The sequence below is a fragment of the Lucilia cuprina genome, chromosome 4 (genome assembly GCF_022045245.1).
Source record: "Lucilia cuprina isolate Lc7/37 chromosome 4, ASM2204524v1, whole genome shotgun sequence".
Classification (NCBI taxonomy): Eukaryota; Metazoa; Arthropoda; class Insecta; order Diptera; family Calliphoridae; genus Lucilia; species Lucilia cuprina.
This window is the reverse complement of record NC_060952.1, coordinates 4,930,405-4,994,201: the sequence shown is the minus strand read 5'-3', so window position 1 is coordinate 4,994,201 and position 63,797 is coordinate 4,930,405. Positions and strand designations below refer to the sequence as shown.

The window sequence follows — 63,797 nt, the reverse complement described above, 5'->3', positions numbered from 1 at the left end:
AAACTAACAAACTAACAAACTAACAAACTAACAAACTAACAAACTAACAAACTAACCAACTAACAAACTAACAAACTAACAAACTAACAAACTAACAAACTAACAAACCAACAAACTAACAAACTAACAAACCAACAAACTAACTATCTAACTAACTAACTAACTAACTAACTAACTAACTATCTATCTATCTATCTATCTATCTATCTATCTATTTATCTATATATCTATCTATCTATCTATCTATCTATCTATCTATCTATCTATCTATCTATCTATCAATCTATCTATCTATCTAACTAACTAATTAACCCTTTTTAAATTTTCTCTCCATTAAACGTAAATCCCTATTGAAAAACTCACAATATACCGGCATAGGCCATTTTCGGAAAATGTTCAATTATGTACCATGTCTTCTTCTAAAATCTAAAAAATTAATATAAAAACGTCAAAGTTGTATTCTCGAACTTTGCAAAAAAATTTTTGGAAGATGTTGCGTTTATCAGTTATGTACCGTATCTTCTAAAAAAGACATTTAAAATATCGTCAAAGTTGTTATTATACTTAGATGTGTATGCCAGCAAAAAAAGAACTTCCAAAAAAGCGAAAAAGAAGGAGAATTTACTCCATGGAATTACATAAAGAATCTGAAGATATGAAGATTTTAACACAGGCTTATCTTATGAGGTATGATTTTTATTTAATTCCAAATTCACTACATCTGAAGTCATTATTAGGATTAAAATTGTAGTATTTTAAACAAAATTGTAGTTTTTCGCTTCACTTCTATAGAAGGTAAACAAATTCACTTTGTGCAACTTTCGAAGTGGTGATAAATGTTACTTCTTTGGAAGTACTTCGTTTTATTTTAGCTGGGGATATTAAAGAAAAGGTAATTCTTGGATTTATTGTGGAAAGCATTAAACTTTATGTTTGAATTATAGAATACAACTACATAATTTGACTTAAATAATATTAACATAAATATGTTACACGCATTTATCAATCAACTCCAAAATAAAATGGATTTAATTCAAAAAATTTCAGTACAAAAAATATGCTTTCAATTTTAAAGAAAATTGGTTTCTTTTTGACGTGCCTTTTATTTTTGCAGGAATGACAGAACTCTAAATGATGCACAGTGCTATTATTTACATTTATTTAAAACAAAATTTTAACTTCTTTGTAAAAATATCTTCCTTTATCTCTTCTAAATATTACATTTAAATCATATAATCAACTCATATATAAAAATAACAATAATTAAAAAGTTGAAAAATCAACCTATTGTTTTACAATACAACAACTTGACAATACCACACAAGTTGTTTGCCCTAATATAGCCTTTTTACAATACCACCAACATTTATTATTTAATCAATACTAAAACTGAAACACGAGTTGTATTTATATTTTCATTCTTCAAAATTTATAAATAACAACTAACAAAAATGTAATCTGTTGTTAGCTAGAATTACATTAAGTATTAACTATTATCCTATTATTATAACATTCTATGACTATCTTTTTAATTCGATACAATTCATTTGTTAACAATTATCAAGAACCAAATTTTTACTATTCATAATTTGTTTTACTGCACAAACACAAGGAGATTCCCAATAAACACAGCTTACAAGTTAGTTTCTTATTAAAAAAAAGTGATACCAATAACAATAACAACAGAACAATGCTAAAGAAATCTAAATTGGCCCTTTTTTTACCACCAAGTTGCCATTATGTCTGGCTGATCCTGTTCAATATAAAATAGAAATCAACAACAACAATAACAAAACAAAGCCAAATGTTCTCTTGTGCAAGAAAAACTAGTTGAGTTTTTGTTCTCTACTGTGTTTTTCTTTTATTTTTTAGCTAATAAATTTTCCAATTAAAAAGGACTTGACATTTTGTATGAAATTTTGTAGTGTTTAAGCAGCAGCTACTTGCCACAGTGGATATCAACTCACAACAGGATTATGATGCAATATCAAATGTATGTGTATGTATGTCAGTGTATTGTAAGTGAGAGAGTGAAAAGGTAAATTTTAGGGTGGTTTTTAGCTCCCCTAATTATATGAATATGTTGAATTTGGTTTAATATAAAAAGTACTAAATTTGCTATAAAAAAGTACCTTTTTGAGGAATATAAGAAAATGTTTCGTTTGTAAAATATCTAAATTATAAAACAGTTTACCAAGAACTAGAACTGAACTAAAACTGAACTAGAACTGAACTAGAACTGAACTAGAACTGAACTAGAACCGAACTAGAAGTGAACTAGAACTGAACTAGAACTGAACTAGAACTGAACTAGAACTGAACTAGAACTGAACTAGAACTGAACTAGAACTGAACTAGAACTGAACTAGAACTGAACTAGAACTGAACTAGAACTGAACTAGAACTGAACTAGAACTGAACTAGAACTGAACTAGAACTGAACTAGAACTGAACTAGAACTGAACTAAAATTGAACTAAAACTGAACTAGAACTGAACTAGATCTAAACTATAACGAAACTAGATCTGGAGTAGAACTGATCTAGAACTAAACAACGGAATTTTTATTGAAAATTCACAACTTTCACTAAAAATTCATTCAAATCAATATGTTTTAAAAATGTATTATGTATTAAAAAAGTATACCATTGACAAAAACTGTTATATATGCATTTTTCATAAACTACATTTAATATAAGGAACCAATATACTAACGGTAACATCCCTTAAAGTATTCCTTACTTATCACCCTTACTCACCATACCATCATCATGGTGGCAATACACCATTTTTATTTTAATAATCAAAATGTTTTTTTACTCCATTTCAATTGAAAGTATAACAAAATTTTGCAAACAAAAAAAAACTGCCAAACAATTCTCAAGCAATATTCATTGTTTTATATTTTTAAAAAAGTCAATGATTTTTTTGATATTTGTATTAAATTCTAATATAGTTGATAATTTAAAGAAAATTTTACTCACAGCAGGATTCTAATTTCTTTCTCTTTTGGCAAGTGCAAAATAATTGTATAAAGATACGAATGTATTCTCTGAAAAGACAAACAGAGAGTTAAAGTCTGAAGGAGTCTGTCTGTGTGTGGCAATTTTCAATAATTATGTCGTTTGGTTGCAAAATTTTAACTAAAATAATAATAATAGCAAAAGTATTGAATTGAATTGAATTTAATACAATATTATTGATATATCTTTTTTGGCCAAAATTATTTTGTATTTAGGTTTTTGTATTTCTCAAAAAAGTAAATCACTTGGGACCACCAACAGTTGTTTGTTTACCTATTGTGGTGTCATCATTGCCAATGAATGAATAACATTATGGGGTTTCTTAATGTCGTCCTAGTAGGTATTATCATTGTTAGTTGTCTTAGGAAAATAAAGTAATTGTAACTGTGTATTTATTATAGTTCCATTGAAGGAGTTTTTTTCTTTATTTGCCAAATGTATAATTCTTTAAGATTTTTATTATGTTTAGCAATGCTAGTCCACAAAAATTGATACATCAATGTTTGTTTACCCATTTTCAGGCATTGTTGCGAAAATATTGACTCTATTAGCGAATTTCCAGCAGTGTGGGAATCTTAAAACTTTATTGTAATACTTACATATCTATATATCTTAGATTGTGGTTGAATATTGTTTTAATAAAAGCGAAGTATTTAAAAAGATTGCAATTTGAAACTAACTAGCCTTGGAAAATTGGAATTATTTAATAGTTCGTTTTGAGATTTCAAGAATAAATCAAAATCGATTCCAAGCAATAGTTCTTTCTATATACCTATCTATCTATCTATCTATCTATCTATCTATCTATCTATCTATCTATCTATCTATCTATTTATATATCTACCTATCTATCTATCTATCTATCTATCTATCTATCTATCTATCTATCTATCTATCTATCTATCTATCTATCTATCTATCTATCTATTAGACTATTTACTTGTAACTGCACTTAATTTTTTTGCTAATTAGAACATTAGAAAATCATCTTTACTAGATCCTTAATTAGCACATGCTACATTAACAACAATAATCCTTAAGTAATTCATCAAAATTCGGAAAAAAGACATAATTTCTTTACAAAATTGTCACAACAGTTTAAAAAAACGAAAAACTAACTTCCTTTCATAAGAATTGCTAATTACAACATCAGAACTCACAAGTTGATGTCACAATTCAAAAATATTAAAGAAAGCAAGAAAAAAATAATAAAAAAAACTCAAAAGTCATTTTTAACAAAACCAGGCTTATTGCAGTGTTTTGCAAACAAATCAATTATCCTGTTTAGAAAAAAATTAAAAAGAGGAAAAGGAAAACCTACTCATTATTTTTTAACATAATCAGACTTTATAAAAAACATAAAGGAAAGAGAAACAAAGTATTGGAAAAGTAATAGGAGCAAATAATGTCAACATTTAATTCTTCATCCATCACATTGATGACTTCCTTTTTCTTTTATACATGCTAACATAGCTTCATTGTATGTATGAATGTATTTGTGTTTGTCTGTCAGTTACTTCCTAATTTAGTTCTCTTTCCTTTTTATCCTGTTTTGAAATCTTAAAGATTTTCAACGTGTATGGTCCAGTATTTGATATAGTTGTTTTTGTTTGTATAAGCAACAAAATTATGACAATTTTATTTGTAATTGTTTGTATTTAGGGTTTGTTGAGAAACAAACTATATCATCATTAGGTGTTCTTTATTTTGGTCTAATTGTTTGGTAACATTTGATGGGAATTTTCCCTTTTTTATTTCTCTTGGGATATTATCAGCATCCTAATAGTGTTACATAAGGTCCTGTTTGTTGATGTGTATGTTTTCTAGTTGCTTTTGTTAACCACAGCAGTAAATCGATCACTTCCGTTTCTGTTACTAATAGACCACCACCCACTGTTTTTATTATTGGTTCGAAATCAGTTTGAATTATTGAAATTAGTTTCAATTTATTTTCTCAGTCAATATTAAATACTTGTTGTGGTTGTTGCTGTAGTTTATATTACCCGCAGTTTGAGTGACATTTCAATTTATTACAAATAAATTCTTTAAAATGTATTTATACATCTTTTTATTTTCATCCAAAATTGCAAAATTTTGCATGCAATAGTTATTTAAAACAACCCTCTAAATTTGCATTTGGTTCATTAAATTGGAAATTAATTGATCAACGACATTCTTTAAAAGAATGTAAATATTTAATTAGCTAAAAATATGTAAAAATTACATCCGAATTGAAATGTAGATAGATAGATAGATAGATAGATAGATAGATAGATAGATAGATAGATAGATAGATAGATAGATAGATAGATAGATAGATAGATAGATAGATAGATAGATAGATAGATAGATAGATAGATAGATAGATAGATAGATAGATAGATAGATAGATAGATAGATAGATAGATAGATAGATAGATAGATAGATAGATAGATAGATAGATAGATAGATAGATAGATAGATAGATAGATAGATAGATAGATAGATAGATAGATAGATACATAGGTAGATAGATAAAAAGATATATTGATGATAATAATGTATTTGTGTTAAGATTTAGTTAACAGCCTTTTTGTAAAACCTTGTATTGAATTTTGTATTTGAGAAATGTTTTGTATTTATATTCATTCGAAAATAAACTTTTACAATAAAAGGTTATGAGCCCAGGAAGCTCTTGAATAATAATTAAAAAAAATAAGTCAAGAAAACAATTTTTAGATAAATTAATAAATAAATTGAATCAAATGAATCAACATTTATATTTAGCTGAGAAGAAGTTTTATATAACAATTTATATGTTTATTATAAAGTGAAGTAGTTTTCCAAATCATAACTAAAATTAAATAAAAATATTTAAACATTTTTATAGAACCTTACAAACCAAAAGCCGTGATACACGGTTGTCAGATCTTACAACGTTGTCCGTAAAATGTTCAGAAAATGTACAACAATCGTCTGAACTTACAATTTTTCTTTTTTGCCAGAAAAAGCATTACTGAAAATATTGCAAGACAAAATTTGTAAGTTGTCAGTATTATTAGAGACTTACTGCCAACGTTGTAAGATCTAACAACCGTGTATACATAACTATTGTTGTAAAATAATTAAAATTTAGTCAATAAAATATTTAAAACCAAAATATTTTTCGTAGAGATTTTACTCCTTATAAGATCTTATGCAAAACTCTGACAGATATATTTTGAACTCAGGGTTTAATATACCTATTTATGATTATTTTTAAAACTACTCTATATTGATAAATAATCTTTACGGATAAAAACGTTAGCTTTTTAGCTGTCTAGTTTTCAATAAAATTCTAATCTAGCATCTGTATCGTCTATTGTTATATTATTTGGAACCTGATGCGGTTGCTTGCTAATACTATAGTTGCGTACTAATAACAAAACAAGATTAATGATGTGCAGTACCATGATAACAATTACCAAATAGTAGGAATAACCTAAGCTGGCATATCCTTCAGATGTAAACTTTAATTGTTGACGTAAAGTATCTGTTATGGCGATATTATAACGTAATTGACTGCCAAACAATGCACTCCAGAAAGCCAATGACCAAAAGCAACCAACAATTGCAATACCATTCCATATAAACAGACCAAAGATGTTGAAAATACGTTCAACAGGATGCCATTTCAAATTGATGGCCGAACAGATGAGGGAGGTAAGAGAGAAAGCGAAAGCTAGACAGAGAAACATAACACTAAAGATGTAAAGAGAAGCTGATATATACGCTGGCGTTTGGACTGGAGTATTTTTGTATTTGCTAGATGTTTTTGCAGTGTCATGGGAGTGCGTAGTGCTGGTGTCATTCGCATATTGTTTGGATTTAAAGAAACGCCTTTGTTCGCAAGGATCTAGATCTTGGCCATGTATGACTCGTCTTAATTCATCTTGTCTATGATCAGCGTCACTTTGACAGCTATACATGCAGGCATTTAAGTCAACATGACAAACGACTGGAATAGAAAAGTAGAAACAATAAATTTCTAATGTTAACTTTGTTTAAATTTCAAATTTGTTATTACTTGTTAATGAAAATTTCAAAGTTGAGGCCAACTGATGGCGCTCTATGGAACCGCTAAATAAACCATATGTCACATTACTCTGCAAGCGATCGGTTAAGACAGCAGTAGCTTCCAACTTTAAACGTAAATGAAAATTATTAATAAAAATCCAATTAAATTCTCACAAAACTTACCCAATGATCGGTACTTAAGGCAACTATATAACATATACAAGCCAATAAGGAGACTACTGTTGTGGACACAATAAATTTTTGTTGATTCATTTTTAAAATTCTAATTTATTTATTTTAAATCGTAAAATTTAACACTTTTCTCTTACATAAACTTAACTTTTTCAACTGAAATCAATTTTAAATCTAATAAATTGTTTCATTTTTAAGAATTCTATCTATTATTGTGGTCTTCGATACGCATATATTGATTCAATATCTTATCTGTCTGCAAAAAAAAGAAGGTTACTGTTAAAAGATAAAAAAATGAAAAATTTTTTAAAAACATCATCATGTTCATCATCGAGAAAAGAGAGTTATTCTTATAGAATTTTTATTTTAGTTAAAATATTTTTATGATAAACTAATAGTGAGTGTGTGTTTTATATTAATTTAATTTGTGTGAAGAGTTCAAGTTTTTTTTTTAAACTGGAACACGAAATTTATGCAACAAAATTAAAATTTATTTATAAATTTATATTTGAGACATATCTACATATAAATTTAACTATTGATCACCTTTATTTTTATCACATTTTAGCTTTGGATCACATAGAATATCGACTATAGATCAGTTTTGTTGTTGTTGTTGCTGGGGTTGTCAGCCCTTGGCCGAGTAATTCGTGTCTTTCGGGTGCGTAGAAACGGCTGTGGGGAAGGTTCCCCAGTCAATGAACATAACCAAACATTCCCTCCTGGGATATCATCGGAGAAGTCATCCCAATTTTAACATCACACAGTTTGATACTCCCCCGAGGCTTATCAGAAGAATCTTCGCATATACGAGAAAAAGATATACAGATATATGCACAATCCACTGGATCGGTCATCGTATTCGGCAGCTTTAAATGACATTCATAGAGACGCCATAAATTCCGCATTCGCAGGATACCGCATGAATATCGTACTTGCAGGTCGCCCATAGCAGACACAAAAGAAAACCTGCGAGCGGAAAATAACAATAGTTCTGGCACAATTAAGATCGGCATGGGGCAACAGGCTCAATGCCTACCGGTCACGTATAGAACGTGCCGTCCCCAACGAATGTTCTGCAAGTGGTCAGGCCCTCGTAACTTCACTCTGTCCAATGGATTAATGGACGCATCCAGTTGAAGTAGCCCAATTTTTGGTCCTGGACATTGATGTAGAACCCCCCAACTAGATTATTGTATAGTTTTAGCTGTTACAACAACAACTATAGATCAGTATATAGTTTGAACTACAGGTTAGTCTATAGGCTTAAGTATCGACTATAGTCTTAACAGATCAATATATAGTATTGACTATAGATTAGTCAATAGTATCGACCACTTACCAATCTATATTATAGACTATAGTTTCGAATATGATCGAAAATCCATAATCTCGACTATAAGCCAGTCACGACTGCAGATACTTCTATATTAATACCTATCACCCCTATTCCGCGTTTCGATTACGTTTACGGTCGAAAAACAGTATTCCAACAAAAAACTGAATCGTAAAAACAGAAGAAGCTATTTCATTTCGTTTCAATGCTTTACAAATTGTGAATTAGTTTTTGTAAGATGTTGTTTATGTCGCGGAGAGTCGAATCGAAATGCAGAATAACAAAGTTGCCAAACAGGAAAAAGTTCGATTCGAATTGAAATGCAGAATAGGGGCCTGTAGTTCAGTCTTGACTAAAGATCAGTTTCAACTACAAATCAGTCTATGACAATAGTTTATACTACAACTCAGGATATAGTCTCAACTATATATCAGTTTATAGTCTCGGCTACAGATTACTCTATAGTCTCGAGACTACAGATTATATTCCCATTTATAGATAATTCTACAGCCTTATCTATAGATAAGTTTAGACTTTAGAATATAAATTATGTGTTCTGTATCACTAGAGAATCAGTCTATAGTCTCAACTAAATCAGTCTGTAGTATGGACTATAGATCAATCTATTTTTTGTCTTGACTATAGAATATTGTAGATTTTACTATAGATCGGTATATAATCTATAGATTTGTCTTTCGTTTAGTCAAAAGTCTTACCGTCTATTGTGTATTAAAGTTTTGTTAACTATAATAATCGTTTTTGCATATGGCGGTTAACATTTGATCAGCCGATAGACATGACACAAAATCTACGGAATAGTTTATAGTCTCGACTGAAGATCTGTCTATATTTTTTATTATAGATATAGTATTGTCCATAGACAGTGTATAATCTTGACTTTAGGATTTCGATAAAACATTATATCAGACAATAACTTAGTTAATTTATTATTATTTCAAAATACTCCTTTTCAATCGCACAAAATGATTAATACGTTTCTTTTTTTTCCTTAAAATATTTTATTCAAAAACTTAACATTTTAAAATGACTTAAGTAACCATATTATTAAAATTAAAAAACCGTTTAAATTCAGTACAGTTATGTTTTTAAAAAATATTCAATGGTGTTAAATAAAAATCCAAAATATAAAAATATATTTTTTTATAAAATTAAAGTTATTAAGATACAAAAAATAAGTAGGAATTAATAAATGCGCAAGTATATAAAAAGAGGAATAAATTATTTTAATATAAACAGTTTCATTAGATTTTAAAACTATTGCTTAATTAAGTAAATTAAGTAATACTTGAAATATAAGTTTGTTTTAAAGAAATATTTTTATAAAACAAAAAAAAATTCAAAATATAAAGATAAAGCATGAATTTTCTATATAAATGTATTATAAATATATACACATATATGTATATGTATAAGTAAGTATTTAAAAGTTATTTACGAGATTCTTTTCTTAAATAACAAAGAGAAAAAAACATAAAGGCAATGTTGATAAATTGTACAGAAAGTTTTGTTCAGTTGGCTTTTCTTTCATTAATATTTCACTTTTAAGCGCTAGACATAAACATTGTTTTTTTTTAATCCATTATGAAATTTGCTTTGTTTATATTTTTTCAATACAACATTATAGCACTTTGATTCTTTTCCTCACTTGGTGGTTCCAAACTTTGACGATAACGATGTTCACAACGTCTGGCATATAGTAATATAATTAAATTGATTAAAACGACTAGAGTTGAGATGATGATCAAATAAAAACTATAACCCAATGAGGCTAAACCATGACTATACCAATTGAGTTTGTGATCCTCCACCGCCAATACATTATGCTGTAAATATTGAAAGAATTGTACCAGCCAACAGATAAAAGCCATTACTTGACTGGCAGCTGATGATATATTTGAGGCAATTAATACTAGCGTAGTGCCAGGTTTTTTGGAAGCTGAAGCTGCTTTTAAGACAGCAGCTATGGCTGAGATGGCACAACTTAGTAAACCAAAACCCGTGCCCAAAGCTGTGATGAGCCAAAGCCAAAAGTTCATGGTATCCGGTTGATTTTGTATGAAAGTGTAAACTGAAAGTAAAAAAAATGCAAATTTAAGTTAATATTACAGATGTAAAATATTTTTTTTAAAGTGTTTTCTAAAGGAAGATTATTATACATTTTAACAGTTCTTAAAACTTGTATATAATTAATTCCTTTAAAGATGAAACTTTTCTTTAAATTTCAAAATTTGATTAACATACCATCAACGGGATAACTGCGTACCCCAAATCCAGAATCTAATTCCTTAGTGCCATAAAATAATCCATAACTAACATCTCCAGACGATTCCTAAAAGGTAATAAAGAAATTTGTTTTACAAATTTAGTTGTAAATAATGCTATACGCACAATTGGGACGAACGACGAATTCTTCGGAACGAATTTTCGACGTCAGATATAGAACACACTAAAGAATATGAAAATATGTACAATCAGTGCGTATGACGAAATTCGTCGTACGTAACGAACTGTGCGATAGGTTTATTTATATTTCTTACGCAGACGAACGACGAATTAATTGGGGAAAATTGTTTTAAGACCAATTCTGGTAGCCGGAATTTTCTGAAATTTGGCGGTTGTGAGTACAGCTAATATTATATTCGAATATTCGAAATTATATTGGAAAATTCAATGTTATGTTCGAAAAAATTTTTATGGTCTTAAAATAATCTCTGCGTCATAAAAACTAAAAATAAAATTTTCGAAAATTCGAACTTAAGTTCGAAAAATTTTTTAAAGCCTTTAAAACCAGTTCTGGTGGCCCGAATTGTCTGAAATTTGACAGTTTGGAGAACACTTGATGACATTACAATGCTATGCTGGAATATTTAAAATTAAGTTTGAAAATTCGAAGTAATGTTCGAAAAAATTTTGAAGCTGTTAAAATAATCTCAAAATTGGGGATATTCACAAAAATATAATTTTAGTTCTATTCTAGGTCAATTTCTTACATTTTGTAATTTCGAAATAATGTTCGAATAAATTTTAAAGCTGTTAAAATTATCTCAAAATCGTGGAGATTCACAAAAATATAATTTTTGTTCCTTTTGCTTACTTTTTCCAATTTCGTACAAACAAATTTTGAAACAAATTCGCAGTACGAATAATTTGATTGTGTTCCATTCGACGAATTTACGAAACAAATTTTTTTCGACTAGTTCGTCGTGCTTTACGAAATTCGTCGTTCGTCCCAATTGTACGTAGGTATACCGTAAATTTGTATATTTTGATGTAAATTTTTATTGTTTCTTTATTTTCAATATTATATTCTTACTTAAACCAGAAAGTAAATATAATTTAAAACAAAATTTAAGATCTTAAGATTAATAAAAAGAATAAAAATTTGCAAAAAAAAAAACAAATTCAATAATTTATTTAAAACTTTGTCAAACATTACTTATATTTAATATAAAAATTGATTAAAAAAGATATTTTACTATGAAATCTAAAACTTTAGTATACAATTTTTTTTAAATTACAAAAATCTCAATTGAACACAATATTTTACTGAAAATTGATAAATTAATATAAATACATTGCAATCTCCCTAAAATTTACTATAAATATCGTCAATATTCCAAGATTGTCTATAAAATTCCAATCCTAACTTATGAATATTAACGAGAATTATATTGAAGAAGAATATGTTAATATTTAGTCATCATTTAATTCAAATTTTTACTATATACTCAAGAATAAATAAAAAATTATAATTGCGAAAACAAAACCGCAACAACAAAAAACTACACAACCACCTGCTGCTACAATTTGTTTATTTTGTTCTTCTTGTCTTTCTTTCATTACTTTTTTCAATTCTTATTTACTTACCGCTGAGTTACGTTTCTTAGGAGTTGCCTTCACCCAACTATTCGTGGTCAAACTGACCAGTAATAGACCAATAGCTATGCAACTACCAAAAAATGTGGAGAATACCAAAGCCCGAGTTCTTAAAGTCATTTCGTATGTTTTTATTACTTTTTCACGTAAATTATTAATAAAAAAATTAAAACCTTGTTTTATTAAATTAATGTATGTTGTAGTTTTTGGGGTCACAACACCAACCAACAGGCTCCCCAAAAAAAAGTAACAACAAAAAAACAGCAGCAAAAGCAAATTATTCAAAAAAGACTTAAACAATAAACTTGTTTGTTTACTTATTACGAAAAATCAAAAACAACAACTATTCCAAAAATTAGTTTTTAACAATTTCTTGGTATTCCTGAGTGTTATAAACAATAATTTTTTTATTATTTTAAGGGTTTTAAGATAGTTTTGTACTGGTCACAAATACAGTTCGTGAAGCCATAGAAAATTTTGGAATTTTCCTTTAAAATTTCACATTGATGATAAATTTTCACTTTTTAGTTAGTTTTTTTTAGTTTTAAACAAATATTTTTTTAATTTGTTTATATTTATAAGACAATTATTTAATTTAGTTGTTGCTTTAGTTAATTTTGTATTAAAAAGTATATTACAATTTCTTTGAGTTGTTTTAATTAAATATTTTAATAAATTAATCTCGTTGCCTTAGTGTGTGATCTTCGTTTAAGTTGAGTAGTTTTTTTTTATTTTCTTAATTGCACTGTTCTCTTTGTGTTCATTGTTCGCTTGCAATTATTGTTGTTGTCATTGTTCAAATTGTTTTGTTTGTTGCTTTGTTTACAACTTTCTTTTGTTGTAAATATAGAAAATTTGATAAATTGTTAAAATTATATTTATAAATTTCGTTTATTTTTAAAATACTTTAGTTAAAATTCTATTTAATTAATTATTTTGTAATTGTACTCTTGCACTTTTGTACGGCCTTATCGGCATATACAACTCTGTGCTTACTACATGCTATTGTGAATTGATTTTGTTTATGCAAATAAAAGAGCTGCCAGATCAAAAACTTTAAATACATATTTTTGATGTATTTACACAATGTGATTAATATAGAAATGTCCATATAAATATACTTATACAGTCAAGTCCGTTTTTATTAAAGCTACGTTCACACCTATCAAATAATTGACGAAAACGCGGTGACAACTAAAAAATCTACATTTTGATTTCCTTAAAATATATATTTATTTGCAGAAACATAATATATCTTTGACGACATTAGTTCAGAACGTCTTTATTATTTATTATAAAAAATCTACATTTTGATTTCCTTAAAATATATATTTATTTGCAGAAACATAATATATCTTTGACGACATCAGTTCAGAACGTCTTTATTATTTATTTCGACAATATTTGCAATTGCAAAAATCATGCAGTATCAAAAATAAATTTAGAAAAATTAGTGGTTACGTCGTTTTCATCAAATATTTGATAGGTCTTAACGTAGCTTAATAAAAGGAAAACAAAATATGCAAAAACACTTTTTATGGTGTGTCATATGGATTTATAAATAAGATATTTATATATAGCTTATAATTATCTTTTTTCTAACGAACTTAAAAAATTATGTTTTTTTTTCTAATTCCAAAACATTATTTATAGTATTAAATAAGCTTTTAAGATTATATAAAATAATATAAGTAAACTGTTCTGAAACTTCAATTCATGAATCTACGGCATATTATGGCTTACGTGGTAAGAAGAGATGTTTACTGTATTATCCAAATGTCGGGACTTGTAAAATAGCTCGTTATAACCGAGAATTAGTTATAACAGAATTCATAATAAACCAGTTTAACAGTAATATTGATTTAACTTAATAATAATCTATAAATAATAGTTTATATTCAAAAAATAATATTCTAATTTTTTCAAAAAAAAAAAAAAAAAAAAAAAAAATTTAAATAATCTTTATCCGAAACCAAACCATAGAATATGTAAATTACAAAATGAATGAAAATAAGTATTTACGGCCTAAATCCATTTAAAATATATACATTTTTTAATTATGTAGTTTTGCATAAATTTAATGACGTAATACCTCCAAATTTTAATAAAAAATTAATTTAGGGTCTCATTTTATAAAACGAAACGACAAAAGTTCCAAAAAATTTGTATGAAAAAATTTTCAAAAATTTTCCAGTATTCTTCATAATTGTTTTTAAGTTAAAATAAGGGCTCAAAAAAAATTATAATTTATCAATTTTGATTCCAATTTTTAGAAAAATTACAAAATTTTTTAGAAAATTGTCTAATATTTGTTAAAGGAAACTAAGACTAGGTTTAGAAAACAGGGTATTTCAATTTATATTAATACATAAACCGAAATAAAATTATTTGGATTCAGTCTAAATGGAGTATAACGGATTTTCACACTGAAATAATCTGTTAACTCTATTAAATTTCTTATTATTTACATTTCTATCATCTATCACCATTTTGACATTTCAAGTCGATAAGGCCGTTTTCATCTCGACATATATTTTGCAAGAATCATAAACACAAAACGTAAAACACATGAATTTGGTTAAAAGAAAATATCAGTGTAAAAAATTTTCGTTTTGTAAATTTACAGGAAAATTTATTAAATTCAATTCACATAATAAAATCCCTCAACTAAATAAGCAACAGCTAAAAAAGTACACAATAAATTAAATCATGAATAACTAAAGTAAATAAAGAAAATCAAAAGGGTAAATACCAAAAAAATATTTTAACGCGAATGAAAAATTTTGTTGTATATTGCCTAATGTAAATAATAAGAAAAAGTGCAGCAGGAAAACCAAAAAAAAGAAGAAAAATAATCATTGTACTTACTTTAGGAAGAGCCAAACCAACAACAAAGTGAAAGTTATATAGTTTTTTTTGGTTTTTAGTTTGGCGTTTTTGCAATAAATCTCAAAAAATGGAATCTCAAAGTAATAAAAAAAATAATTAATTAATAAGTGTATACATAATTATTAAACAAAAATATGCATGCAATGTTGTTGATTACAATTACGGAGGGCGAAGATAAACGAGCGGCTGATGAAGATGATAATATATGGACATTATTTATTTGGTTGGTTAGATCTCTATTGTGTGTTTGTTGTAGATGGAAGGCAAATTTGTAATAAATATTATGATGTGTATATATTATATAGACAAGTGCTAGTTGATAATTTTTGACTTTTGATTACTTTTGCTGCCCCAATCAAAACGCTACATCCAATAGGGCTGCAGCTGATGGCTGGCTGATATATTTTTGTTTAGTTTTTTTCTTTTCATATTTGTTTAATTTATTCATAAATAAATAGAATAGCAAAGACAAAATAAAAAATGAAATGATTTTGGCAAGCTACTACAGTAAATAAATATTTATATAAAAACAGTCTGTGCTTATAAACAAAAGAAAAGACAAAAACGTATGAAAAAAAAAAAAAAATGTTAATGGGTGTTGATGGCCACCAAATAAATAGGTTTGAGTTTTTTATTTCATTTCTTTCTTTAATTGTGTCTTGCGTCTGCCTCTTGGTCTATTTAATGGAGCACTCTATTGAATGAAAAATTGTATGTTTGTTACGACTGTTTCTATTTTAATTGCAATTTTCTTTACACATTTGTTTAGCCTAAATCTCACTATATATTGGAGAAGGTATTATGAGTCCATGCTTATGTTTGTAACCTATAGAAACATCCATCTAATGTATCTCACATCCATTAGCAGGATACTATTTTGATTACCATGGAACAAGAACAGTTAAATACACTTCGCAGGATGTTTAAAATGTTGATATCTAAGTATTCTTTATATTAAACTAGCATGCCTTAAATGTAAAAAGTACAAAAATCTCTCTCAATTAATTCTTATTAAATAAGTACCGTGTTTTCCGGTTAACCATTATAAGGAATCTAAAAGGTACCATTTGAAGAATATAAAAGTACTAAATAGTTCCCACTTACACAATATTATTCAGTCAAGGCCATGTATTTTAAAATAATGTTTCTAGGTTGAATATTTTAAAAAATTAAAAAAGTACTATTTATGAGATAAAAAGTACTAAAAAGTTGTCTCTTAAAGAATCTTATTCAATGAGGACTGTGTATGTTAAAAAGAGTACAATGTTTCCTCTTTTTGCTTAGAAATATACTTTATCGAGAATTAAGTATACAAAATGTTCCGTATTTAAATCTATATATCACAGATAAAACTCAAACGATTCATATCTACTACCAAACAATTCACTCGAATTTGGTCCTATATAGGCCTTAGTACTCGAATTCCAAAATAATATACCAATAGCTTATTTTGTGTAATAAATAAAATACTTTTTGAAAATTCATAAAATTGGGATTAATGAGTTTGAATAAAATTAAATTTCTCGTTTTTTTTTTCCTTTTTGGTACTTTTTTTCCCCAGTGAAACAGCAAAAATTTTATTACAATAAATATTACAGAGTTAGTCAGTAATTTAATAGGAATAATTCAATAAACCGAAAAAGTTTTCTTAATGTGCTAAAAAAGTACCATAAATACAGTTTTACAGCCAAAAAGGGGTGAATTTTAAAAAAGTACGAAACAGGTGTCTCATAATTTTGGGAGATGTATCCAAAATATTTATAAAAATTTTATTATTTTAATTAGTTCAAAAGCTATAAGGGGCCATAAAAGATACCAAAATCACCTTTGTTAAAAATTTTTATCCCTTAAAAGTACGAATTTGAAAAAAGTACCAGACACCCATCTGCTCATTTTTAGAGTAGATACAGGTACATTTAAAATTTTTCTTGTATCACTTATATTGTGTAAGATAATTAAGAAAAACTTTTTTATCCGTTTTTTACCCGTAAATGTACTAATTTCAAAAAATCCGTCCTTAGTGGGTCTACATAACCAAAAACACATCTACTGTCAAAATTTCATGATTCTAGGTTCAGCCGTTTGGGCTGTGCGATAATGAATCAGTCAATCAGTAACGCTACTCTTTTATATATATAGAAGATTATATTTTATAACTAGAACTGAACTCTCCAAAATATACTGTAGATTCCTTGTTTATAAGATTGCACATTTATGTATAATTTTAACAAAGTTTTTCTACATCTACAGATCACAAAAGCGTTGTTTGTAAACCTTATAAATAAAAAAAATTGTTTGTATATTAAAATTTGAAAATCTAACTTTTAAAACAAACATCCTAATTTAAGGACCAATTTATATCGAAGGTCATCATACAGTCGTTACATACTTTCTTACTTTATTTTTTTAAATAAATTTACTATCTTTGTTTGTTAAATAGTGATTATTTAATAATTTACTATAAACAGATGACCAGGAAGTCAATACCATTTAATTATATTTAACATGTTTATGTATATTTTTTAATGGCAAATTGTATAAAATATATAAATAAATTGCAAGAAAATCATCAACTAACGAATGAATAACAATAATAATGATGAAAACACAACAGAGAAGTGAGAAGAAAAACACATTACATTGGCATATTCTTCTTGAAAACGCTAGTGGCTAGTAAATAGTTGATGGGTTCATGATGAAGGCCATATATGACGTTTATAGAATTTCTTTTATTTTTTTCTCTTTCATTTAAATGAACTTTGATATCTTTTGACGAGTATAATGAATTATATTTTTTTGTTGGATTTTTTTTTTAGAATTGTTTATTCTTTATTATGGTTTTATTTAAAAAAGTGAAAGTATGCAAAAGATTTAATTAAAAAATAATTAATGAAAAAAAGACATGCATTCCCCTGTCTTGAGGAAAAAATAGATTTTTAAATTAAAATATCTTAAAAAGGTTTTTTTAATTCTAAAATACTAATTGTAAATTAACTTTCAATACTCTTAATCAACATCCTTTAAATTCGCTGAGTTTTCAGCTCGACCGCCACAAAATTTTCTTACTTTAGGATCTAAACTTAATAATATATATATGTTACTATATATAATTAAAATTTTATTTAGTCATAACATCTTTTTAGGCAGAATTTTCTATGAGTCATAAATTGTAAATAACTTTCAGTTACAAGTACTATTTAAATGCAATCAAACCAATTGCAAACACATATACCAAAATAACTTTAAAAATCCACAATCCATATTGATATAATTGAACAATTTTAAAACAAATTTTACCAAAATATTATTAAAACTACTTAATGGCAATTTAAAATTTAATATCATAATTTATATTTTCTTTACAGTGTTAATCTATTATTTTCTTCATTAATTCAATGATAAAACGAATTTCGTAAACTTTATCAACTAAACAATCATAGAGTAAATTCTTCTTTTTTTTTATATATATAAAAAAAAAAGCTGCAAACAAATATTAAAGCCAAAACTATTCCTAAATTAGCACTAAAATACAAATAAACGTTAAACGTTTATTTTTTCTAATAAATTTTAAAAACTAAAGTTTAAAACGAAACTACATTACACAGCTGCAGCGCTTTAAACACACGCATTAGAAAAATAGAACTAAGCGGTTGCTGTTGTCGCTGTGAAACTGTTTTTCCTTTAAACAGGAGTAAACAATTGAATATGTGCGATTCTGGTACGAAACAACAAAAATGGACATGCGATTATTGCACCTACGAAAATTTTCCCTCCGCTATAAAGTGTACAATGTGTAAAGCTGTTAAGCCTATGGTTAATGAAGATATATTCAGGTTAGTTTTGAAAATAAAAAAAAAAATTATAAATGTAAATTAATCAATGGATATTTTTCGCAGACTTAGCCCTCCTCAAATATCCTATGAAACCGAAGGTGAGGCCCGTGGTGCTGCTGTAGCGGCTGATGTTATAGATGTAGAACCATCTAGTTTTAATGCCTACTCACGCCCCTCACAAGATACCCATATTACAGCCGGAGCTGCTACGGCCAATGATAGTAAATGGTCTTGTAAAATGTGTACTTATTTAAATTGGCCGCGTAGTTTACGATGTGTTCAATGTTATACGAAACGTGTTAATGCTTCAGATAACACTCCCTCGCAAGATATTGGTGCTATTTCTGTGGCCTCCTTTAAACAGCAGCAGCAACAACAACAACGGCCCACAACTCCTCAATGTGAATTAGTAGAAAATATCAACTCAACTTTACAAAAACAGCATAAACGTTTAAGTGAAAATTTAGATCCAAAATCCATTATAGATTGTGGTTCAATGGCCGAAGCAATCATTACAAATTCACCACATCATATACAGCATAACCCGCAACAACTGCAAGAGAGGCTAAGTAAATTACATATAGCAGCAACAAATATTGATGCAGAAATGAATGCTAGTAATAATGCAGCCAGTGCTAATGCTGCTGCTACCGGAGCTGCCGCCCAACGTCTAAGTCCTGTCGATGGTTCCACAATTCATCTCAATAATCTCGCCAATAGTTCACAAACTCAACAATTAACTTCACAATCCACCTCTACATCTGCTACCACATCCTCCTCTAATCCTCAACCACCAAATTATGTTAAAAAATGGGCCTGCAATGTAAGATTCGGTTTATGAATTAATGTATTTGTTCTTTTTTTTAACGTGTTTTACTTTTTAGACTTGTACTTATGAAAACTTTCCAAAAAGTCTCAAATGCTCGATGTGCGGCATTCCTCGTGATAGCAATAGTTCTTCAGGAGGTGGTGGCGGTGGTGTTGGTAGCAACGCTGCTCATAGCATTGAGAATAATGCCAGCGGTATTAGTAATAATCAAACAAATGTAACCTGCAGTGATAAATTGAATGATACCGTCTCATCGAATAATTCCTTCAATAAACAAAATATTTATCAATTGGGTAAGTGAAAAACAAATGGCCGTTAGAAAGATTTTTGTTCTTTAAATTATAAATTTTTCTTTTCAGGTTCAGATACTATAAACAACTGTGATACGATGCAAGAAAGACAAGAACGGCGAATACGTCAAATAAGGCGTCAAGTAGATTGGCAGTGGTTAAATGCCTGTTTAGGTAATAACTAATTTACTATTAAATATGATTTTTTTGAAAGATAATTCATTTTCACTTTATTGTACCTTTAGGAGTCGTTGAGAACAACTTTAGTGCGGTAGAAGCGTACTTGTCGTGTGGCGGTAATCCTGCACGATCTTTAACCAGTACTGAAATAGCAGCTCTTAATCGCAACTCAGCCTTTGATGTCGGTCATACACTGATACATTTGGCCATACGCTTTCATCGCGAAGAAATGTTACCCATGCTATTGGCACAAATTTCCGGTTCTGGCCCGGGTATTAAGAGAGTACCCTCATATGTGGCACCTGATCTGGCAGCTGATATACGTCGTCATTTTGCAAATATGTTGCGTATGCGCAAGTCTATGTTTCCCTGTACGTACGTACACGAGCATGCGACATTTTCTCTGCCGGCAGAAATTGAAGAATTACCTTTGCCCATACAAGAGCAACTATACGATGAGCTGTTAGATCGTGATGCCCAAAAACAATTGGAAAATCCACCACCAGCCTTAAATTGGTCGTTGGAGATAACAGCCCGCTTGGGTTCTAGATTAATGGTTTTATGGAATCGTAGTGCTGGTGATTGTTTGCTGGACTCAGCCATGCAAGCCACCTGGGGAGTTTTTGATCGTGATAATATATTGAGAAGAGCCTTGGCTGATAGTTTACATCAATGTGCACCCATGTATGTTTAAATGTTAAAACAATCTAAATATTTATTAATATATAAATTTATCTTAAAGTTTCTATTCACGCTGGAAAGAATATGAAATGGTTCAGGCCTCTATGCTCCACTTTACCCTGGAGGAAGCTCAGTGGCAGGAGGATTGGACCACATTATTATCGTTAGCCAGTCAACCAGGCGCTTCTTTAGAACAATTGCATATTTTTGCTTTAGCCCACATTTTACGTAGACCTATTGTGGTTTATGGTGTTAAATATGTTAAAAGTTTTCGTGGTGAAGATATTGGTTACGCTAGGTTTGAAGGTATTTTTGTTGTTACACGATATATTTAAAATTTTGTTTTACATTTTTATATCTTTATAGGACTTTATTTGCCTTTATTTTGGGATCAAAACTTTTGTATAAAATCCCCCATAGCTTTAGGTTATACACGTGGGCACTTTAGTGCCCTTGTACCCATGGAACCTTATGCTCGCATTGATTTGCGTCGTGATGAACCAGAGGATGTAACATACTTGCCGTTAATGGATTGTGAATCGAAATTATTGCCAATACATTTTTTAACTCAAGCGGAGGTAAGATATATTAAGAGAATAAAATAGATAGATAGATAGATAGATAGATAGATAGATAGATAGATAGATAGATAGATAGATAGATAGATAGATAGATAGATAGATAGATAGATAGATAGATAGATAGATAGATAGATAGATAGATAGATGGATAGATGATAGATAGATAGATAGATAGATAGATAGATAGATAGATAGATAGATAGATAGATAGATAGATAGATAGATAGATAGATAGATAGATAGATAGATAGATAGATAGATAGATAGATAGATAGATAGATAGATAGATAGATAGATAGATAGATAGATAGATAGATATATAGATAGATAGATAGATAGATAGATAGATAGATAGATAGATAGATAGATAGATAGATAGATAGATAGATAGATAGATAGATAGATAGATAGATAGATAGATAGATAGATAGATAGATAGATAGATAGATAGATAGATAGATAGATAGATAGATAGATAGATGGATGGATAGATAGATAGATAGATATATAGATAGGTGGATATATAGATATATAGATAGATAGATCGATAGATCAATAGGCAGACAATTCAGAAACACAGGAAAAATGGAATCATAAAATCGCATACATTTTTTACATGGAAACATCTTTTATTTTTAGATGGGTCGTGAGGAAGCCATTATGCGACAATGGCTAGATGTCTGTGTCACAGAGGGTGGCCTTTTAGTTGCCCAACAAAAACTACGCAAACGTCCGCTTTTAGTAGCCCAAATGCTAGAGGAATGGTTGAACCATTACCGCAGAATAGCGTGAGTATTTCCATTTAATTTTTAAGAAAGAAACATTTCTAAATATACAAAATCATGATTTTAACAGACAAGTGATTACGGCACCATTTGTACGAAGGGCCCATCAACAAATCGGTTACTCTAGTGAAGGCGATTCAGATGAAGAGTAAGTCTGCAACACAATGTTATTTTTATTTTAGTTTTTTAAGAAATTTGCTTAAAAACAACAAAAACATCTACAATGATATATTTGATATGAATTTAAATATTTTTAGTAGTGGAATGAATACCTTTTTAAATTTTGTTTGTTTTATTTCGAAATAGTTAAAACTAAACTTTATTATTAAAAATATAAAAAATTGCAAAATACATATTAATTATAAAAAACAAACCCGTGTTATATAAATGTTACAAAAAACAATTCTTTTAAAGAAAAAATCCCCAAGAAAAAAAAACACTCACTTTTTATTAGCTAAAATTTTAAATTAAAAAAAATATAAAATTGGAATCAAAAATATTAATAAAACAAAATACAGTGGGTGGAGTGTGAATGTGTTAAATTATTAAAATATGTATGAGAGTAATAATAAAAAATCTTAGATAAAATTACAAGGGATTATATTTGAAAAAATGCAAAAATAAGCTAAAAAAATAACAAAAAATAAATGTTAAAACATAAAAAACCCCAACCAGCACTTTAACAAAATTTCTAGTGGTTTTTAATTTTAGTGCATTAATAAACAATTATTTTTTCTTTGTTTTTTCCTTAAACAAAAGAAAAATTATAAGAAAAATGAAATAAGTTTTAAGCTAAAATTAGTTTCTTATATTTTTTTTAATGATTATTGTCTCTCCCCAGTGCCGGTGATTTTAAATTAAACAAACAAAAAGAGTTTAACATTTTTATTATATAAAGTAAATAATTTATAAATATAAAAAAGGCAGTAAATTAAACATTAAAGAAAACTCTATTATATACAACAATACTTTTTTTAAAAGAAATTAATTATAATAAAAATAAATTAATATATTAAATAATATGTACTACATACATTATAAATGGTATTTAAGATAAACAAAAAGAATATTTAAAAAAATAGTTGTTTTATTATATTTTATTATTTAATTAGTTTTTCGATTTTCTCTTTTTTTGGATTTAAAGATTTTATTATTAATTAATTATATATATACATATACGTACATAATATAATAATATAATATGATGAATAAACTGAATTATTTTGTTGGTAATGTTATTGAATAATAATAATAATGAATTAAAAATAAACAAACAAATTAAAACAAAATGATTCTTATATTATTATACAAAATGAATAAAAAACATCTAAAAAATATGAAAATAAATATTTAGAATAGTATACTTTGCTCTTTTAAAGAAGGCAGAAAAGAAATTTCAACGGGCGACTTATTTTAGAACCTTTTAGAAGAGCTGCTAAAAGGTTCAATCCAAATATTTGCATTAAAACGTTTTTTCACGCTTTTCTTTTCCAACCACTGGATGAGCTTTTGTGACGACTTACCACTGCCCCATTGTGTATATAACACGCAGGTGGCTATTCACTTATATGGAATTTCCGTACCGAAGTGCGAATCCATCTCTTAGTCACAGAAAATACACTGTGGTATAACACACAGGACGTTCCCACGACAATCGGTTCTTCGCACCGGAACGATCAAGGATTGTCAACCCAGCCACACCGACACACAGGTAAAAACATACCTGGACAAGGCAGGAAAATTCAATGGTATAACTTGTATAAGATATCTTATTCATCCGACACACTTATATCAGAACAACTTACGACAGACCCACTCACTCACATACATCCTGTATCATATACATTTAACACCAACAAATTTTCTACGCTTAGGACGGGTTTCTTACTCCTCAGTTAATCTAGGCTTAACTTGCAGTTAGAATAAACTCGGAACAAATTTAAGCGGACTTTAACCGATGATTGTGTTTTTCAGTTTTAGATTTAAGTTCAGTTAACTTTGTTAGTATTGCCAACTTTTCACTCAAAAACATAAACAATGAACAGCTGTTTTTTGCAAACAATACTTTTGTAAAATGGAAAATTTTGGAAAAATGTTAAATAAACATTTAAAATAATAATAAATAAACCAATATAAATCAGAAAATTGCAATTTACTTAAAATATTAAGTTTTTGTTCTTCCGAAATCATTGTTTTATTGTTTTTGTTAATTATGTTTTCTTACTTATAACTTGAGTTTAATTGGACAATTACACTCAGTTAAAGATAATCTTCATTCTTTGGTTAAACCTGGATTAATATATGTTTCGTTTTTTTTCAGTTATCAGTAAAGTTACTTATTATCTTAGTTTAACTGAGTGAATTGTCCAATTAAACTCAAGTTATAAGTGAGAAAACACAATTAACAAAAACAATGATTTCGGAAGAACAAGAACTTAATATTTTAAGTAAATTGCATTTTTCTGAATTGTTTTGTTTTATTTATTATTGTTTTAAATGTTTATTTAACATTTTTCCAAACATTTTCATTTCACAAAATTATTGTTTGCAAAAAACAGCTGTTCATTGTTTATGTTTTTGAGTGAAAACTTGGCATTACTAACAAAGTTAACTGAGCTTAAATCTAAAACTGAAAAACATAATTATCGGTTAAAGTCCGCCTAAATTTGTTCCGAGTTTAATCTAACAGCAAGTTAAGCCTAGTTTAAATGAGAAGTAAGAAACCCACCCTAAGTAACTTTAATGATAACTGAAAAACACGAAACATATATTAAACCATTTTTAACCAAAGAATGAAGATTATTTTTATCAGAAAAACTCGCCCTTAGTACTCTTCCCTTGAATTTGACTTTAAACCACAGCCACCCGAAGGAATCTCAACCAACTGACCAGACAGGACAAGTCCTGCGGTCAACTAACCACCCGTAGTACCAGATTATTTTGTTCTCTGGTACGACCACATTTGTGTGTGTAAAAACAAGTACTGATTATTCAGAGAATTTAAAAAACAAGTTGAATGTCGGGCATGGACAGAGATGTCAATCCTCCCATTTTAAAAAAAGACCACCCATTTTTCTCTTAATAAAATATGTATATACTACACCACATCCAATTGTATACCAATCACATCCAATTTTGAATTTCAGAAATTTTACACAAAAATTCTATTAACAATTTCTGAAATATAAAATTCTGAAACACAAATGGAAATTTTTAAAATACAACTGTAAATTTCAGAAATAAAATAGGAATTAATACTTAAGTTAAATTTAACTTTTTTGAAATAATAATGTAAAATTCTGAAATACAAATGGAAATTTCTGAAATACAATTATAAATTTTTGACCAAAAAAATAATTATAAATAATTCTCGAAATTTCCCTTCTTTTACCATTGGAAGAGAGAGTCTTAGTTAAGGGATTTAACAGGCAGTGTCTACTGCTGTTAACTAACAGCATGTTAAGAAAAATTATCGTTAACAGAATTTTTACAAGTATAAAATAAGAGTTACCACACCTTACATAAAATGTCGTAAACTTTTTGTGAATTAATTTAAAAAATCTACTTTTGGTAAATAAAATAAAAAATTTTTTAATGAAACAATAAGTGATATGAGTAGGACGACTTTTTGGTACTTTGTTCATAAAAATATACTTTTTGAAATTTTTATTATATGCAATTAAAAACAAGAGAATAAGCAAATTGGGACTGGAAGTAAGTATGAGAAGACAGATAACCTTTAAAAGGCAGTTTATTTTGGTACTTTTTTTGATTTTTCTAAAATATTTAAAAACCCTAGAAATATGAAAATTTATCATATTGCTGGGCCTACGAATAATTTTATCGAAAAAAGTAGAAGACTTTTTTCCAAAAAGTCGATAACTTGAGCAACGTCTATAAAAAATATTTTTATATAAATATTTTTTATTTATTTATAAAAATATTTAAAAACATTTCAAAATTCTTCATTTTTTTCTCAAGTGGTTTTTAATATATGTTTCTTTTTTGAATTTTTATGCGTTACGATGATTAAAACATTGTGAAATTAAACATTTAAATATGTATTTTTTCGGGAAAAGTTGGAAATAAATTAAAAAAAGAGTTCGTTTGAAAGTCGACTTTTTTATAAATAAATAAAAAAGGTCCACTTAAAAACATTTCAAAGAGAGAACACTTTACAACACTGCAACTCAAAATGATGCCGGATCATAAACGATTTTTAAGAGCTTTTTTACACTTTTTCTTATATATATATAAAAAAACCGTTAATTACAAAAATTAAGCTACGTTACTCCACTTTGAATTAACACGAGATAGTCAAATTTAAAATATTATTGAAAAAAAGAAACAAATACAATTTGCTGGAATTCTCTATCAGTGTGAATAGTATTCAGTTAATTTAGTACATTTTTTTTCTTATAAGGGCCAAATAGACTAGACGTTTGTGCAAACCTGTTGGGTAGTGTAAGACAAAAACGTGAAAAAATCGGTAATTGTACGAGCGATGTTTGTGTAGTATGTGGTAGAATGAAAAAAGTAAGTTTTTCGAAAATTTTAATCAAAATCTGTGTTTGTTTTGTTTATGCTTCCATGAATTTATGGATAAATCACTAAACACATAATTTAAAGACAAGTAAGTTTTGATCAAAATTTTGACGTTTATAATAAACATATTACAGTAAATTTTTTCTAAGTTGCGCTTGTAAAAAGAAAACGCTTAAATCTTGGTTTACACTACTAAATTAACAGCACTGTTTTTTGTTCTCTTTATTTGCGTTTATTTTTTTGTTGGTGGATGGAGTTTGCAGCGAGCGAGCGAGTTAACTTTTTTTAGTTTAAAAGTGGTCGTCTTGGTTGGTTGTCGTGTGCAATTTCTGTGCGGTTTAATAATTGTAGTGACATTCACTAAAATAAAAAAACACTTTTTTTTGATAATTGTCATTGTGATTTCCTGGTACTATTTCTTTTTATAAATTTTTTGGTGAAGAAATATCTTCAAAAGAGTATGAAAAAAATGCATTTATTTTAAAAATAAAATTCTACAAATTTTGAGCAAACGAGAAGAAAACAACGGCCAAAGTTTTCATTAATAAAAGTGGTTAATAAAAAGTTAATGGAAGTTGAAATACATAAGAATAAAACGATAAAAATTATAAAAAGTTAAAAAACGAAATTTGAAAAAAGCAAATAATATAAAAAGATTAGAAGGAAAAAGCACAAGCAGAAGAAAATCATTGAAAAAAGTAACAAAAAGGGCGAACGAATAAGCAAAAGCAGAGTGTAATGGGTGAGTTTGCAATTAAAAAAGAAACACAAAAAAAACATGAAAATGTCAAAAGGAAAACAGAAGGTGAAGTAGAATTTTTGGGGTTGTTTGTTAATTTTATTATTTTTGCCAATTGGAAAAAGATGACACAACAACTATAAACTTAGAAAATAAATTTAACGGCAGTAAATAAATAGAACACGATAATGAAGGTGTTAATAAATATTTACTTTTGCTATATTTTGTGTTACCATTTTAATTAAATTTACATGTTTTTTGTTCATCTTTCGATTAAATAAACATGTGAAAGAGTGCGGTTTATTTGATTTTGTACACTCCCTATTTTGGTAGAGTAAAAAAAAAACACAGACACAAAAGAGAAACACACAGACGAAATATAAGAGTGAATAATTTGTCATGCTCTCTTTCGGTGACTCTTCAATTTAGTTTTTTTTTTGCATGTTTGTGTTTGTTTCGAATTAGAATTTTTCTGCACATTTAACGAGTCGAATTCGAAAAAGTATGATATCACCACCAGTGTGTGACCCGTACGCAAATAAATGTTGGACAATTTCACACCACCACCTTGGATTTTCAAACATAAAAATTGTTAAATGTAATTTTGAATGTACCTATTTATTTTATTTTTTATATAATTATATTATTTTTTATTCTATCAATTGTTTACTTTGGGGTTTTTTGTTGTTTGTTTTTTTTTTATACATAAACATTCAATGAAATAAATCTTTATCTTTTCAATATATAAATGAACATACGTCATCGTTGTCATTATTATGAAAACATTATCATGTGTGTATTTAATCTGTCAAGTTTTATTTTTCTTTTATGTGTTTTTTTTTTCATCTGGTTACTGAATGAACTTTGCTATTGTTATTGTTGTTGTTTTTAAACCAAATCATGCAAACAGTGATGCTAATTTGTCAATTTACAATTTGTTTGCAGAACTAAAAAACTATTTACATTCAAATGTTAACAATGAAAAAGATTGACAATTAAATAAATTAATTAATTAAAATTGTTAAAAATTCACTTATTGTTTTTAAATTTTATGAATGCAGAATCACATTAAATAATTGTTTGATAAAGGAGGTTTCATACATATTAATAGGTTGTATGTTGGAAAAGCTGCCATACGCGGTTGTCAGGTCTTACATAGTTGTCAGAAAAATAATTACAAAATGTCTAACAAAATTGTCAACAATTTCTGTTGTGCAGCATTGTCAAATATGTTTCTTTTGACAACATTTAAAACCTAAAATTCCATCTGACAACCAGATTGAACACTTTAATATGAAATTAAATCCAGCCAGGTTTAAGTCTCGGAAAGACGTGGCTTAAACATGAAATATAACTAGTTATTCAACCCAAAAGTAAGTACTTTCACATTGCTTCAATATTACTTGCCTACATACCTTATAAGTCAAGTTTTTCTTAGGAATATCAAGGTATTTGATGTTTTGTTCTAAAATTATTGACAATTTATAATGTCATATAGAGTTCATCATAAAAACGATATTTGATTTTTTTTCTTTTCTTTACAATACTTTGTTAAAGTTATCACCACTGTACATTCTTTCCATGTGTTTTTTATATTGTTGTTGTATCTACTTGGTTGGTTACAGTTCAAAATGTTGCTTCTCAACAACTGTATATTTGTTGGTTTTTACAATTCTTTACGTCTCTCGTTATACGAACAAAATATATGCTACTTCCTTCCCCTTTTTAAGCTTTTTTCGTTTATTTTTGTAATGTCACAAAAAATGATGACGGGTGAATAAACGTCTGTCCGCGCGGCCTTTCATTTCAGTAGTTTTTTTCTCATGTCAGTACAAAAATCTATTAAAACTCAGGCAAACTTATGAGGAACGACTACCATTTGGATGGATAGATTGATATACATTCATACGTACATATACATATATGTATTTATGTATGTCCGTCCATAGGTCGGTCGCTTGTTTGGTCGGCTTAGCTGACAGCGAACTGTTTGTTGGCTGGTTTAAGTTAAATTGAATGAATTGCTTACATCGTCGTAACATTCATTCTTTTGTACAATGTATTGTATTAAATATAACAACAACAAAAAACTATTCGTACACTTGTCCGCAAATGATGAATATGTCTTTAGTTTTTTATGCTTTGTACTGGCACGTCCGTCCGTCCATTTGGATTGTCATCAACAACATCATCATCCTCACTGCTACAATTATTAATATTATTACATGTATTTTTATTATTGTTTGTTGTATTTTTTCGTATTTCTTTATTTAGTAGTAACATACCTAACATGATTTAAACAAATTCAAGATATAGTCTGGTTTATTCACTAAATATTTTTCCTCCCATTTCTTAAAAGTTTCTCTAAAAATGCATTTGTATCAGATATAGGTATTAGATCAAATGTTAAGATTATTTTGAATGCCTGAATAAATCCAATAGTCGTAAATAAGTTTTTATACGTAATCTTTTAATTGTCGACCATTTATTTTATGCAAAATTGGGCCATTTAAAAAAAAGTCACTCATCGAAATTATCACTCATCGAAAGCCAGAATGAAGAAGAATAAGATTATTGATTTTAATAAAAATTTTAATAATAACAAATCAAAATATATATTTTTTATTCTAAATAAATCTAAATACCTCTACACTTTCAAAAAGTACCAATAAAAAGTATTTTATTAACATCTTATACAATACAAATCAAATACGTATACACAATTCCAACAATAACTAAAACATGCTGCACTTGCATTTACAACAACATAAAGCAAGTGTACATATGGTATGTAAACGAAACGTGTCATGAATGAAAAGATTTTCAATTTGAAATATTTTTTTTATTGTAACCATATAAAAGAGTACTTGTTGTTGATGAATGATGTATGATTTTGATGGGGTTTTCTCAACTTGACAAATCTTTTCTTATGTACTGTTATTTTATAATATAGTATTTATTTTTTACCGTAAGTTTTACAAAAGAAAGCAAAAAAATACAATAAAAATATCTAGAGACAATAAACAAAAAATATTTCAATTGAAAATTGTGTTTACAATATAAATTATTCATTGAATATAACATTATCACGCAAATGAAAGCGAAAGGATTCTCGTTGTAAATATTATTTTATTTTTAGACTCAATTGTTATTTGACATTCTATTAGTATTTTCTTTGCTTTTTGAATTTCTTTTTAATTTTTCACACGATGAAGTGTCATAAAATATGACTAATTGTTAATATTTAGCATAATTTAGGAAAAAAATTAAGATTTTTATTTGTTCAAATTTTGAAAAGGCAATGTAACTGTTTAATTAAGTATAATCTGAATCGATGTAATACTTTTTCTGGATTATCTGTTATTTATAATCCGCCTAATTTTAAACTTTTGATAAGTAGTCTAGTCTATAGTCTATTCTATAGTCTAGTCTATAGTCTAGTCTATAGTCTAGTCTATAGTCTAGTCTATAGTCTAGTCTATAGTCTAGTCTATAGTCTAGTCTATAGTCTAGTCTATAGTCTAGTCTATAGTCTAGTCTATAGTCTAGTATATAGTCTAGTCTATAGTCTAGTCTATAGTCTAGTCTATAGTCTAGTCTATAGTCTAGTCTATAGTCTAGTCTAGAGTCTAGTCTAGTCTATAGTTTAGTCAAATCTTTCTCTCATTGCAAAAATTTCGAAAAATATAAATGATTAATGCACTTTTAATTGATTGATTAGCATTATCAAAACTATAATAAAGTTAAAATGACATCGTTGCCTTTGACAATCGATAACACTTTTAACAATTTCTATAATATATATAGATATTGCTATTTAAAGTGTTTTTTTTTTATTAAAACTAAAAAAAAAATAAAAATTTTATGCCGGCCCTTATTTTCACATTTCTCACACCTATAATTTATATTGTTAAACATACAAATAGATGCTTCATGTCTTAAAAAGACATAATAATAATTGAATTTCTTTTGATTTAAAATTTAGTTTAATGTTTTTCTTCTCATTTTACAATAAGTACATGGCCACAACTATGTATACGTACGTGCCTAAGTGTTTTAGTCCCATTTTACAATTAACTCCTTAGTACATATTTTAATGGGTAGGTATTTTTTATTTAAGGGATAAGAAAGCACTTCAAAAGGAAAAGAAAGGTGCCTGCCGCCTGCCTTCCCATAATATAGGTCATATACACTTGATGCTTCTCTATTTAATTGATAAACTATTTTTAGAATTCTTCAATCATTTAGTGTTTATATCTTTTGTTTCGTGTGTTATTTTTCCTCTTGTTACTTTTGTTATTCGAAATATTTGGTATTTTCACATAAGTTTTTCTTTTAAATTTATGTTTGAAAATGTTTTTAAAATTTTCTCTTAATTTTTATTTAGAGAATTTTGAGAAAATAGCTTGTGTATCTTTAAAATATATTTCCCTCAATCGTATACTCGCTTCCCAGCAGATTTCAATGTGTAGATTTTGAAAAAACTATATTTCAGATAAATCTTTATTTTTCTCCGATTGTATGTTTATATATTTTTTTACTCGATTATTTCATTTTAGTCTATATTGTTACTTTAATGTCTGGGGTTTAACGTGTCATCATCGTGTCTCGTCTGTTTAATTCACATATAGTGAAATTTTCGGTTTTATCGGTGAAAAAAAGATATATATTGTGAAAATTTTACAAAAAAAAAGGAAAAAAATAAACATTAAGAATTACGTGTAAATAAAAATAAACCTTAAATTTTTTTATTATTTTTATAAATATTTTTATTTGAAAATAACAACCACCATCAACCACATCATCAAAGTCAAAAAATAAATTTTAAGATTATGAAAAAAAGCAGTTCATCACGATTTTTAAACTTTTTTGGAAACATACGTAAGATTTTTTACTTGTTGTTATTATTTATTTAAAATTTGTTATTTTTATTTATCTTGTTGTTGTTGTTGTTGTCCAAGTTATACAACGATTTAATCAGAATTTGTTTTCGCTGTATATATTTTGAAAATGCCCACGCCTTTTGTGGGAAAACAAATATAAAAAAACTGCTGCTGAGTGTGAGTCAATTTGTTTTAGGGAAAATATATTGTATAGAGAATTGCAAGTTACCTATACCTGTGGAGATATCTATAGAGATATATGCGGAATATTTATTTTCTTAATATGGAATTGTAAAATATATCAGAACTTTCAATGAGTTTTTCTGTATGGTGTAAATTATGTTGTAATAAATTACATTTCTATATTTGAATTTCATATGAAAATTAAACATTACAACATACTTTTCTATCTAATCCTATTTACGAACATTTTTACTAGGAGAATCATTTTAAAATTATCACATTGGCAATGTGATCATTGAACCATCTGTTGGATATTCTAAATGAAAATCTTTTTCATTTTTTAAACCGATATCACCAATTTCGCGGTCTTATATCGTACAATTTGATCTATAGCTTGAGCGTGTAATTTGTTTAGCTACCATGATATTTTATTGTATGGAAAGGATATTTTTCCAGTTTTCTTGGAACTTCAACTACAAAGTCCGGTATGTATGAAAAACAATGTAATAAAATACTGATCGATGGAAATCACGATCATGGTTCCTGCAGTAAGTGTTCTTCATAAATAAAACTCCCTCCAGACACCGAAAGATCAAAAGAATATTTGGCCATTCCGATTGGAACTTCATCTGTAGAGTTCTGTATGTATCAATAATACTGATTCTAAATGGATCATATTGGAAACACTACATGATCATGGTGCCTGCAGTAAGTTCTTCTCTGTCATTCTGAAGATCATGGTTTTAATTCCCTCAAGACACTCTGATATAAGAGTGCACAATAGGACTAACAGTAATCTTTGTTTATTCCATCGGATTTGATGTATCACACATCCTGCTTTCAAACCAACTAACTACACACGATCGGGTCCATTTTTAAACAAAACCGTAACCTTTTTAGGATCATTCCAACTGATTTCTTAAATTAAAAGCTCTTCTTGTAAAATTCTAAAAAAATCTACGGATCTTACAAAATATTACAATTCCAGTTCAAATCAGTTCTTTTTTAATAATTGTCTTTTGTTCAGATTGTATTATGAATAATATTGAAGCCAGCTCCACTGATCTAGAGCAAAATTGAGACATGCGATAACGATACAAATCGTTCGATTTAGATGCTATTGAAATTTCCAGAAATCATTGTTGGGAATAAAAACTTTTTTGTTTAAAAATGATAAAACACGAGTTTTTTAACTACAGAATCTCCTAGAGGATACTAGGACCAAAATTTATCTCTACCCCTAATATTTAAAGGTTTAATTTTGCGGATTTCTGTTTTTGGCCTTGAGATTAATTAGTTTGAGTTTTTTTTTTTTCAAATGTTTCTGTAATGACGTATCTGTCAATATAAACAAAATAATGTAATCACTTTAAATGATTCAAATTTTGATAAAATTTTCTAATAAATATATGACAAATTTGGTAATAATTTAAAATCTGAAGTGATTAGGAAGTTTGTAAAGTTTTGGCTTAAAATTTCAAAATAGTCGAATTTTTTAAATTTATTTGAAAAATATTTAAAATTTATTTTCTTAAAAAATAAACCAAAAACAGGAAAGAAACATTTTTGTATATGATTGCAAAAAAGAAAAAAAAACTAAATATTGTATATTTTCACCATAATGAACACATCACTAAAATTATTTGAAAATTTATGTTTTATTGCTATAATTGTTTTTGTTTAAACAGTGGGTGCTATGTTTATTTATTTAAGAAAAAAACATATATTTTTATTTTGCAAAAAAAAAATATTCTCTAAAAGAGAAAATTATTTATTAGTTTTTCTTTATATTTATTTGAAATTCTTAAAAATTTAGAGAAATCTAAATATTTACATATTTCGAATACCAACACAATTTCAAATTCAAACTGATTTTGTTAAAAAGTAATGTTTGTTGGCATACATTTGTTTGAAATAATTTTTTCAATTTAAAAATATTTTTCAAAAAAAGCTAGACAGACGGACAGACACCTACAATGAAAAAAAAAAAATAAATAAAATAATAAACATGATAAAATGCAAAAATGTCTGTTGATGACATGATGCTCTCATTACTTTTCTTTTTAATTGAATACAATTCAAAACAAAAGAAATTAAAGCAATAACAATTGCAACTACAACTATAACAAATATAAATTCGAACACAAAAAGGGAAATAAGATTAGAAACAAAAGCAGTTAAATCCATTTTTGTGGGGTGTAAAAAAAACTATACTTAATAAAATTTTAAACATATAACAACTAAGATTATAAACTCAATTTTAGAAATGGAGATTGCACACTTTGCTTCTATTCACCTATTCACAACAGTCTGTATGTCTCACTTAAACGAAAATAAACAATTGTTTTATTTTTTTTTTGTTTGTACTAAATAAAATACCAAGAAAAGATCTTTTGAAAAACATTTATTATTTTTACTGTGAAGATAACAATAATAATAAAATTAATTTATTACTATTTAGTTTTTTTTAAATTGTTTAAATATTTTTAAAAACCTTACTATTAATTAAATTTAAACCATATTTTATTTTTAGTGGGTTGTTTTTAAATTTAATTAGATTTAAGTTTTTCTTCATTTAATTTATTAATAAAAACAAATTTGTTCATTTAACCTAACAGATATTTTAACCACTACGTCATGTTGTTATTCCCCACCAAACAAAAAAAAAAAAAAATATCGTCTAAACTAATAAAAATAATTTCAAGCTTACGAGTCCGAATAGAACACAAAAACAAATGTAAACAAAAAACCAAAGCAAAAATATAATTGAACAAAATATTTAAATTGTTTAAGGCAATTGTTTAAGTTTACACTAAATTGTTTGCTAAAAATAAACAAAATAAAGTTTTTAAAGTAGTTAAATTTATTTATTTTGTTTAAAAAATTCCTTTAACTATTTAGCTAAAATTCAAAATTGAAGCAATTTCAAACAATTAGAACTGTGACGCATACATATAAGGCCCTATTAACCAAAATTCAAAAAATATTTGAGAAACACGCGCAGATTTTTTAATTAAATATTTGTTTGTTAGTTTAATATTTTTTTGCACTTTTATTATTAATAATTGAGTTATTTGAGCCAAAAAAGAAAAATAATATTAAAATTATTTTTTTGATCAATTTCAATTATTGATCATTAAAAATGAAATAAATAAATCTGAAAATAAAGGCAAAAAAGGAAACATTGTCTATATAAAGTTATTGCCAAATAAAATTGTCCGAAATTATTTGGTAAAAATATCAAATGTTATTTAATTAGTTATTGAAGTTGATAGATCGATAGATAGATAGATAGATAGATAGATAGATAGATAGATAGATAGATAGATAGATAGATAGATAGATAGATAGATAGATCGATAGATCGATAGATCGATAGATCGATAGATCGATAGATCGATAGATCGATAGATCGATAGATCGATAGATCGATAGATCGATAGATCGATAGATCGATAGATCGATAGATAGATAGATAGATAGATAGATAGATAGATAGATAGATAGATAGATAGATAGATAGATAGATAGATAGATAGATAGATAGATAGGTAGATAGATAGATAGATAGATAGATAGATAGATAGATAGATAGATAGATAGATAGATAGATAGATAGATAGATAGATAGATAGATAGATAGATAGATAGATAGATAGATAGATAGATAGATAGATAGATAAATAAATAAATAAATAAATAAATAAATAGATAGAGAGATAGATAGATAGATAGATAGATAGATCAAAAAATATAGCAAATTTTGATTTTACGAAGTGTAAGGGCTCTTCTTGCAACTTCTGTTGGGAGGATAATTTAGTCAGATTGTGTACCTTCCTAAAGAATAATTCTTTTTAAACTTTTTAAAATTCAGCTGTGTTTTATACCGTCTACATAACCTAGTTTTCTTTATATGAATAAATTAAAATTTCAAAGGAAACACCATGACACTGAGATAATTGTGTACAATTCCAAAATAGTAGTCAGCAATTTTTATTAAATAAATAAATAAATTGTAAAGTATACACTCATTCTTATAAAAAAGCTCTTTATACTCCAGATACTTTTCACTTTATCTTAAAAAAACCAACTGAAATACAAACTTCTCATAAACCTACGCACACACCACCAAACGTCCCATACCACCCATACTTTTTTTTACCCACTGCAACTGGAAATTTATTTACTTCCTTAGTTGTATCTGAAGTATAAAATATGTATGTATTTACACTCATCATATCATGCAGTTGATAATGCGATCAACAAAAAAAACTTTTTCTTTTGATTAGATAATAAAAAGAAAAAAATCAAAAAAAAAATGCTAAGAATAGATGAGAATATATTAAAATGAAAAAAAACATACAATTTGATTAAGTTATAATAGATAAATTCTCAACGAACGAAATCAATGAAATTTTATACGGTTATAAAAAACCAGAAAATATTTTTAAAATATTTTATTTTTGTTGTAGTGTTAAAGCAGCAACAACGATCAAGATACTTGACATAAGACATTTACAAAAAGTAGATCATCATTTTGTTCTATCATTAAAATGTTGCTGTAATCCAATATTTACGACAATTATTAAATCATTATGACATTTAGTAATGTGTAAATATTAAATTTCAATATAAAAAAAACAACAAAATTTACTATAAAAAGCAGTTTTCTTTACACTTTATTACAAATTTGTAGTTTTAATAAAAACTTGTTTTAGAATAGTTAAATTAGTTTAAATTACATTTAAAACTATGTTTATGCGCGTATTCAGGTGTTAATTGTGTTAATTAATGAATATTTAATTGATTTTTTAGCTATTACACTGAATATTATTCATAAAAAAGATTTTAATGTACTACTGTTTTAATTTTGATCTGAAGATATTTATAATAAATGTTTTTATTGTATTGCATAATAAAATTACTTTTCAATCTAGCCGGAAAGTTTTTTGTCACAAGATGCTAATCAAATTTCAAAAAAAAAGAATAAAAAACATGGGATTTTAGTTATGGTTTAGAATTTTGTTGCTGCAATTATTATTAAAAAAAAAAATAATAATAATGAACAAATAAAAAAGGAGAGATTTCATTAGATTTTTTTGGACTTTATTATCCAGTTGATCTGAATCGATTGTTGGAAACTTAAGTCATAATTTTTAGCAGTACAATTAAATTCAATTATTTATATGTAATACTTTTGGAACATTTTTGTTATTTCTTTTGTAATAATTGTTTGTTTGCCGAATTTATCTTATTCTGAATTTGGCCAGTATCGTGTTGAAACACCCTTCAATGTGTCATATTTATTGAATTGTCTTTAAACATGAAACCCTGTAATTTGATTAAAAGTTTTACACATTTTAAATCTAAATTTAATCAACCATATTTATTTTTTTATATTTGCTTTTTAAACATTTTTTCTCGTTAAGATTTTCTTGTATATTTTACATATTAACACTTGTTTAATAAAAGTTCTATTGTTAAGTGTAGGGTAGCAATGTATTCTTTACGCGTGAGTGACAATGAGACATGTACATTCAAGTCGAGTCAGTCATTCATAGAAGCAATCATAAAATAAAAATTTAATTTAAACAAATTGGTAGAGAAGCAGCAAAAAAATAAATAAAAATATATACAAACTAATACTTTCTTTACATGTTTGGATTTGAATACAGTGTTGTTCGATAGCTAAACAGGTGTTTTGTGGTAGTATAAGAGAAGTGGTTATTTCTTTATTTCATTATTCTATTATAATAAAATTTCTAATTATGTCTAAACAAATTTATCAAGAAGGGACTCGATGGAAATCAAACCAGGCTGACTATCTATCTATCTATCTATCTATCTATCTATCTATCTATCTATCTATCTATCTATCTATCTATCTATCTATCTATCTATCTATCTATCTATCTATCTATCTATCTATCTATCTATCTATCTATCTATCTATCTATCTATCTATTTATCTATCTATGCAACTAACTAGCTAACTATATATCTAAAAAAAATTTATGTTTTAAACAATACTGTAAATATCTATAGGTATTACTATAACTATTACCGTTATTGTCTAAAGTTCTTAGTCAGCCAAATGAAGAGGGATTGACTACTTTATACATACTTTCATATGTAGACATGTAGGTAGATATTATTTATGTATGTATTAGACGATAGCTTTTTATATGTTTCAATGTATGTAAAGTAGTATGTACACTATTTTATTCATGTGTGTAGCAATTTATAGTTCTATGTACAAATATGTTAAACTATGTTTTTTATGTACAATAAAATAACGGTTGAATATAATGAATCCAAAAACAAAATAAAGGTTACAAAATATATAATATCAACATAGTAAATTGATGACTGACAATGCTGCTTATGTATAAAAACATTGTGTTTTTAATAACGTAATGGATTAGTTTGTTCTTTTAGTAAGAGAGTAATAAGGGCAGACGGAAAAGTTTATTTAAACTTAAATTGTTGAAAATGTTTGAGATTTTTTAATTCTTTATATTTGAAATAATCAAAGGTAGTGTTAAGGCGTTAAAAATTTACCACACTGTTAGTTGACACTTAACAAATACATGCCTTCTTAACAAGAAACTTTCAGATTAACCTCGTCGTGTACCATAGATATACTCTGAATACATAAATTAAATAATAAATATTTGAGTTAACTTTTTTTAGCTATTTTATATATATATTTTATAACATTGATAAACTAAAGTCGGTCATATAGTCATACACCCATAAAACATGTTATAGTTTTTACCACGTAAGAGTAAGGAGCGCACGCAAGCATCGGGTGGGTTCTTAAGAGAATGAATAAATTGTATAAAGAGTTGTTTTTATTGTTATTTCTTAGCCAGTCTGACAGTTAGCCAGCCAGCAGTTAGAGTTTTTTTTTTATTTATTTTTATTATTCTCGCCAAATAAATTATATTTATTAAATCATGACGTATTTGTTTAAACAAAAACAAAAGTGTTAATTATTATGCAATCATTAATATTTATTTTTGTATATTTTTTTTTAATAAAATTTGGGAGTAGTTAGGGAAAAAACTCTTAAAAATGTTGGTATAATTTTGGTATAATTTTATTACATTACTTTTACACACGCACATTACTACTTCTAGTGAGAGAGCGAGAAAAAACAGTGTCACAGACATACTCAGTCATCATGTCAAACAGTCAGTCATTTATATTGTTTTTTTTTTTTGAATTCTCAGTCTAAAATAGATTTACTATCTCTTTACAGCACAAAACAAAAAAAAACAAACTCTGTCTAAAGTGGTTCTTACATGTATGATTAGTTTTGTCTGTCTGTTTGTTTCTGTGTATATATTTGTATCTGTGTGTGCTTTTTTTAATTGCGACACCGTGTCGACAACAAAAACAAAAAAGACGGCTACGCTGATGATGTCACTTGTTAGAGAACAATATTTAAGCAATAACAACAATTTTGTATATTACTTTATACAGAGTTGGGAAGTTTTGTGCTATTGGAATTTTTCAACATTGAAATTAATGCATAATGTTAAGACATAAAATGTTTGTTTAAATTTGATTGGATTTTATTTGATTTGGTTAAGCGCAGTACTGTTCGAAACATAATCAACTTTTACCACGTTATGTCTTAAACTTAGTCCCTATTGAACTTAGCGCGTTGTTTTGGCGGAGATTCTTACTACTAATTTTGATAATTATTCTCATTTGGATTTACATATACAATCTCATTGGTATTTTGTCTCTTTTTATTAAACATAAATTCCATTACGATCGAAAGCGGAATTAACAGGCTTGTCACAGAATTCAATTCCGATCGAAAGTTAACATTCCTATTTTTCTACTTCAATAAAGGAAAATTACATCTTTTTCGAAATGAAACTACTTCACATTTTTAACGTTAAATTGACAATAGTTATTTTTTTTTTAATTTTTTATCGATTTATTTACAAGTTTTAATTCCAATTTCGATCGGAATTCTGTGACAGGTCTGTATATTCTTTCCTTAAAAAGTGTACAATATATCGGAATGAAACCACTTTCATTTTTATTTTCATTAGTTATTATTTTCGATTTTTTATCGATTTATTTACAAGTTATAATTCCAATTTCGATCGGAATGGAATTCTGTGACAGGCCTGTATATTATATCCATAAAAAATGGAAGTACAATATTTCGGAATACAACCACTTTCAATTTTATAGTATATGTGTCCTGAAACATATTTTAATGAAAAGGATTTATATCACTTTTTTGATCTTTGTTTTGTGAGTGCCGAAACATGCTTTCAATTAATTATAAATTAAAAAAGTTTAATTTATAATTAATTAAATTTCAATATTTTTTTCTCAAATTTATGTTTTGAATTTACCTGCTTTCCAACTCTGAAACATAAGAAACTCAAAATATTAACACGTACATTTAAAACACACTCTTTTTTAACTAGATTAACAAAATAATATTGTTGTTATTTCTGTAAAAACTTTTTTTATTCTTGCTGCCAGCTTTCAATAATAAAATGGAGGTCACCAACACGTGTATATGAGGTCAACTGTAGTATTATTGTATTCTAGTAACTTTAATTTACATTTCTGTTTCTTAACAGGAAACAATTACTACAACAAATATTAAAGTAAAAAGTAATGAAAAAAGCTTTAAATCGTAGTTGTGAAAGTAATAAAAATTTAATTGAAAGTAATGAATTAAAAAGATCTCGATTATTGAATCTGATGAAGATTATTTCAACTTTAGTTTAATTATAAACAGAAGATATTCATCATGTTAAAGAATTCAAACCAATTTTAGGTAAAAAAAGTATCAACATGCCACAGCAATTTATGACACATTAATGATTTTTGACAAATTTACACTTATGTATACCTATAAGAAATAAAAAATTTATGTCATCATTCTAATGTTTTGGATGAGGTCATTTGCGCATTTTAAACAAATAAATAATCCAGCCCACTATGTTAAACCAACACTTGCTTGTTTTTTTATAATAAACAATTTTAAGATATTTTTAATTAACACATAAAACTGCATTTATTATAGGGCCATAAAAAATGTTTTAACTTTTTCTCTACTTAAATTAACTTCCAATTTAATTTTCATAAATCATTTATACTAAAATAGCAACAAACATGTACTATTTTTAACTTTTACAACAGATATTAAAAAGTAAGAACAAACAACTGAAAGAAGAAAACATTTGTTCCTAATCACTTCATTTTAAGCCCTTGAAGTTTTCTAAACAAAAAAAAAGAAAAAAATCATAAAAAACAGCAACAACACAAAGTTGTGTGTATATTTTTTCAAGATCATAATTCTTAAATGGCATTTAGAATTTCATAATCTCTACAAAAGGAAACAAACTACATACTTACGACTACTGGAAAGAAAACAAATACATATAAATAAAGAAAATTGAGTATAAAAATAGAACTGTTAATTGCTTTGGGTGCTTCCCCCCAATAGTCCCTTCTATTTTAAAGTATGAGAATTGTTTTTCTTATTTAAAATGCAAAAAAAAACAAAAAAACTCCAATTGTCTGTTTGACTACTATACTTTGTTTACAATATCAAATACTTTAAAAAAACATTTTTAAATTTATTTTCAATAACATGGAAACAACTTTTAGAATTCATTTAAAAAAAAACACCAGTCAAATTGGCAACATACGATCACTCTGGCTGAAAGAGAACAGAGATCGTTATAAAGAGAGTGCTTTTGTAAACTCAAAAAGTAAAGAGTTTTATTTTACTTAATTTAAGGCCTTTTTAATTATGTATGTATATGCATAAAAAAGAAAACAAATATCCAGTTATGAACAAATAAATAAAATGTTTTACCATATACATTCTAAAATAATTGTACAACAATAACTACAGCAAGAATTACAAAAAAGCCACAAGTAATTAGTTGAACTTTACTAATTGAATAAACAACAACAAGTACATATAATTACACACAAGTGTATTGGTTGGTCACCACAGTCGTCATCATTATATTGTGATCGTCATCAATGTTGTCAATTTGGTCTTTACATTATTTTGTGGTATTTAACGATTTCTCCTAATATCATATTACAATGTTGCGTAATTTGAAATAATTTGTATGTAGGTATTTAATTGTTTTTTACTTTGTTTATAACAATAATACTTTTTAAATACATAAGAAAATTAAATTTAAATGTTATAGATAGTTAGATAGATAGATAGATAGATAGATAGATAGATAGATAGATAGATAGATAGATAGATAGATAGATAGATAGTTAGATAGATAGATAGATAGATAGATAGATAGATAGATAGATAGATAGATAGATAGATAGATAGATAGATAGATAGATAGATAGATAGATAGATAGATAGATAGATAGATAGATAGATAGATATAAATAGATATAAATAGATAAAGATAGATGTAGATAGATATAGATAGATATAGATAGATATAGATAGATATATAGATATAGATAGATAGATAGATAGATAGATAGATAGATAGATACATTCACTATTTTCCAGGCAAGAAGTCAATGGCATACAACTCTATTGCATAAATTCAAAAAATAAATTACAAAAAAAAACAATAACAACTTTCGTATTTCAATTCTCAAAAATTCCTGAATTTGGCATCACTAATGCTGATATATGACCGACCGCTTTCTGTGTGTCTGTCTGCCTGTTTTTTTTTTAGATAAAGTAATTGACGGACGTATAATATACAAAATGTACATAAAATTTATATTATTTATTTAGACGCAGCAACGAACAAACAAATAAACAAACATACGAATATCTCAGTAAATAAACAAACAAAAAATACATACATACATATTTTTTATTTAAATACATTTTTTTGCAAAAACAAAAAAGTGATATGATCTTATGCTACTACTAAAATGAATGAAGATGATGATTTGAACGGTGATAATGATAATGATGACTACAAAATTGTTTTGTTCATTTTTGGTTTCAATTATGCGAATGTTTTTTTTGTGTCTGTCTGTCTGTCTGTCTGTCTGTGAATATTTTATACTTTATGATGACGATGAGATAATCGTTGGGATTTGTAAAAAAGTGTATTTTATAAAAATTTTTGTGGCTTTTTATTATTTGTGACTCTGCTGTTATTAATTTATATTCTTAAAGCATTTAAAGTTTTTACTCCTTTTGGTTATGAGACATATGTTTGTAATAATCATTTTACATATGTATGCATTTGTTTAATAATAATATAAATTATTTTTTATTTTTGTTAATTACAGGTAAACAAAAAATCTATTGCGCCAAATGCGACAAAAAATGTTCCGGTGAAGTGTTACGTGTCGCTGATAAACATTTTCATAAGGCCTGTTTCCAATGTTGTCAATGTAAGAAATCATTAGCCACAGGTGGTTTCTTTACCAAAGATGGTGCTTACTATTGTATACCCGATTATCAGCGTTTATATGGTACAAAATGTGCTGCCTGTTCGAATTATGTGGAGGGAGAAGTGGTCTCAACAATGGGCAAAACTTATCACCAAAAGTGTTTCACATGTTCCAAATGTAAACAACCATTTAAATCTGGTAGTAAGGTGAGTAACGACAACGATGAAAAAGACGAAAATATTTTAAATGTTATTTTATTTGTTTTATCTATATAAAGCGTATTAAATGTGATTGGTATTTGTATTTATCAATATATATGATTAATTATGGCAACTATGAACATATTTTTTATTGATGTTGGAGGTGCGTGTGATAAATTAAATGCCGTATAGATAAACATTTTAGTAAAATAGTTTTGAGCCAGTGTTTGCAATATTGAAATATTTTTGTCAATTTCTTTCCAATTCATAAACATATAAACTTAATTAAATTTTTATTAAACATAACTTCACGACTTGAGTTTGTAAGAAAAAACATTTTATATGTAAATATATTTTGTTTAGTTCCTTTCATTTACATTTTTTGGTTATTGAATATAGCCAAAAAATTCAATTGTCTATGACTCACGTTGACGTCATTGTCTAAGTGTTTTTCTAGTTTTTATTATTTTTTTATATATTTCTTATAATATCAGCGACAAGTGCCTAAACTAAACGTTTGATTTTTTAAAATATTATTGAACTTTTGTTATCTAGTTTTACGATACGTTTGAAAAAATAAATATTTACAATATTGATACAAGTAAGAAATTATAGTCGGGCGTGGCCGACCATATAATACCCTACACCTTTTACAAACCTAAAATGTTAATTAGTTGTCATAATAAAGTATTTAAGTTGAATTGTAATTTGCCTCAGATATACATACTTTAGCCGTTTATTGTTGAATAAAATTTTGGACATTTGTGAAATTTTGATGGGGGCTTTTCATAAGGTCATATGAGGACTTATGTCCTACCGTCAAGTCTAGTATAGAACTTGTTTATAAATATAATAATGAACTTAAATGCCCTATTCGGCTGGTTCAGTTGTAAGGGGACTAGATGAAATAATGGACCAATGTAAACCATTTTCAATAGGCTTCGCCTACGGTACCATAGATGGTCATGTTCCGAATTTAATTGAACTGTCTCCAAAATTGCGGCTTGTAGTTTGATTACAAGGTTTATAAGCTCTATTCGGGAAATCAGTTGCATGGGGGCTAGGTAAAATAATGGACCGATGTTTACCATATTCAATAGGCTTTGTCTACGGTACCATAAAAGATCATGTGCCAAATTTCATTGAATTATCTCCAATATTGCGACCTGTGGTTTGATTACAAAGTTTACAAGCCCTATTCGGCGGTTCACTAGCTAGGTGAAATAATGGACCGATCCTAACCATTTTCAATAGGAAGATCATGTACCATTTTTTGCGACCAGTAGTTTGATTACAAAGTTTACATGGACGGATAAACGGACGGACATAGCTAAATCGAGATTCTGAGCCGATTGGTATACTTTAAGGTGGGAGTAGGACTTATATTTTTACAAACATCAGCACAAACCTAATATACCCTTCCCACTAAGAGGGTGTAGGGTATAAAAACATAGATAATATTAAAATTAAAGGAAAATATGTATAAGCTTTTGCAACTTTTTAAATTAAATTACTTTTAATTAAAAAAATTACCCCCTAAATTAAACAAATTATTTCTTTTCTCCCAGGTAACTAACACAGGTAAAGAGGTGCTCTGTGAAAATTGTATTGCTGGTCCCGGTGCTACATCGCCCACACGTCAACAGCAAACGCAACAACAGCAGCAGCAAGTAACCAAAGATGGTACAGTATCACCAACACCTGTGGCCGAATCACCAACTCGTGCTACGGCCCATCAACAAATGACCACTGGTGTTTTATCGGATAAAGCACATTTAAAAGAGGACTACGATCCCAATGATTGTGCTGGCTGTGGAGAATTATTAAAGGAGGGTCAAGCATTGGTAGCATTAGATCGTCAATGGCATGTTTGGTGCTTCCGTTGTAAATCCTGTACTGCCGTTTTAAATGGTGAATATATGGGTAAAGACGGTGTGCCGTATTGTGAGAAATGTTATCAGAAATCCTTCGGTGTTAAGTGCGCCTACTGTAATCGTTTTATTAGCGGCAAAGTATTGCAGGCAGGAGAAAATCATCATTTCCATCCAACATGTGCTCGCTGCACCAAATGTGGTGATCCATTTGGTGATGGTGAGGAAATGTATTTGCAAGGCAGTGCTATATGGCATCCACGTTGTGGTCCTGGACCCAATGAAACTGGTCTAATATTAAATGGAGGCAGTGGTGTTGGTGTTTCAAATGGCAATTTCACCGATACCGAATGTGACCGCATGAGTTCGAGTGCCTTAAGTGATATGGTGAGTTAAATGTTATGAAAAACGTAACACATAATTTGGGTTTATTTACAGGAAATTTACACTCTACTCTACTATAAAAGTTGTACATGAAATGAAACATAAGAGAACAAAATTATTCAATGGGGTGATTTGATTCTTATAAGATTTGGCTTAAATCTTTTGTTTAATTTCATTACATCTTTTAATTACATACACATACACACACAAAATAACCTTTTTGCACACCCACTTCCCCAGCTGGCTGTAGAAAGAAATAACTACTCACTTTAGTTACTACTAATATAACAATTGAAACAACCACCCAACAACCTACCACAATTGGTTTAAAACTAGAGATTTATTTTACACAGCATAAAAATATACTATTCTTTACAATTTCACTCATGTTCAATACATTATTCCATTTTTTTAATATTAATTTTTTTAATTTGTTTAAAATTCACACCATTTTTCTGAGCTTGCAAGATTTTTTTTGTTTTTTTTATTGTTTACAGTACATACGCTCCCGAACGCCGAGTTTTAATGGTTCCGTATATTCCTCTAGCCGCAAGGTTTGTTTTTTAATTTTATTTTTTAATTTTGAAACATATTTTATTATGATTTTTTGCTTTTAATGCATATTACTTTCTTGCTATCTCTCTCACTTTTACTAACTTTAAACCTCAATATAATCAAGAAAATAAAGAGATTGTTCTTTACTTTTATTTTGTCAAAAAAAAAAAAGACTTCATAATAATTTTTATCTATTTTATTTGAATTTACAGCATTTCCGTACGGTTAGTCCTGGTTTGATATTACGTGAATATGGCCGTCATGGCGGAGAAGATATTTCACGTATCTACACCTACAGCTATTTAACAGATGCTCCCAATTATTTGCGTAAACCGATTGATCCATATGATAAGACTCCACTCTCACCACACTTCCATAGGCCATCATCATATGCCACTAGTAATGCCGGTTCAGTGGCTGGCAGTCGACCACCATCACGTCCTGGCTCGCGTACACGCAGCGCCATGAAAGTGTTGGTGGACGCTATAAGTTCAGAAGCGCCCAGACCTAAAAGTCCTGCCATGAACAACGAAGAACCCATAGAATTGTCACATTATCCGGGAGCCAAAAAGCCACAACCGGGTGAAAAACCCAAAATCGAACGTGATGATTTTCCTGCACCGCCATATCCCTACACAGATCCCGAAAGAAGACGGCGTTATAGCGATTCATATAAAGGTGTACCCGTATCGGATGATGAAGAAGAAACCGAAACGAAAAATGGTGAAACAGATTCGTAAGTTGTGCTATTAAATATTTTCTAAGAAAAAGTAAATTAAAAGTAAATGTTTTGATGTTTTATCTAGACGTTTACAACGTGAAGCTAAAGAATTGGAAAAATTAAATTCCGGCATTGGTTCTGCTATAGCTAAAGATTTAAAAGAAACTGCTAAATACCGCAAGTGGAAACAACAAAATCTAGATCCCAGAAATGCATCACGTACACCTTCAGCATCCAAAGAACCAGTATATAAATTAAGGTACAATTATTTTATAGAAAAAATTTTAAAAATAAATTCATTATTTTGTTTAAATTTTAATCTAAAGATACGAGTCTCCAATTGGTGCCTCGCCATCACGTAATTTGGATCATCAGAAACCATTTTACGAAGATGAAATGTTCGATCGTTCAACAAGCTACAGAGGTTCACTTGGTAAATCATTGGGCAATGCACCCAGTTATAACGGTAAGTCAGAAAATAACCTTAACAAAGTTAAATTAAACTTAAAATTAAAATTTTATATATAAATATAAAACAATTTCTAAAGTTAACACTTTTCTTACTATTGCAAAAACAAAAAACAAAAAGTAATGAAAATATTAAACAATTTAGAAACAAACACAGGTCCTTCTATACATTAATACCCAAGCTATAGGTTATGGGAGTTTTGAATTATTTTATATTTTTCTTCTTTGTTATAAACTTTTGTTTTTATATATATATATTTTTATACTTTTTATTATTATTATTAATTTTCTTTTTATAATTTATTTCGGTTTATAATTTATTTAAACAAAATAAAAACACAAATTCTTTTGGGGTGTTTTGTTCTGTTACTGAAATAAAAAAAATTTGATTTCACTCTGAATTTTGAAAATATTCAAAAAACCAACTGTAAACTACCAACCAATAAAATAAAAAAAAAACACAGCTATACATTCCTACCGATCACCACCAAAACCTGGATATGGATTTAAAACTTCAACCTTGCCGCCGTATATACGCAATGGCTATAGTTCAGTAAGTGTGCAAAATATAAACAATTCTCTACTCTACTACTTACTACCTACCTACCTACTACATAAATGTTGGACGCTAAAACCGTTTCTAACAGAAACTTATTGCTTTCCTATTACTTTATATTTGTAAATGCTGTGTTTTGTTAAGAAAACAAAAGTATTTTGGTTGTTGGTATATAAAAAAAAACTCTAAACTTTTGTGGTTAAGATCATATTAATAACATTAATGCAATATTAATAATAACTAGTAATGGTTAAATTACATCATCATCGAACTTAAAACTCATTAAGCCATACACCACACGCATCTGCTATATGTATAGATCTGAGCACATTACATTACAGAATAATTCATCTATCGATCTATCCATTCACACACTTTTTTCTTTCACATACACATTAATTTACAGATTAACAACGATGGCGATGGTTATTTAGTATTTTTCTTTTCTGTAGCTACAAATGATGATTATTAGATAAAATAAATTGTTCAGGCAAAATTTGGAAGAACGTTTAGAAGCGAAATGTTGACAAATGTTTGGACAAACAGTCATCCTGCGCTATTGTCTGGACTATTTATGTTTACTATGTTCAAAGTGTTAGGTGGAATAGAAAGGACTGCGTTTTAAAAAAAAAGTAATCTGAACTGTATTCTGGATTATAGTCTGATTTATAGCGCAAATTTTAGTCTAAACTTTTGGCTTAACTATACTCTGCTGTCAAAACTGTAGTCTGCTGCGAGTTATAAACTGAAATTAATACATTTTGACAATAGTACGAAGTGTATTTTGGACTTTATAGTACGAAGTGTATATTTAGACTCTAGACTATTGTAAACTATAAATTCTAGTAGTTACTATATAGTTTAGGTTAAAGTCTAGGCTATAGTTAAAAAAAAACTAGAATATAGGCAACTTTCCAAATTTTGTTTGAACTTTCAATTCTATAAATAAAAAACAACAATAAATGGAATCTTAATTAAGACAATTGTGTTGGTTTCTCATCATCTACATAATTTCTCTTTTTATTTCTTTTTTTTTCCTCTGCTCTGACTTGTTTTCTCCTCTTGTCTTTTATTCAATGCTGCCTAAAAAAAAATATCACAAACTAAAAAATTATTAATATTTATGGATCAACATTGCCTTTTAATAACAATAAAATAACTACAACAACATTTAATGGTGTTTTGGTACACAACCTGTCTGTCCCAACGTAATATTAATCATTCAACATCAACAACATCACATTTATAACGACATATCTAACAAAAACCATAATGGAACAATATATGCCGATTGCGACAACAAAACAAAATACTACTGCCACTAATAACTTTAATGTGAACTCTATATATCGATATTTTTTTTATTAAAAATGGGGCTTTGGTGAATAAAATACAAATTATTTATGTAATGAATGCACTTTTAATAAAAAAAAATTATATATAAATTGTTTTTTGCCACATTTTTTCTCCCTTTTAAAATAAAAAAAAAATTAAATGAATATATATAAAAAACAACAACAATACACATTCATAAAACAAAACATAATATTAAAAACATCATATCATCAACATCATTATCATTCACAAACACCCTACTCATACAACTCTTCATCAACAACATCATCATTTTGATCATCAATAAAATAAATAACAAACATTTATCAATCATACACAATTTATGGACAACTTTCATCACTACATCATCATCCAAACAACAAAAACAACAAACATTCAATTGCATGTCACCTACTTGATGTTGTGTATTATTGGTTCCTATTTCTCTCTCGCTAATTGTATAATGTTAACTATTGCTCTCTGTGTTTTGCGTGATAATTAAATAATAAAAAAAAACATCTACACATCTAATCGACATCATCACTAACGTACTGTAGTGGTGAGCTCTTTACGTCATGTACCTAAACCTGGATACGGCTTAGCTCCACGTTCCCACACTTTTAGTTCAACCACATCGGCCGGCGCCATTATGCACGGCGTCACCGTAAGCGCTTTTAATTTCATTCAGTGTTAAATATACATTTTTCTATTCATACATTCATTCATTCATTTGTACTAAGTATTTACATTCTTTACTTACTATTTACATGCAATTCAGTTTGTGGCTTTTTTTAATTTTATTTATATTTTATTAAAATCTCTTTTTGCATTCACATATAGTTTATCTTTCGTTTTTTTTTATTAATTTGCTTGATTTTATTATTATTTAGTTTATCATTATCATCAGCAGCTGCATTTTTTAATAGTTTAGCGTTTAGTTATTTACATAGTTAATTGTAATGGATTATAATTTCACGCTTTTGATTTCAAAGTGGCACTTTAGTCTTTAGTATTTGTAATACTTTTTTTGGCTTTAATTGTAAAAATATTTTTTATAATTGCTTAAAATATTCAAAATCATTTATTGTTACAATTATACCGAGATCCAAGTGCATAATATAGGATACCTTGCTAAACGTTACATATAAATAGATAAATGGATAGATAATAGATAGATAGATAGATAGATAGATAGATAGATAGATAGATAGATAGATAGATAGATAGATAGATAGTTAGTTAGATAGATAGATAGATAGATAGATAGATAGATAGATAGATAGATAGATAGATAGATAGATAGATAGATAGATAGATAGATAGATAGATAGATAGATAGATAGATAGATAGATAGATAGATAGATAGATAAATAGATAGATAGATAGATAAATAGATAGATAAATAGATAGATAAATAGATAGATAGATAGATAGATAGATAGATAAATAGATAGATAGATAGATAGATAGATAGATAGATAGATAGATAGATAGATAGATAGATAGATAGATAGATAGATAGATAAATAGATAGATAGATAGATAGATAGATAGATAGATAGATAGATAGATAGATAGATAGATAGATAGATAGATAGATAGATAGATAGATAGATGGATAGATAGATAGATAGATAGATAGATAGATAGATAGATAGATAGATAGATAGATAGATAGATAGATAGATAGATAGATAGATAGATAGATAGATAGATAGATAGATAGATAGATAGATATATAGATAGATAGATAGATAGATAGATAGATAGATAGATAGATAGATAGATAGATAGATAGATAGATAGATAGATAGATAGATAGATAGATAGATAGATAGATAGATAGATAAATAGATAGATAGATAGAAAGATAGATATATAGATAGATAAATAGATAGATGGATAGATTGATAGTTAGGTAGATAGATATATAGATAGATGGATAGATAGATAGATAGATAGATAGATAGATAGATAGATAGATAGATAGATAGATAGATAGATAGATAGATAGATAGATAGATAGATAGATAGATAGATAGAAAGATAGATAAATAAATAGATAAATAGATAGATAGATAGATATATAGATAGATAGATAGATAGATAGATAGATAGATAGATAGATAGATAGATAGATAGATAGATAGATAGATAGATAGATAGATAGATAGATAGATACTCTGAATATTTCATAAAAGGATTATATAGTACTTTTAAATTGATTCCTTCATCCTGAATTGATTCTAAATATATATATATAGTATATAACATACATATATGTAAATAATAACTTTATATTGATTCTTGATCTATTTTGGATCGATTCTAAATTTATCTAGATTGATATATAAATTGCTGCTTAAAACCTTTTTTTTTCAAAAGTTCTTAATGAAAACCAAAAATTAAGTTATTTTGCAGAATCTGTCGTAATTTGGGTATTATAGCCCTCAAAATAAACCATAATCATACCGAAATAGTTGCCAGAGCATTAAAAAAACACAAGTAGAAGAGATTTCTAAAATTTGCTATTTAATATAATAGTTTTGTTTTTACAACATTTTACTTAAACATTTAAATGTTATTTCACTAAAACAGCTTTTTCATTATACAAATTTTTATTTTGGAGATATAGGCCGTATCTTGACAAAGATTTCTCATAATTTTACATTTAAGTTAAACTTTATAGTAAAAATTAGTTACACGCTTAAAGAAAAGCATGCACATTTTTTTTTTCATTTTTAAGCATGTATTTAAAGTTTCCTTAATAATTTCTGTTTTGTAATTAATAGCTTTTATTAAAGAGCAATTTAGTATATAAAATTAATAAGAACTTTAAGATAAAAAAAATATTAAAATATTTATTTTCCCTCCCACCAAAAAAAACAGGATTTTTCATATGGAGGTCTTGGTGATAAAACGCACAGTACAGATTTAAGTTGTGGCAAATCAGAAGGTTAGTAAATCTGCAATATTAACATGGTAATAATGAAAATAATTATTATTTGCTAATGTTTAGCTTCAGTTGATTCTATAACCGAAGGTGATAGACGTGCTTTAATGGGTGGAGATTTACCCGCCTCTAGCACATATTCGGGTGCTTTGTCTTATCACTATCCACAGGCTGGTTTAATACGCCGCAGCTTGCCTAATATGGCCCATTCGATGTTGGTTCACGAGCCGGCTAAAATTTATCCTTATCATTTGCTTGTTATCACAAACTATCGTTTGCCTTCAGATGTTGATCGCTGCAATTTAGAGGTAAGAAAAATGCAATTTTTTTTAAACCAAAGAAAATTTTGAATAATTATAATGTTTTTTAAACGATTAAATTATATTAAATTGTCTTTTTATTTAACTTTACAGCGCCATTTATCAGATGTTGAATTTGAACACATTTTACAATGTACCAGAGCCGATTTCTACAGATTCCCACAATGGCGACGAAATGAATTGAAACGACGTGTTAAACTATTCTAAATTAAAAAGAAATTGCTAAAAAAAATTAACACAAACACGCGTACACACAATATAATTGAGAAATATTAAAAGGGTTTTTAGTTTTTGTTTTAAGCCTAAAAGCAGTTTTGAAAGCAAAACTGTGTAAATTGATACCAAAACAAATATATATTTTTTCTAAAAACTATTTATTTTGCAAAAACTTCTAAAAGCAAAACAAAAAAACACGTTAAATGTTAAAACAGCTTTAGTAAAAAAAACCAACAACAACCAAAAAATAATAACAAAAAAAATCTAAAATATTTAAACACTACCAATACACCACAAAACAAAATAAATTTTAATTATAATTATAAAAAAATCCCTCACCCTACAAACACCCTACTCTGAAATCATCACGTATGCAGCTAGAATTTTTATTTATTGATAAAAATTTTAATATTAAAATAATTACTTAAATTGGCTTGTTTTTCCCTCCAGAGAAAGAAAAATTCAATAGTCACTTTAAGTTCCATCCCCCAAAAAGAATGCAGCCTTTAACCGCCGACTTTTGTAGCAACGCATGGCATTATTGAAAAGCTTTTTTTCTTTATATATATATATTTTTATAAATTAGGATTTTTTTTTAAATTTCTACTACTACAATTGCTATTATTACTATTTAACTTTAAAATTATATAAAATACTATTTAATGTTTAAATTTTCAAACCTATGGTTTTTATTGTCCTTTTACCAGTTAATTATGTTTTGTTTTAATTTTGAATTTTAAACGTCTTTTAGTATTTATAATTATGTAATTATTTTTATTTGTTTTTAAATATTTTTGTAAAACCTTTTTTTTGGGGGGGCAAGTAGTTTCCTTAACTTTAATTTTTAACATCTTAATACTGCAGCTAAACTATTTATATGCAACTTGTTTTCTTTAATTTTTTTTCATATGCAATACAAATTTAGAATAATATTAATTAATATTTTTTTCAAGTTACAAAGAAAATAACTATATAAATGTCAAAAAAAAAAAGATAATATAAAGAAAAGAAAAACTATATATATTTTATTTATTTATAAATAAAAACAAAAATGATTAACAAAAAAACAAAGATAAAAATTATTTAAAATCAAGAAATTAATTCTAAATATAATAAGCTTATAATAGTCATTATATGGAAACAAACAAAAAAAAAAATAATAAATTTCAATTTCAAATGCTGGAAAATAAAAAAAGGGAAAATGTGTTTTTATTTTTTTGTTATGTAGAATTTACTGAAAGTTTTTTAAATGATTCCTAAAGGATTAAAGGTTTTAAATAAATGCTCTGATGTTATTGGTGTGTTCATTTAAATCTAAAACAAAGTTGTCGGTAATATCATCGTGATATACCTCAATCGACGCACAGTTTACAGCGAACAGAGTAATAAAACATGAACGAAACGAAGGTCCTCCCAGTCAAGGAACATAATGTCATGTTGACATCCTCCTGGGATGTCATCGAAGAAGTCATCCCAATTTTAACATCACACAGTTGGATACTCCCCCGAGGCATGGTTAGGTTATCACAGGTAGCCGTTTCGGCTTTACTTGGGTTCATGTATTAATACCTGTAAGAGAAGAGAGAGATAGGGAAGAAGTGGAAAAGGAAACGTTGGTAAAGAGAAAGTTAGAATAGCAGTAAGATTTTTAAGAAAGAAAAAGATAAGACACCAGGCCAGTTGCCATGGATTTACAGTGTGAGTATTGAGTTCACACCCATTCTGTCAGTTTAATGAAATCCATGGGAAGTACTAATTGAATATTCGACAAATCAGACAAATCACCAAAGTGTCCGAAGTGTGGCATCCGCCAGAGCAGGACACTCACATAGAAGATGAGTAATAGTTTCCTCTTCATCCTCGTTTTGACAACTTCTACAGTAATCGTTGAAAGAAAGACCAATGCGGCCAAATGGCGAAATTTACGAGGCATGTCAAGAAGGACTTTCGTATATACGAGGAAAACATATGCAGATATGTGCGGTATCCACTGGATCAGTCCTCGTATTCGGTAGCTTTGAACGACATACATATAGACGCTATAAATTCCAAGGTCGCAGGATACCGCATGAACTTGGAGGTCGCCACCGCCCATAGCAGACACGGAAGAAAACCTGCCCTATGCTGCAGTTTAAACTCTTCGCTATTCTTCTATATTCCATTATATATCCGTACGAGTGCAATAGGTTTACCCAAACTCGGGTTTTTTGTATTTCTGTTTATATGGAATTTTATGGCCCATATTCTGCATTTCAATTTGAATCGAAATTTTCTCCGTTTGGCAACTTTGGTATCCTGCATTTTTCTCTGCGAAATTCAAATGGTAAAACATTAAAACGAAATGGAATTGCTTCTTCTTTTTCTTAAGTTCTTCTTTCTTAGACGTTCCCACGACAATTGGATCTCTGCTCCGGAATGACCCGATTCTCAATCGGCCAAAGATTGTCAACCCAGCAACAGCTGTATTAACCGGAAGTTTTTTTTTCCAGGGAAGAAACTTCCAGTTACAGCCAACCTGTTACAACAACAACTCTTAGATTAGTGAAAATTATTTACACAGTTTTTAATCGTTGGCCTGAGTAATTTAAGTTAAAGATTCAACGTAGATATTATCATGTCATTAAATAAAACAAATTTTTATTCTATTTATATACTATTTTAGGTATAAAAACTATTTATTCAAAAGGAAGATATCATGGTAATTTTGTTGTTTCTGTTGTTTTCTAGCATTGTATGTAAACTTCTACAATAGCAAAATAGTGAGTATATTGTTTAGTCTGTGTAAATCTTATTTAAAAAATGGAATGTGTAGAAGTGAGATTCTATAAATTCGTGCTGTATACTTTAGCTGGCTCTTTTTAAAACATAGATAATTACTTAAGACTTCACTAAATTAGTTTTGTTTTTGTAAAGTATCATCAGTTTTTAAGTCATAAGTTAGTTGAGTTTTCATAACGGTTAAACTGCTGCCAATAATTTGTTTGTGGTAAATTTGTCTTGTCAGAAAGCTAAAAAAAAACGAAAGAAGTTTATCAGAAAAGGTGTAATTATATATGAATTTTTCATAATTACCCTAATCCATCATAAAAATCGCGCTCTTCTTCTTGCCATTCAGACATGGTACACTCCAAAGAACCATAACCCTGTTGAACACAATTCTTGGAAACTAAACTAATCATAGGCTCGGCTATCTTTTGTAAGGGATAACCGGGAGCTACAGCAAATCTATAAATCCAAGCCGCATTATAGACATCTTTATGATTTTTAACACTAACACAAGCTATTATCTGTAAAAAGGTATTACTTACATATTTTACAGATATTAAGCAATAGTTTTAAAGAGTTTATGCTAACCTTTTTACGGAACTTATTTTTAAAGCTCTGCTCATAGGGAGCATCATCCAAAAATATTTGATATGTACACTCCGTTGGCTTTAAACGAAATATAAAAGGTTCATAACATTCAGCCACCAAAGACTGATTAGGTTTGGTCTAAAAAGAGAAGAATATAATTGAAAGTAGTTTTTATAAATCTACTTAAAGTTGTAGATTATTTGTGTTTTAATGTTTTGAAGTTATCATTAGAGATATACCTAAATCCATTGAACAAGCCTAAAACAAATCTTAGAACTTAAATATTAGTAAATTTTCTATTTCTTACCCTCATTAACTCCACGGCTTTTGCATAGAAAGAAAAATATGTTCCAGAAAATAAGAAAAATATACAACCAGGTATAGTTAAGGAGCAAAATGTTAAAGGAACACCCAAAAATATAAACAAAATAGCCCATGTTATTACAATAAACTGCAATGTTATCTGCAATTAAAAGAAACATTTAAAAACTTTATTGATTTTCTTTGAATTTGCATAATCTGGCTGTTAAGTAGTAACTAACTATGCCACCTTATTACCAGGTGTAAACATTAACATAATCAAGTCACTCACCTCTCGAAAGCAAAAGCAAATAAATGATTTTGTGGCAAATGACATAATGTAATCACGCACCAGCTCCTGGCATTTAAGTTCATCATCATCCCGGTAATTGCGTATTACAATAAAAGGCTGCATTGGAAGTTGTTTTATAAATTAACTTAATTTTCTGTGTTAAATAAAATCTTTCAAAGATTAGGCAGTATTAACATTTAAATAAGGAAGGTTTTTTTCACTTTTTTTAAAAGTAATTCATAGTTTGTTTTGTTTAAAAATATGTATAAATAGCAATTTACTTAATTAAAATTATTAATTTATTAGTTAAATAAAACTAAAAAGGTTAATTGTTAATAAATTCCAACACCCCTTTAAAATTTGTTGATTTATGTTTTTTTTTTTGTTTACGAATGTTGGGAATGTCAAATAGCGGAAAACGGTTGGTTGCAAAACAATAGTTGGCAAGGCAGTTAGTTAGTTGTTTTGTGCAGTTTGGCAGTTCTATACGCCGATAATATTCTTAATAACGGCGCTACTTTCCATTTTAATCGACATAGATCTCTGATACTCAGTACACCTATACAAAGATTTACCCGATAGATTGTTCCGAGCGGATGAAACCATCAAATTTTAAAATATTATTGCAAAGGCAATAAAATTGACAAATTCAACATTCATAATATTAATCTTTATAATACAACGCACACAAGGAAAAATAGATGAAAATAGGAATATAAAGCAAACTGCTACGTGTTATTCGAGGGTCAGTTGTACTAGTTTTGTTTTGCCGAAAATTTCGCACACATTCTTTCTGTGGAAATTTTAAATAATTTACAAAAAAAAAACCGAATAAAAAAATTAAAAATAAATAATATACCGATTGAAAATAATTTGCAACTAACATTTAAATAAAAGTGTGCTTCGAAAGAATTAGCAATTTCTTAAAAACTCTAGTAGGACAAGAGTCTCGAAAAGTATTGAAAATGGAAGAGTGTGATGAAACTAAGGCAACAGTGGCAGCAACATCGAATGCTCAAGAAAGTAACAGCGGCAGCAGCAGTGGCAACAATAATATAATTAAGGATTTACCCAAAAATGAACAAAAGAAACCGGCTTTTATATGCGGCGTCATTGAGGGCTTTTATGGGCGACCTTGGACCACGGAGCAGAGAAAAGATTTATTTAGAAAGTAAGAAAATTTGTTTATTTAGGCTACACCCACATGTAATAAATGCTGTGTTTTTGTTAAGGTTAAAGAAATGGGGCATGGATTCATATGTGTACGCGCCAAAGGATGATTATAAACATCGTGCCTATTGGCGTGAATTGTACACTGTGGAAGAGGCGGATCATTTATCTGGTCAGTAGGAATTTTAATAAAGTAGTTAAACAGACATTAGCTAATGTATATATATTTTATAAAACAGGGTTAATAGCTGCCGCTAAGGAACAAGGCATAACATTTTACTATGCCCTCTCTCCCGGCTTAGATATGACCTACAGCAGTCAAAAAGAATTGCAAACTTTAAAACGTAAACTGGACCAAGTTAGTCAATTTGGCTGCGATGCATTTGCCTTACTTTTTGATGACATAGAATCGGAGTTATCGAAATCGGATAAGGAAGTTTTTCAGACTTTTGGTAATGCCCAGGTTTCTGTTACCAACGAAATCTTTACCCATCTTGGCAATCCAAGATTTCTTTTCTGCCCCACCCAATACTGCAGTACACGTGCTGTGCCTTCTGTTCATGATTCGGAATATTTAAATACTTTGGGTTCGAAGCTCAATCATGAAATCGATATCATGTGGACGGGCAGTAAGGTAATATCGAAAGTAATCACTTTGGAGTCGATTCAGGAGATAACGGAAATTCTACGACGTCCACCAGTAATTTGGGATAATTTACATGCCAATGACTATGACCAGAAACGGGTATTCTTGGGACCTTATTCAGGGCGTTCACCTGAATTAATACCTCATTTAAGGGGTGTTATGACCAATCCCAATTGTGAATTTCATGCTAATACTGTAGCTATTCATACGTTAGCCTACTGGTCAAGATGTAGTTTGGATTCAAAAATTAATAGTAAGTAGTTTTTGCTTTACAATTTAAGGCGACAGATGCTTTACACAACTTTATTATTTAAGGTTCCATATCTGCTGATATTAAATTGGAAACGGAAAACGATGATGATACTGGTACTGATGATTTACCAGTAGATTGCTGTTTATCCAAAAACATATATCATCCTCGCATGGCTCTCAAGTAAGTTTTAGAATTAAACTTATAGTTATACATGTAATGCCTCACAAAGTTTATAACGGTTCGATTATCTTACAATTTATTGATGTTGCCCTGATAGACAAATTTTGTAGTGCATTAGATTAACATTTAATTTACAAAATTGATCTTTTAGAAACGCTATTGCCGAATGGCTACCCGAGTTTTCTATTGAAAAAGAGGCCTGGGGTCCCATTACCAAACCTCAACCGGCTGTCACCAGTAAGCAGATATGAAATATCAATAAATAAACCCCATATAATAATTATCTATGTATCTTCTCTTTTAGTGGTAATGCCCATCATACCCATTATACCTTCTATAAATACTTGTATGAGTTTAACCACCACTACAACAACATCTACCAACTCCAAGACTGTTACCGTACCCGAAGTGAATACAACACAATTACAGGCCTTAGCTGATGTCTGTAGTACTGTGAATTCCTCATCGGTTAATCCCATATCAAATGCCGTTATGAATTCTTTGGTCTCGCCAACCAAAGTAGTGACTAATGAAGATATACTCAATCCAATATCGACAAATATTGCTTCCAATATTGAGCTACCTAAAAAGATACCCATCTCTATAGTTTCGGTGCCAATAATGGCTACCAAAGAGGTATCTGATACGGAAAGTGAAGATATGCTTGATACGGAAAATGAAATTTCACCTATCAAGGCAGAAGATTTAGTTGCGAAGCCGGAAGCTCAGGAGCATTTAGGAAATAATGATAAAGAAATTCTACCAGAGGTGTTGGATGAAGTAAAGACTGCTGCGAAAGATGTTGAAAAATTGGAAGAAGATGTAACAATAGAAGAGAAACCGACAGAAGCTGATAGTTCTGGTTTGTCTATAGACGCCATGGTGGATGACAATAACTTGAGTCCATTAAGTACCGGCAATGAGCCTATGGAATGTAGTAGTAGTGTCACTTCACAAATATCGCCTAAAGAAGATGCTGGCAAAGTATTGACTACAAGTGGTAACGAAGACATTGTTATGGCTGAAACTGGCTCAATAAGTGATGTTAATGTAAGTTTAAGAATACAAAATAAAGCAACAAATTTAAAGGTGTCTTAAATTTTTTAGAATACCATGCAAGTGGAGAGTGTGGAATCTTCACCAATTTCAAATGCCGAAATGACGGAAGTTGAAAAGTAAGTAATTTATTTTATATTCCACATTACTCTAAAAGCTCTTAATATTTTTTCTAAGAATTCCATCTGAGGCGTGTAAAATGAGTCCTGAGGATTTGTATTTACTGTGCGATCTCTTTTATTTGCCTTTTGAGCATGGCACGCGTGGTTTAAAATTACTCAATGAGTTTAATTGGCTTAAAGCTAATGCTCACGTGCTATTAGATGAGGGTAAATGCAGGAAATCAGGTAGTGAAGCTGAAACTCCCACAAAACCGGAAGTTGCTGAATGGCTACAGAGAGCCGAGTATTTCACCAAACTGTGCAATTGTGTACAAGAGCTATTGCGTAAGATAGCTTTGTGTGATAATAAAGAGATTTGCCACGATTTGTTCTGCTACGTATGGGACATAGCTGGAGCCTTATCTTTATTAAATGCATTTGTTAAGTGGTTGCGTTTAGGTCACTTTCCGCCCAATGTCTATAGTTATACACAGGGCACGTATACATGTAAGTATTATATGGAACTTGATTTATTGACAATAAAAAAATAATTGTTTTTTCTTTTACTAAGGGTTCAGTAAAGGTTGGAAAGAAGCTTTTATGTCGGGTGACCAAGAACCTTGGGTATTTCGTGGTGGTCTTATAGCCGACTTACAGCGTCTCATGCCAGTCGATCAAGGTAATGATTTATTTTTATATAAACTGCCAGAATTACCAACCACTGAGTATCATGCCATGCGTCCATTTACTATTCTGGATGAGTCCTCGGTTTATCAAGTGTGTACAGAAGGTTTTTTGGCTTTAACCTCTCCGGCGCTAATGGAAGGCGATGATTCGCAATTAGTTTTATTTGAAAAAGTAAGAGATCTTATACCAGATTACATGGTAGGACCTATCATTACCTTACAACCAGAGTTTTGTATTGTGGCCACAGATAATGCTGGTAAGATTGTAGGCTATGCAGCGGCAGCTTTGGATTATAACACTTACTCCCGTAATACTGCCATGTGTTGGATGCCGGAAATGAAAGAAAAATATCCACAAAACTTACTTGAAGAAGTTAACGCATTTTCTAAATGCGACAAATTAAACGATATGTTGGGTTTTATGATTAAGGAATTTCATGTTGATGGTGAAATAGCTTGTATTGCTGAGGTTTTAAGTTCATATCCAGCGGTCATGACATCAATGGTTCTATCAAATTTGCTAACACCCGATTATGGTGTGGGAAAACGTTTGATAACCGTGTTATTGGCTACTTTGCGGGCAAATGGTTGCTTTGGTGTTCATGTGCGCCTATCAGCTAAAGATTACACCCTACCACTGGTGCAATATTATTTGAAACTAGGCTTTGGTGAGATTTATCGAGATGACGTTGAGAATACAATTTATTTTGGCAGGCGTTTTTAGCATATACAGTGCATAGATTTGCCTACAGAAAAGATATAAATAGTATTTAACTCCCATCCACACACAAAATTGGTTACGTAGCTTATGTGAAAACAATTTGAGAATCTCTTCTTATAAAAAGCCACATACACATTGGAACTTAAGCTTAAATAGCATACTTTCATTACAAAAAGTTTCATTTTATTTTCTCTTTAAATTTTATTCTATGCCGCACTGTGTTAGTAGTCTTGTGTATTATTTTCATATTTTATTTGCAAATTATAAATGTAGTTACGCTGAAATGCAAAAGCGTAGCTTGTGCGTCTTTTTACAATTTTTTTAACGTAGTATTTACATATGTATATCATTTTAGATATTAGAGTCTTTTCCATGGACAAATTACTTTTTTTACAATTTATATATTCAAAAAAAATTATATTCAACGTTTTTTGCAATGTGTTTTTATCGGCCTTCAAAAAAAATGCATTTAAATTACTTTTTTATTTTTTCAAAAAATAAAAACTACAAAAAAGTAAGCACTGAACTGTGTTTTATTAACTTTGGTTTTTGTTTGAGTTGTTAAGTGGAGACATTTTGCTAAGATCATAAAACCACACGGTATTGACACCTTCGTCAATGGTTTTTAAAGGTTCCAAATTGGGTAGGGGAAAACGACAGGCTATTACTTTGGAATTGGGTGCTTCAGCGATTAGTTTTGTCTCTAAATCTTTCATCTGTAAGTACGATAAAAAATTGTTATTTTAAATACTTAGAAAGCTGAAGTACTACCAGGTGCTCGAACTACGTAGTGTCAGTGGTCTAATCGAGTACTCATCAAATTTGCATAATATTTATTCACAAATTAATCAGAAAAGCAGAGATCAAAAAAGTAGGAAATCAATTTACAACTAAATCCTGCAGATCTGACAAGTACTGCAACTGTCCGTTTTACTGACAAAAATATTACAATATTATTTTAAGAAAAAAAGATTCTGTATCCAATTCTCCTTCAACTCACCATTTGTTCGACACCAAATATGACAACATAATCATAGGTTTTCAAATCAAATTTCCACAAATCTTTACGAAAAAATTTAGTTTTCGATCCAACACCCTCTCGTAAAGCCGCTATACGTGACCACCACACTAACCAAGGATTTAATTCAACTCCATCAGATTGC

At 28.3% G+C, this 63,797-nt stretch overlaps 7 protein-coding genes across 14 annotated transcripts in view; 3 read left to right on the top strand and 4 right to left on the bottom strand.

Annotated features, from left to right (window-relative positions):
• Positions 1-6,102: 6,102 nt before the first annotated feature.
• On the bottom strand, positions 6,103-7,431 carry LOC111675481. The gene is made up of 3 exons (XM_023436249.2): positions 7,242-7,431; positions 7,069-7,183; positions 6,103-6,999 (listed from the first exon to the last, which is right to left on the bottom strand). The coding sequence occupies exons 1-3, from the start codon at positions 7,329-7,331 to the stop codon at positions 6,329-6,331; spliced, it is 876 nt and encodes a 291-aa protein (XP_023292017.2). The 5' UTR covers positions 7,332-7,431; the 3' UTR covers positions 6,103-6,328.
• Positions 7,432-9,964: 2,533 nt separating this feature from the next.
• On the bottom strand, positions 9,965-13,308 carry LOC111675472. The gene is made up of 3 exons (XM_023436239.2): positions 12,475-13,308; positions 10,849-10,936; positions 9,965-10,675 (listed from the first exon to the last, which is right to left on the bottom strand). Exons 1-3 carry the CDS (start codon positions 12,601-12,603, stop codon positions 10,215-10,217), a joined length of 678 nt encoding a protein of 225 aa, XP_023292007.2. The 5' UTR covers positions 12,604-13,308; the 3' UTR covers positions 9,965-10,214.
• Positions 13,309-15,028: 1,720 nt separating this feature from the next.
• On the top strand, positions 15,029-22,837 carry LOC111675464 (ubiquitin thioesterase trabid). Of its 2 annotated transcripts, none has more exons than XM_023436231.2 (10): positions 15,029-15,227; positions 18,738-19,205; positions 19,269-20,028; positions 20,090-20,327; positions 20,394-20,498; positions 20,570-21,188; positions 21,247-21,491; positions 21,552-21,763; positions 22,406-22,554; positions 22,622-22,837. In XM_023436231.2, the coding sequence occupies exons 2-10, from the start codon at positions 19,078-19,080 to the stop codon at positions 22,701-22,703; spliced, it is 2,538 nt and encodes an 845-aa protein (XP_023291999.2). In that variant the 5' UTR covers positions 15,029-15,227; positions 18,738-19,077; the 3' UTR covers positions 22,704-22,837. The 2 variants fall into 2 exon arrangements, with proteins under 2 accessions (XP_023291999.2, XP_046805512.1); XM_046949556.1 differs by lacking the exon at positions 15,029-15,227 and adding an exon at positions 15,262-15,452.
• Positions 22,838-27,379: 4,542 nt separating this feature from the next.
• Positions 27,380-54,364, top strand: LOC111681385 (actin-binding LIM protein 3). 7 transcript variants are annotated; one of them, XM_046948640.1, is made up of 11 exons: positions 27,380-27,838; positions 44,191-44,501; positions 46,064-46,753; positions 47,248-47,304; positions 47,518-48,041; positions 48,112-48,285; positions 48,353-48,492; positions 50,943-51,049; positions 53,276-53,342; positions 53,406-53,647; positions 53,753-54,364. In XM_046948640.1, the coding sequence occupies exons 1-11, from the start codon at positions 27,835-27,837 to the stop codon at positions 53,864-53,866; spliced, it is 2,430 nt and encodes an 809-aa protein (XP_046804596.1). In that variant the 5' UTR covers positions 27,380-27,834; the 3' UTR covers positions 53,867-54,364. The 7 variants fall into 7 exon arrangements, with proteins under 7 accessions (XP_046804596.1, XP_046804594.1, XP_046804597.1 ...); XM_046948638.1 differs by lacking the exon at positions 27,380-27,838 and adding an exon at positions 32,409-32,716; XM_046948643.1 differs by lacking the exon at positions 27,380-27,838 and adding an exon at positions 32,410-32,716 and having other exon boundaries at positions 50,943-50,944.
• Positions 54,365-56,520: 2,156 nt separating this feature from the next.
• On the bottom strand, positions 56,521-58,077 carry LOC111688189. The gene is made up of 5 exons (XM_023450667.2): positions 57,822-58,077; positions 57,537-57,692; positions 57,230-57,367; positions 56,948-57,162; positions 56,521-56,883 (listed from the first exon to the last, which is right to left on the bottom strand). The coding sequence occupies exons 1-5, from the start codon at positions 57,942-57,944 to the stop codon at positions 56,769-56,771; spliced, it is 747 nt and encodes a 248-aa protein (XP_023306435.1). The 5' UTR covers positions 57,945-58,077; the 3' UTR covers positions 56,521-56,768.
• Positions 58,078-58,375: 298 nt separating this feature from the next.
• On the top strand, positions 58,376-63,152 carry LOC111688191 (protein O-GlcNAcase). The gene is made up of 9 exons (XM_023450669.2): positions 58,376-58,992; positions 59,054-59,163; positions 59,231-59,890; positions 59,953-60,070; positions 60,222-60,307; positions 60,375-61,120; positions 61,178-61,245; positions 61,304-61,734; positions 61,799-63,152. Exons 1-9 carry the CDS (start codon positions 58,787-58,789, stop codon positions 62,635-62,637), a joined length of 3,264 nt encoding a protein of 1,087 aa, XP_023306437.2. The 5' UTR covers positions 58,376-58,786; the 3' UTR covers positions 62,638-63,152.
• LOC111688193 (ATP synthase subunit C lysine N-methyltransferase) overlaps positions 63,150-63,797 on the bottom strand; it is a 1,091-nt gene continuing 443 nt past the window's right edge. Inside the window, exons 2-3 of the mRNA XM_023450670.2 lie at positions 63,635-63,797; positions 63,150-63,350 (exon numbers count right to left, since the gene is read on the bottom strand). The exon at positions 63,635-63,797 is cut by the window's right edge and continues 19 nt beyond it. Of these exons, the coding sequence (XP_023306438.1) occupies positions 63,171-63,350; positions 63,635-63,797 (343 nt within the window). The 3' untranslated portion in view covers positions 63,150-63,170. The remainder of the gene's footprint in view (positions 63,351-63,634) is intronic.

Excerpts from the sequence above, each read along its gene's own strand:
- LOC111675481 (XM_023436249.2), bottom strand. The coding sequence starts at position 7,331 with ATGAATCAACAAAAATTTATTGTGTCCACAACAGTAGTCTCCTTATTG. Across the intron at positions 7,184-7,241 it reads CCTTAAGTACCGATCATTGG|TTGGAAGCTACTGCTGTCTT; the intron begins GTAAGTTTTGTG and ends TTACGTTTAAAG. Across the intron at positions 7,000-7,068 it reads TTTGAAATTTTCATTAACAA|TCGTTTGTCATGTTGACTTA; the intron begins GTAATAACAAAT and ends TTTCTATTCCAG.
- LOC111675472 (XM_023436239.2), bottom strand. The coding sequence starts at position 12,603 with ATGACTTTAAGAACTCGGGCTTTGGTATTCTCCACATTTTTTGGTAGT. Across the intron at positions 10,937-12,474 it reads CTAAGAAACGTAACTCAGCG|GAATCGTCTGGAGATGTTAG; the intron begins GTAAGTAAATAA and ends ATTACCTTTTAG. Across the intron at positions 10,676-10,848 it reads ACGCAGTTATCCCGTTGATG|TTTACACTTTCATACAAAAT; the intron begins GTATGTTAATCA and ends TTTTACTTTCAG.
- LOC111675464 (XM_023436231.2), top strand. The coding sequence starts at position 19,078 with ATGTGCGATTCTGGTACGAAACAACAAAAATGGACATGCGATTATTGC. Across the intron at positions 19,206-19,268 it reads GTTAATGAAGATATATTCAG|ACTTAGCCCTCCTCAAATAT; the intron begins GTTAGTTTTGAA and ends TATTTTTCGCAG. Across the intron at positions 21,189-21,246 it reads TTACATCAATGTGCACCCAT|TTTCTATTCACGCTGGAAAG; the intron begins GTATGTTTAAAT and ends TTTATCTTAAAG.
- LOC111681385 (XM_046948638.1), top strand. The coding sequence starts at position 32,668 with ATGAAAAAAAGCAGTTCATCACGATTTTTAAACTTTTTTGGAAACATA. Across the intron at positions 32,717-44,190 it reads AAACTTTTTTGGAAACATAC|GTAAACAAAAAATCTATTGC; the intron begins GTAAGATTTTTT and ends TGTTAATTACAG. Across the intron at positions 48,493-50,942 it reads CAATGCACCCAGTTATAACG|TGGTGAGCTCTTTACGTCAT; the intron begins GTAAGTCAGAAA and ends AACGTACTGTAG.
- LOC111688189 (XM_023450667.2), bottom strand. The coding sequence starts at position 57,944 with ATGCAGCCTTTTATTGTAATACGCAATTACCGGGATGATGATGAACTT. Across the intron at positions 57,163-57,229 it reads AAAATAAGTTCCGTAAAAAG|ATAATAGCTTGTGTTAGTGT; the intron begins GTTAGCATAAAC and ends ACCTTTTTACAG. Across the intron at positions 56,884-56,947 it reads GATTTTTATGATGGATTAGG|CTTTCTGACAAGACAAATTT; the intron begins GTAATTATGAAA and ends GTTTTTTTTTAG.
- LOC111688191 (XM_023450669.2), top strand. The coding sequence starts at position 58,787 with ATGGAAGAGTGTGATGAAACTAAGGCAACAGTGGCAGCAACATCGAAT. Across the intron at positions 58,993-59,053 it reads AGAAAAGATTTATTTAGAAA|GTTAAAGAAATGGGGCATGG; the intron begins GTAAGAAAATTT and ends GTTTTTGTTAAG. Across the intron at positions 59,164-59,230 it reads AGAGGCGGATCATTTATCTG|GGTTAATAGCTGCCGCTAAG; the intron begins GTCAGTAGGAAT and ends TTTATAAAACAG.